This window comes from Crinia signifera, chromosome 3, assembly GCF_055691185.1.
Source record: "Crinia signifera chromosome 3, ASM5569118v1, whole genome shotgun sequence".
NCBI classification, from domain to species: Eukaryota; Metazoa; Chordata; class Amphibia; order Anura; family Myobatrachidae; genus Crinia; species Crinia signifera.
The window spans coordinates 300,892,214-300,964,302 of record NC_139219.1 but is presented as its reverse complement, the minus strand read 5'-3'; the positions used below and the strand labels follow the sequence as shown (position 1 = coordinate 300,964,302).

Below are 72,089 nucleotides of genomic sequence, written 5' to 3'. Positions count from 1 at the left end.
CCTTCTGCCTAGCTTCTCATTGTGGCCCAGACGCACTAAGCTTCAACACGTGATAAAATAGAGAGTGATAAACAACCAGCCAATCAACTCCTACCTGTCATTTTTAAACCAAACCTGTGACATGACAGTTAGGAGCTGATTGGCTGTTTGTTTAGCACTCTCCATTATATCACTTTTGAAGCTTAGTGCATCTGGCCCTATATCTGATGGGTGCTGTGCTGGGTCAGATGTAGCCACTCTTATCCATCACCATGGATGGCGCAACTAATGTGCCCATGTCTTTGATGCACACATGCCTACACATGCGTATGCCATAGACTTCTATGGAGTGAAAGCCGACACTGTAGCACTGTGTTCACTAAAGTGTGTATGCATCGCGGCATTGATAAGGCTGGCTTCATCTTTAGCAGCGGTACTAGGGGCACCAGACAAAATCTTGCCTAGGGCATCAAATTAGTTAGGGCCGGCTCTGGTAGACTGACATCACGGACGTCCATAGCTCTGCCTCCTTGGGGATCCTCTGCGCCACCCATCACCAATGTGATAAATAAAATAAAAATATCAGCTCAGACCTGCCGTGTCCCTGATCAGCGGCGGCCGCCGCCGCACTCAGTGCACTTATACTGTCTGTGGCTTTGCCTCCTCCCGCCCGCTGTTCTCCGGGACTCAGAGAACAGCAGGCAGGAGGAGTCGAGGCCACATTTAGTAGCAGAACACTGGGTGCGGCGTCGGCGGCCGCTGATCGGGGACACGGCGGGACTGGACTGATATTTTTATTTTAATCAATGTGGAATAGATTTTATATTTTAAACAAAAAAGGAAAACAGTCTGGAGGTGGGGGTAGTATACATCAGAGAGAGGTCAGAGGGCGGGAGGAGGCGGGGCCGTTTAACAGGGAAGGCCAGACACTAGCTGTTCGCCGGGCCCGGGAGTGGGAGGAGGCGGGGCAGCGGAGGCTATCTTCTCAATGGAGTGTAGAGGCCAGGTGACAGACAGTCACTCTGCTCTGTCTGTGTCTATGTGAAATGTGCGTGGTGACGTCATAACGGCGTGTGCTATAATGTGTACTGGGCATAACGGCGTGTGCTATATTATGTACTGGGCATAACTGCGTGTGCTGTCATGTGTACTGGGCATAACGGCGTGTGCTGTAATGTGTATGAGCATAACGACGTGTGTTATAATGTGTACTGGGCATAACGGCGTGTGCTATATTATGTACTGGGCATAACTGCGTGTGCTGTCATGTGTACTGGGCATAACTGCGTGTGCTGTCATGTGTACTGGGCATAACGGCGTGTGCTGTAATGTGTATGAGCATAACGACGTGTGCTATAATGTGTACTGGGCATAACGGCGTGTGCTATATTATGTACTGGGCATAACTGCGTGTGCTGTCATGTGTACTGGGCATAACTGCGTGTGCTGTCATGTGTACTGGGCATAACTGCGTGTGCTGTAATGTGTATGAGCATAACGACGTGTGCTATAATGTGTACTGGGCATAACGGCATGTGCTATAATGTGTACTGGGCATAACAGCGTGTGCTATAATGTGTACTGGGCATATCGGTGTGTGCTATAATGTGTACTAGGCATAACGGCGTGTGCTATAATGTGTACTGGGCATAACAGCGTGTGCTATAATGTGTATGAGCATAACGACGTGTGCTATAATGTGTACTGGGCATAACGGCGTGTGCTATAATGTGTACTGGGCATATCGGTGTGTGCTATAATGTGTACTGGGCATAACGGCATGTGCTATAATGTGTACTGGGCATAACGGCGTGTGCTATAATGTGTACTGGGCATAACGGCGTGTGCTATAATGTGTACTAGGCATAACGGCGTGTGCTATAATGTGTACTGGGCATAACGGCGTGTACTATAATGTGTACTAGGCATAACGGCGTGTGCTATAATGTGTACTGGGCATAACAGCGTGTACTATAATGTGTACTGGGCATAACGGCGTGTGCTGCAATGTGTACTGGGCATAACATATTTGTCCTATATGTAGCTTTTTTTCTGGCCCAAGCTATAATTGTAGCTCCTGTTCATTATTTTATGGTTTTTGAAAAAATAGAAAATGAGGATGCATGGAGAATTGCATCATTCAGTACAATTGTTATGTGCGATGAGATGCGCTCTCCCGTCACACATCTCATCGCACAGCTCAAAAAGTATGTGCTGTACATACTTTTTGTACTAGATCTCATCGCATTGCGAAGCAATGTCCAGTATCATAGTAGAAAAAATTATGATTTAACCACAGCGCACAGAAACCTTCAGCCCAGGGTGGCACCAGTAAAGCTTTCACCAAAAGCTTGTAGATACAATAGATAGAGAAATATATGGGTACACCCACTGGCAATGTCCAGTATCAAACATACAGTATTAACAGTATTAACAGCCTGAAGTTGAGAGTGTGTAAAGTCAGGTTAGTGCCAGACAACCATGGATCCACCAAACACAAGTAAATATTGATGAATCTGATATTCAGACACTATTGATGCTTTAGTTTGCCTGTCAACAATGTATCTAAGTATAGTGATGTGGTTATCCCGCCTACTGTTATGTTTGCTCCGCCCATTATTTATTTGTTGCCGCCCACATGAGGCCACTTCCAGAAATATTCCAGGGCCACTTTTAGTCCCCAATCCGCCCCTGGCCCACTCACCCATGTTTTGCATGCTGCTGAGGTGAGAAGTGTCATTGCAATGGTGCTCTTCTGTCCTATGGCTAAGCTGCACAGAATCATTCTCTGGGCTGCTAGCTCCTCTTTAGTAGGGTTGCAGGTTGGACTTGATTCTGGGGGTGGACTTTGTTCTTGATCCTCTGTAAGAGGCTCTATCATTCTCTGTCGGTTGAACCAGTGGCGTTATCATCGCCTATGAGGTCCAACCAAGGTGTTGAATTGCCCATTCCTGGTCCCTGCCTTCTGGCTAGGGCAGTGACATATTTTATACTCCCACCCTGGGCTTTTTGCTGTATATTATTTATGTTTCATATGTGTTTTTATCAAGTTATTGGGCTGTGTGCCCCCCCCCACCAAATTTTTGTGTCTATAGCCTTTGGAGACGGACATAGACACAAATATAAATTGTATGTGGAGATGCTACCGAAGATCTTGGAACCAAAACTCCAAGAACTTGGAAATCTGGATGTGTGATTTCAACAGGATGGGGCCACAGATGATATGGTGAGTAGATGAATGGACGTTTTGCAAAACTGTTTCCAGGGCACTAGATCTTGTTACGCATTGAGGTTGGGTGTCCTGCAACTTTCATCCAATCTCGACCCTTGTAAATTTTTTTTTTTGTGGTCATCTGAAAGCTGAGGTCTACAAACATCAAGTAATACAAACACAACTTTGGACACCTGCTGTGAAGGGAAAGTAGACAGAATTCTAATTCAACTATATACACCTATACAGGCTTATTAGAAGCTGTACGCATCTATGGGATTACCTCCAAAAGAGCAGCCATTGTTATCAATTGCATTTACACCTACACCATGCTAGGTGCAGGAGCTCAGTGCGAATTCGGCATCCTCTTTACATAAGTACAACTTAGAATAGCCCCCCCCACACACACACACACTCACAAACCGTTCTCACATGCTTTCGTATTGCTTTTGCCCAGCTGCAACTCAGTAACAACCGTGTAGGGGCCCCAGAGAAGAAAAGGACTCTGAATGGTGTGCAAAGCAGCAGAAAAGTAAGATCCAGTCCAGGTTTTCTAAACTGATGTGATCAAGGTTTGGCTGATTAGCAGCACCTGTTGCTTCCTGTTGTATGTGTGTCCATGGCAGGAGGTCATTGCTCCCAATGCTGAAACGTGATAGGGCGGTAATGTAATATTACGTTAGGTGCTTTGGAGTGTACCCTGACTGTGAGATCTATGTAAAACCCTGCGATGCTGCAACCTTGCTTGCCGAGCTGATAACCTGGTATGCTGTTTACCTGCTTCAAAATAATCACCAGACTTCATCTATATCCAGTGTATGTGTTTCAGTTGTTAAAAATTGCAAGATGCAGCCGCATTTGGTATTGCATGCATGTAAGAAATCAGGCCCTTACCTTCCCTACAAAGCTAAAGCTTTAACATAGTACATATGAGTGCATCCACGGTTAACGAATTCAGTACCCTCAGTTTATAGAGAAAGTTGTGCCCCTTTCACAGCAAGTCTTTACCAGGAATCCATTTGTAACCTTATTATTTCTGCCTGGTCCTTTCCTATCTATAATCCCTTCTTCCTGCCCCATATTGCAACCGATCACATCCTCTGGAGGACAGGATATTTCCTACTTACAGTACTTCCCTCCTCTGCTATCATTATATTGTGCACGCTGTAAAATTAGAGCTAGGATACATATACTGTATACAGGACGTTAATTTTCAGTTATTCCGATGGTCTTGGGTAATCAGTGAGAGTAGTCACTTTGGGTGACATTCTATGGGATGAGATAAATGCGCGTTTTTTTTATCGCCCCACTTCGCACTTTTTCAAATCGCAAGATTGCCCCGTTTTTTGCATATTTAATGAGATGCAAAAAACGGGCCAAATAGTGCGAATAGGTGTGAGGTGGTGCGATGTCTTTAGTCCTGAAAATGTGCGATTTTCATGTCTGAAAATCACACGTTTGCAGGAAAGCGCAAATAAAAAAAAAATGTGTACTGGGCATAACGGCGTGTGCTGTAATGTGTATGAGCATAACGACGTGTGCTATAATGTGTACTGGGCATAACGGCGTGTGCTATATTATGTACTGGGCATAACTGCGTGTGCTGTCATGTGTACTGGGCATAACTGCGTGTGCTGTCATGTGTACTGGGCATAACGGCGTGTGCTGTAATGTGTATGAGCATAACGACGTGTGCTATAATGTGTACTGGGCATAACGGCGTGTGCTATATTATGTACTGGGCATAACTGCGTGTGCTGTCATGTGTACTGGGCATAACTGCGTGTGCTGTCATGTGTACTGGGCATAACGGCGTGTGCTGTAATGTGTATGAGCATAACGACGTGTGCTATAATGTGCACTGGGCATAACGGCATGTGCTATAATGTGTACTGGGCATAACAGCGTGTGCTATAATGTGTACTGGGCATATCGGTGTGTGCTATAATGTGTACTGGGCATATCGGTGTGTGCTATAATGTGTACTAGGCATAACGGCGTGTGCTATAATGTGTACTGGGCATAACAGCGTGTGCTATAATGTGTATGAGCATAACGACGTGTGCTATAATGTGTACTGGGCATAACGGCATGTGCTATAATGTGTACTGGGCATAACGGCATGTGCTATAATGTGTACTGGGCATATCGGTGTGTGCTATAATGTGTACTAGGCATAACGGCATGTGCTATAATGTGTACTGGGCATAACGGCGTGTGCTATAATGTGTACTAGGCATAACGGCGTGTGCTATAATGTGTACTGGGCATAACGGCGTGTGCTATAATGTGTACTAGGCATAACGGCGTGTGCTATAATGTGTACTGGGCATAACAGCGTGTACTATAATGTGTACTGGGCATAACGGCGTGTGCTGCAATGTGTACTGGGCATAACATATTTGTCCTATATGTAGCTTTTTTTCTGGCCCAAGCTATAATTGTAGCTCCTGTTCATTATTTTATGGTTTTTGAAAAAATAGAAAATGAGGATGCATGGAGAATTGCATCATTCAGTACAATTGTTATGTGCGATGAGATGCGCTCTCCCGTCACACATCTCATCGCACAGCTCAAAAAGTATGTGCTGTACATACTTTTTGTACTAGATCTCATCGCATTGCGAAGCAATGTCCAGTATCATAGTAGAAAAAATTTATGATTTAACCACAGCGCACAGAAACCTTCAGCCCAGGGTGGCACCAGTAAAGCTTTCACCAAAAGCTTGTAGATACAATAGATAGAGAAATATATGGGTACACCCACTGGCAATGTCCAGTATCAACATACAGTATTAACAGTATTAACAGCCTGAAGTTGAGAGTGTGTAAAGTCAGGTTAGTGCCAGACAACCATGGATCCACCAAACACAAGTTAATATTGATGAATCTGATATTCAGACACTATTGATGCTTTAGTTTTGCCTGTCAACAATGTATCTAAGTATAGTGATGTGGTTATCCCGCCTACTGTTATGTTTGCTCCGCCCATTATTTATTTGTTGCCGCCCACATGAGGCCACTTCCAGAAATATTCCAGGGCCACTTTTAGTCCCCAATCCGCCCCTGGCCCACTCACCCATGTTTTGCATGCTGCTGAGGTGAGAAGTGTCATTGCAATGGTGCTCTTCTGTCCTATGGCTAAGCTGCACAGAATCATTCTTGCAGGTTGGACTTGATTCTGGGGGTGGACTTTGTTCTTGATCCTCTGTAAGAGGCTCTATCATTCTCTGTCGGATGAACCAGTGGCGTTATCATAGCCTATGAGGTCCAACCAAGGTGTTGAATTGCCCATTCCTGGTCCCTGCCTTCTGGCTAGGGCAGTGACATATTTTATACTCCCACCCTGGGCTTTTTGCTGTATATTATTTATGTTTCATATGTGTTTTTATCAAGTTTATTGGGCTGTGTGCCCCCCCCCCCCCACCAAATTTTTGTGTCTATAGCCTTTGGAGACGGACATAGACACAAATATAAATTGTATGTGGAGATGCTACCGAAGATCTTGGAACCAAAACTCCAAGAACTTGGAAATCTGGATGTGTGATTTCAACAGGATGGGGCCACAGATGACATGGTGAGTAGATGAATGGACGTTTTGCAAAAACTGTTTCCAGGGCACTAGATCTTGTTACGCATTGAGGTTGGGTGTCCTGCACTTTCATCCAATCTCGCCCCTTGTAACTTTTTTTTTTGTTGTCATCTGAAAGCTGAGGTCTACAAACATCAAGTAATACAAACACAACTTTGGACACCTGCTGTGAAGGGAAAGTAGACAGAATTCTAATTCAACTATATACACCTATACAGGCTTATTAGAAGCTGTACGCATCTATGGGATTACCTCCAAAAGAGCAGCCATTGTTATCAATTGCATTTACACCTACACCATGCTAGGTGCAGGAGCTCAGTGCGAATTCGGCATCCTCTTTACATAAGTACAACTTAGAATAGCCCCCCCCCACACACACACACTCACAAAACCGTTCTCACATGCTTTCGTATTGCTTTTGCCCAGCTGCAACTCAGTAACAACCGTGTAGGGGCCCCAGAGAAGAAAAGGACTCTGAATGGTGTGCAAAGCAGCAGAAAGTAAGATCCAGTCCAGGTTTTCTAAACTGATGTGATCAAGGTTTGGCTGATTAGCAGCACCTGTTGCTTCCTGTTGTATGTGTGTCCATGGCAGGAGGTCATTGCTCCCAATGCTGAAACGTGATAGGGCGGTAATGTAATATTACGTTAGGTGCTTTGGAGTGTACCCTGACTGTGAGATCTATGTAAAACCCTGCGATGCTGCAACCTTGCTTGCCGAGCTGATAACCTGGTATGCTGTTTACCTGCTTCAAAATAATCACCAGACTTCATCTATATCCAGTGTATGTGTTTCAGTTGTTAAAAATTGCAAGATGCAGCCGCATTTGGTATTGCATGCATGTAAGAAATCAGGCCCTTACCTTCCCTACAAAGCTAAAGCTTTAACATAGTACATATGAGTGCATCCACGGTTAACGAATTCAGTACCCTCAGTTTATAGAGAAAGAGGTGCCCCTTTCACAGCAAGTCTTTACCAGGAATCCATTTGTAACCCTTATTATTTCTGCCTGGTCCTTTCCTATCTATAATCCCTTCTTCCTGCCCCATATTGCAACCGATCACATCCTCTGGAGGACAGGATATCTTCCTACTTACAGTACTTCCCTCCTCTGCTATCATTATATTGTGCACGCTGTAAAATTAGAGCTAGGATACATATACTGTATACAGGACGTTAATTTTCAGTTATTCCGATGGTCTTGGGTAATCAGTGAGAGTAGTCACTTTGGGTGACATTCTATGGGATGAGATAAATGCGCGTTTTTTTTATCGCCCCACTTCGCACTTTTTCAAATCGCAAGATTGCCCCGTTTTTTGCATATTTAATGAGATGCAAAAAACGGGCCAAATAGTGCGAATAGGTGTGAGGTGGTGCGATGTCTTTAGTCCTGAAAATGTGCGATTTTCATGTCTGAAAATCACACGTTTGCAGGAAAGCGCAAATAAAAAAAAAAACGAGCGCGGGGTCCCCCGCCAGAGCATAACCAGCCCCGGGCTCATTGAGCCGGTGCTGGTGACATAAAATCAGGGTCCCCGACAAATAGGGGTCCCCTTGATTTCATGAAACCAGCACCAGGCTCAAGGTCCGGCACTGGTTCCCAAAATACGGGGGACAAAATGACTAGGGGTCCCCCGTATTTTAAGAACCAGCACCGGACCTTACCAGCCAGCGGGGTAATGCCACAGCCGGGGGACACTTATTATATAAGGTCCCGCGGCCAAAGCATTATCCCCGTGGCTGGTCAGCATGGGCAGGGGTCCTGGGGAAGTGGGGACCCCCCCAATGAAGGGGTCCCCCCCCCCTCCAGGACTTACCAGCCCATGCTGAAAGTCCGGGGCTGTCTCCGATGCCCCTGGGCGGTGGGCATCAGGCTGATGGATTGTGTAAAAAAAAGCAGAAAAACTATTGTTTTCTACTGGCGAACTATGAGTCCCAGCAAGCCTCCCCCGCATGCTGGGACTTGGAGAACCACAAGTCCCAGCATGCGGGGCATTAAAGGGCCCGCTGGCACTTGTAGTTCTACAGTACAAAAAATAGTGAAATAAAACACACTGACACCCTGAAAAATAAAAGTTTAATACACACATAACACACACACACTGATACTTACCTACCTTGAGCCCGTCGGTCGGTCCCTGGATCCTGGGTCCGGGCAGAAGAGTCCGGTTCCGGGGCCTTGGTCCTGGTTCCGGGGCTGGTCCTGGGGTTCCGGGGCTCCAGGGCTGAAGAGTCCGGTTCCGGGGCCTTGGTCCTGGTTCCGGGGCTGGTCCTGGGGTTTCGGGGCTGGTCCGGGGTCCAGGATCCGATGAAGTCCACAGGGGTACCTGAGGAAGGAAATCCTACTCACCTGGTCCCCGGCGACGACATCGGCATCCTCTCCGGCAGACGCGCTGCTCCTGGCTGCTGTGGTACCCGCTCTCGGACTGAAGAGGCGAAGAGATTTTCATCTTCCGCGCCTCTTCTCAGAATGATTCCATTGGCCGGCTAGCGGCCAATCAGGAGCCGAGAAAGTCGGCTCCTGATTGGCCGCTAGGCGGCCAATAGAATCATCCGGAGAAGAGGCGTGGAATATGAAAATCTCTTCGCCTCTTCAGTCCGAGAGCGGGTACCACAGCAGCCGGGAGCAGCGCGTCTGCCGGAGAGGATGCCGATGTCATCGCCGGGGACCAGGTGAGTAGGATTTCCTTCCTCAGGTACCCCTGTGGACTTCATCGGATCCTGGACCCCGGACCAGCCCCGGAACCCCAGGACCAGCCCCGGAACCAGGACCAAGGCCCCGGAACCGGACTCTTCAGCCCTCGAGCCCCGGAACCCCAGGACCAGCCCCGGAACCAGGACCAAGGCCCCGGAACCGGACTCTTCTGCCCTGGAGCCCGGACCCAGGTTCCAGGGACCGACCGACGGGCTCAAGGTAGGTAAGTATCAGTGTGTGTGTTATGTGTGTATTAAACTTTTATTTTTCAGGGTGTCAGTGTGTTTTATTTCACTATTTTTTGTACTGTAGAACTACAAGTGCCAGCGGGCCCTTTAATGCCCCGCATGCTGGGACTTGTGGTTCTCCAAGTCCCAGCATGCGGGGGAGGCTTGCTGGGACTCATAGTTCGCCAGTAGAAAACAATAGTTTTTCTGCTTTTTTTTACACAATCCATCAGCCTGATGCCCACCGCCCAGGGGCATCGGAGACAGCCCCGGACTTTCAGCATGGGCTGGTAAGTCCTGGAGGGGGGGGGGACCCCTTCATTGGGGGGGTCCCCACTTCCCCAGGACCCCTGCCCATGCTGACCAGCCACGGGGATAATGCTTTGGCCGCGGGACCTTATATAATAAGTGTCCCCCGGCTGTGGCATTACCCCGCTGGCTGGTTGGGTCCGGTGCTGGTTCTTGAAATACGGGGGACCCCTAGTCATTTTGTCCCCCGTATTTTGGGAACCAGCGCCGAACCTTGAGCCTGGTGCTGGTTTCATGAAATCAAGGGGACCCCTATTTGTCGGGGACCCTGATTTTATGTCACCAGCACCGGCTCAATGAGCCCGGGGCTGGTTATGCTCTGGCAGGGGACCCCGCGCTCGTTTTTTTTTTATTTTATCTGTTTTTTGTTTTTTTTTTCACCAGAAACCTGCACAGAATATTGCGATCTGTGCAGGTTTCTGGCTAATTCGCCCATCAGAACCTGGTCTGATTTTTGGGCGAATTATAGTCACACTTTATACAAATCGCATACCATTAAATATGCGATTTGTATACTTTTCCATGTGAAAACATCTGGATGCGATGTGCTGCGAAAAGCAGCCATCGCATTTCCAGTGTGTCCAACTTGTTGGCAAAAATCGAATTTTTTTCACATTTTCGGAGCTCATTAAATATGCGAAAATGGAAAAAAATTCGATTTCGGACGTTTTTGCGAAAAAATTCGCAAAAGTCTAATTATCTCATCCCATAGAATGTCACCCTTTATGTGCATTTTGGATGTTTTGGCAAATGTTTGGTCTTAGGGTAGATGGTGTGGCTGAGAAATGCAGGGGAGAGGTGATGGTGTGGAAGAGAGACGCAGGGGCGGAGGTGATAGTGTGGCTGTAGAGAGATAGGGACGAGGTGATGGTGTTGCTGAGAGACGCAGGGGGTGATTTGTACTGAATCGTGTCATTGTGGACACTGTACAATGCCTATTGCATCAGAACTGTGCAGTGGGGGCTTGGTCACCACAATATGTTTGCAAGTGACTTGCACCCTGTACCGCCAACCAGGGCCGGATTATAATGGGGGCACAGGGGGTCAGTGCCCCTGGGCCCCCCTCTATCTAGGGGCCCCCTGTGGTTGGCATGTATTTTTTTTATAAATATATATATATATTTATAAATATATATATATATATATATATATATATATATATTTTTAGCTAATGGTTTTGTGCATGGGAGTGGGGTAGTGCTGCAGCTTCACATATCTGCCAATGTGACAATGATTAATGGTGCTGAGAATCGGGAGCCAAGCACACTGACTGCACAAGTGTGCAATGCATTACTGGGAGTTGACTAAGTCCCATAACACTTTGCACAAGAGGACAGAGGCTGAGAGGCTTGGGCTGAGCTCTGTTTGGTGGAGCTCATCATATGCTTCTCAGGCCCATGAAGGATAGCAGCAGCAGCTGCCTTGTCATGGGAGGGTTTTTAATAAGAGGCAGTGCTGAGCCTTTCAGGGCTCCTACAGAGTAAGGTACAGAGGGACAAACACAGGCTTTTTATGTGGTATATATATATATATATATATATATATATATATATATCCCCCTGCAGTTGACCATTGACCAAGTTTATACTGCTTTTACCCTGTGTTTTGACAGTGTAATATTCTCCCGTGCAATTTGTGGCCAGTAATGACAAGCAGGAGGGGCCCCCCTTTCTAAAGTGCCCTGGGCCCCCCAAAGGCTTAATCCGGCTCTGCCGCCAACTATACTGAGTCACACCCCAACCCTACTCCCAATGCCGCATCATGCCCGCCCACCCTGCACCCCTGCTACACTGAGCTGGTTGCCCTGTTACTGGAGTTTCGTAGGCTTATCTATCTGCCATGGAATTCAGAGACAGCAAGTCCACAGAGACAAGTAAAGGTAAATGTACTACTTCCTGTGTTTGCCTGAGTTGGCAAACATGGGTGTATTTGCAATCTCTGAAATCTACTGTAGATCAAACGCGGGAGTGTTAGGTCAAATAGAAGTACAAAACACCGATGAACAGGGTCGGCCAAACTCAGGTGGATTTCAAATACATACAAATGGAAATCGGAAATTTACCTTGATTCATTTCTGCAAACACACTCATGAGCAAAATACACTTTTCAAATAGACATCCCACTTAACAGCTGGTTTAGAGAAGCAAATAGTTGACCACGTAGATGACCTCAATTACCTGCAGCTAGCCATATTGTAGCAGTTCACATCATAGGCTACAATGGAGAATTCTCTCCATTATAGCCCATCGATAGAACTTTGAGTGGCAGGCCAGCTGCACACAGCCAACCACCACAGAGCTCCTCAGGAGCTTCAACGTTATTGGCTGACAGGTTACCCGGATTCGTCAGTTGCGTAGTGGAAGTGTGTGTGGTCAATTATACACTTCTACATGTCGGTGGGTGCCAGAGTTTTCAGTTTGTTGATTTCTTAACCCCTGGTTTACCTACACGGAACAAAGCGAACAGAATTTACACTGAAATTGGTGAGTATTTTTTTTTTAAAGGTGGATTTCTACTGGACAAGATGCCGTGAAGGGCAACAGCGGATATAGGTAAGTATGTGCAGGTCCGGATTTTTACCCGGATCTCAAAACAGGATCTTATTGGCTAACGACTGTCACGTTATTTGGTTCTGAAACATGTGACAGCCGGATAGCCAATATGATCCCGTTTTGAGATCCGGGTAAATCCAAACCTGCATATTCCCAGCATGTATGCCTTATTAAAGTACCGTCTACAGTGTGCGTGTACTGTGTTCATTGTAATATTTCTCTTACAGTGGTCTACAGGAACCAGCGGGCCCGGTAATGTTGAGGATGCATGGTTCTTGAATTACCAGCGTACACCATCAGAAAACTTGATTCCGCCAAAGCACCCATGTATGACCGGGTTGCCGACTTGCATAAAATCCTCTCCGGGAGAAGCCCGGAGAGGAATCTTTCATGACGAGTTTGGGGGCGGGGCTTAACGGTGCCGTCATTAAGCTCCGCCCCCATTACGGCAAATAGCCGAAATAACTGATCTCCATGGAGGGGGCGGAGCTAAAATGACACGATTGTGCCATTTTAGCTCCGCCCCCTCCTCTGATACCCGCGGATTGCGGCATTTAAATGCCGCGATCGGGGGGGGGGGCTCAGTGGGGGTCCCCCTGATTCCGGGAGGGTTGCCCACCCTTCCGGGGGCCAGGAGGGGGGACCCGATTTTCGGGAGACTCCCGCAAATTCCAGGAGGGTCGGCAACCCTGATGTATGATTGATATCAGCCATCTTTGATCTCAGTCAAACACAGGTCAAATATGATTAATAGTAAATTTACCCGGTAATGTCCACTAATAAAACAGTAAAATACACCTACAAAACATTATTAGTGAGTTAGTATATATGTTAATGAAACAATGTAAAGACAAACTAGAGCAGAGGACTATTGTTTAAGTGGTAAGTTAAGCCCTATGTACACTAGGTGTCGATCAATCATCTGAAAAGAGTCCAAATTGCATGTGATTGACAGCAGCTTCTCCAAGTTGCACGGTCCCATGTGCTTCCGAGCTGGGCAGTCTTCGACTGGGATTGAATTCGATATATTGCATTCAAAAGGACAGCATGCGATATATATCCATTTCAATCCAGCCACCGGTGAAGATCCTAGGCAGGTTCCAAGGGGAGAAGTCACCTTAGTATATGCCCAGCTATGGAGAGATCAAATAACGGAAAATCTAAAAAAAAACAACAACAACACTAGAGATTATACAAGAAAGAAAAATAACATTCCAGAATTTAAGAGACTGGAAAAAGACAAAAACAGAGAATACAAATGTTTTTTTTTTTACATAGTGTTGCAATCGAAAATGATATTTTTAACTATGTCAACAACAAACCTTTTTTAGAATTCTAATTACAGTGTAAGGGCATTGCACAGCAGTTGCTTCATCCCTACTCTGTATTGATGGTAGTATTAATGAATGTTGCAAGAGGTGGTTTAGGTGGACTTTGACAATCGGCCAAGCATAAAGCTTATTCACTTGAATCAACTCCCATCCTTAGTATTGAAGCAGACTGAGCGGAAGCCAGCTGGCTGTACTAATTGACACACTGCTACTTGTGAGCATATCTTAGTGGTGCTCCAGAAAATGTTTGTTTTTTTTGCAAAGTAAGATACCCGGTTTAATTGGATAAAGGCTGTGAACGCCCCATTAGAAACCTCTGTGGTCTAATTGTAAAAACACGGTAATAGATTACGCTCATAGGCCAGCGGCCTACTCGTAGACATTCGGTCTTAAGAATATTGAATATGTTTGTTAAGTAAATATTACAAGTGGTTTCCCTAGATCTTATTATCTAGCAATTAGTATAATCACATATAATAAAATATTACTACCCCACTTAACTATCTGCAAATAATGGATCAGACTCCATTACATCGGCCATGTGAACGGATTCAGTATTGAATCCCGGTGGTCGGGATCCCGGCGTTCAGAATCCCGACACCGGAATCCCGACAGCCGAAAATGCCGACAAGGGGGGGGACGTGGATCGCCCCCCCTTGCGGGCTCGCTGCGCTCGCCACGCAGATGGCCCGGTGCCTCGCTACGCTCGGCACACTAATTTATTCTCCCTCCAGGGGTGTCGTGGACACCCACGGAGGGAGAAAGTGTCGGCATTTCGGCGGTCGGGATTCCGGCGTCGGGATTCTGAACGCCGGGATCCCGACCGCCGGGATTGTAACTGCATCCCATGTGAACCATGAGCAAAGTATTTGTAAGCGACTTCTTACCTGCCTCTCATATTCGGAGATGAAAGTAAGTGTGGGTGCCGGTGTCTGCAGGGGCTATTATTAAGCTGCCACCTGCCGGGACCTGCCATATCCCGCTATTTGCCATTGCGTCTGTGGCCAGGAGTCGGGAACTGCAGATCTATTAGTCTACGTCCCAGCGCTACTTGTGGCTTCTTATGCTCCACAGCTCAAAGTGAAAGTACATTGCACAAGCCGTCATTTTGATAGGCTTTTAAACTAGTAACTTAATAATATACAACTTTTATTTATATTATGGATAAACAACATTGTTTAGCTGTTTGATACATTATGATCACAAAATAAACAATGATGAAAATATATATATATATATATATATATATATATATATATATATATATATATATATATATATATATATATATATCAATGTTACCCTGGAAGATTATTAGCCTGGAGCATCTAATCCCAGCACTGAGTGGATATAACCCACCCAGATATAAAGCTTTTGTGATTACAGCAGTGGGGAGCATCTGGCAAACACATCCTGTTAGCACAAATGAAATAGTTCTAGTTGTACTCTGGATATACAGTCGGTGTGGTCTTCACTCCATTAGCTGCTTGTTCCATTTCATTTACATATCCATGTAATGAATAATGAAACAGACAATTCTAATGTAATTATTGATGAACTGATCACTGGTCAGCTATTCACAAACAATGGGGGTTATTCTAGTCCATTCTTTCTGACAAAATCCTTCTTAGATGGACAAAACCATGTGCACTGCGGGTGAGGCAGATGTAACTTGTGCAGAGAGAATTAGATTTGGGTGGGGTTTTTCTTCAAAGTGAGATCTATATTGATGTGTAAAATCATGCAGTCAGTATTTTTCCTGCACAGAAACAAAATAACTCACCCAAATCTAATTCTCTCTGCACATGTTACATCTGCCCCCCTGCAGTGCACATGGTTTTGTCCATCTAAGAAGGATTTTGTCAGAAAGATTGAACTAGAATAAACCCCAATGACTGGATGTAGTGTTACACTCAGCAGGAGACATAGGGCGAGATTCACCAATAATCCCCGGTGCACATCGTCGGCATTCGCATAGTTAATAATCGCATATGCAGTAACATATGCGATTATTAACACAAAAGCGATGCCCGGCGATGTGCACCGGGTCCCCCCCCCCTCCCTGCCGGAACCCTTACACAGCCCCATAGGCTTCCATGGGGTTACGCCAAATAGGAACTGGCGTAACCCCCCCCCCCCCCCCCCCGCAGCGAAGCCCCAGCAATGGGGCTTTGCTGCATATAAAAATGCGGTAAAAACCCCAAAACAGGGTTTTTACGGCATTTTCAGCTTGCTGAATCTCGCCCATAGTGGATGACTCATCATGGGAAGTAGTGGCACGATCAGCATTGGACATAGTGTTACGCTCAGCAGGGGACGTAGTGTTACGCTCAGCATGGGACGTAGTGTGGAGCATGGCGATACATGATTACTTTCTGGTTGCCATGCACTGTAGGAGTCCAGTGCAAAATACCGAACATGGGCCTCAGATCAACCTCAAGTGTGCCCAACCTGGCCAGTGTAGTATATTCATCGGTCTCCTTTATTCCATCATGAGAAGAGAACAGCAGTATATGCACCTGGTTTACACGAGTGTGGTATGGCACTCCGACAGGGAGGATCCCGACGGTTAGTATCCCGACTGCCGGTGCTCCGAAAGGGGGGGGTGAGCACAAAGAATCGCTATGCTTGCCACAGGTTCTATTCTCCCTCTATGGGGGTTGTGGACCCTCACAAGGGAGAATATCCCTTTTGAGTCGGGATCCCCCCTGTCAGAGCACCAGCAGTCTGGATCCTGACATGGGGATACTGACTGTCGGGATCCCTGCTGCCGATCAGTCATCCGGCATTCGTTTACACTAGGAGAGACTTATGGTGTGTACACATGGGTAGATATGCTGTGCTATGCGAGTCCCAATGCGATCAGATCGCATCAGGACTCGCATCGCACGGCATGCATGCAGTGGCACAATTTAGACTATATAGTGCAGATCTGCACTATATAGTGTTGCCTGCCCTCTCTATATGACCGCCGACTTGCACTCACATGGGAGCGCGCATCGGCAGCGCACCGGGCTCGCAATCCCTAAAAAAGCATGCGATCTGCATGCAATATGGCTTCCGATGTTCACTATTTTGGCAACATCAGAAGCCATATCGCCCCGTGTGTACACACTATTACATTAATTGCTAAAATTACTTAATTGCTCAATTCAGGCACAATGTAGTTACGTACCATGTCTGAACAATGTCATTAATAAGGAGTAAAGGCGTATTTACTATGTAAAAGACAATTAGGAAAAAAAGACAAAATGAAAATGGAAATAAAAGTTTAAATAAGTAATAAATATGTTACAATCAATACAAACATTAGTTGCATTTCCTTTTAAAAGATAATTGTGAATCTGCTTTATTTCTGCTTACCAATAGCAAATACAGTAATAATGCAAATAGACCGCAGCGGCCATTTTATCAGAGTAGAGTATAAGAAGGTGAATGCACTTAGGAAATTAGAGGTAGCTGCTGTGTGACATCATCATCAGCTCCCATGGTGCACCAGAAGTCCGGTGAGGAAATCCCCACATAGAGGGGACATGTGCATCTTTGTTGTTGTCAGCATGTGGTGCGTTTTTGTGGTAGTCACCAACTCCAGTCCCCTGACCGGAGTGACCATATTGCCAGCGATTGGAGTGTGCACCGACGATAAATCTGCTTGCTTGCTCCTCTGACCAGCAACTCCCCCTGCCTCTTCTCCCGACAGTGTGTCATGATTTTCATCTGCGACCATCTCTGTTCGCAGATGAAAATGGGACACTGAGCAATATATTGCCAGCGATCATATTGCTCCATGTGTACACAGCTTTACTAACGGCTTTGGGGCTCATCTACATTTGGATATAAGTCATTTTAAAAGATTCCTCTCAGATGTAGCAGTGCACACCCACACTTCTAGGTGCCACGTTCACAATCTCTCCATATATGGATCTAGCCACACCCTTTGGGTGGGGCATGACACGCCCCCTCAGTGGGGTGTTTTGCAAAATTCTACTACCAACTATAATCTCCCTGAAACTAGTTTTCAAAAGTAGGCAAGTATGAAGTATACAAGAGCACCATATTAGTATGGGTAAATGCAGAAGTATTTCCTCACTTGCGCGCACTCTCACATAATATCATTAAATATTAAGTAGGTGCTAGATGTACGTCGGAGAGATTACAGCAGCTATCTCAGATACTGTACTTGCTATGCTCGCTTAATTTTTGCCCAATTCAGCCCCCATAGATTTCTATGGGGGATGCTGCTGTGCTGCCATAACAGCTCTTCTCTCAGTGGAGCTCATCTCCTGACATTAGTAAAATTGCCACCTCCATATGTTGCTCAGTGCCCGGGTGCCTGTTCCTCCTGCCCGTGCTTCCTCCAATGGCAAAGCAATATCTACCCATAAGCAGGAGATACCTGATGGGACAGAGCTGCCAGGCTGGTCATAGAGATTGCATTCAAGCCCAAAGTACAGGAACATGGTGATTCCCATTCACAAAACTGCTCTTCTCAGTATATCATGTGCCATAATGAGGCCGCGATCGTTATCATAGTCACACTACACTTTGCATAATTATCAATAATTAATAGCAGCCTGAAGTAACACAGTAATTACCGGGCTGCTTCTTATACCATGTGAAAAAATCCATCAAAAGGACTTCGACCAGGGACCCTCCAGGCCTTTTTCGGGAGGGTAGGTGTGGTGCCCCAGGACTCAATGTCCCCAAACGCAGCCCCACTAGGGTTAATAGTGCTCCCGGGCTTCGCGCCCAGGAGTGACAGGCAGGGCATAAGTGGCCAGGGATTGGCTGGAAGGTGGCGAGAGGAGGAGGACCCAGGGGAGAAAAGGCAGAGCGCGCGAGCGGAAGAAGGGAGGAGAGGACTCACGTGTGCCGGAGGACGCGGAGAGGAGAGGCATGCGGAGAGCGGGCGTTAGAAGACACAGCGGGCAGAGCGCCAGAGCAGACTCCCAAGCCGACCGCCCGTGTGTGACGTCAGGAGGGTGCGCCGGCGGGACCGGAGAGACGCGACCGTCGTCGCTGAGGAGGAGAAGCCCCGGCGCAGCCAGCCGCTCCAGCGGTACCAGCCAGGCGGACAGAGAGTCACTGAGTGGGGCAACGCTGCGGCTGCAGCGCCCCCACTAGTGTGCCGTCGCTGAGGAGACCCCGCGTCGTGGAGAGCAGAGTCGCCGCTCGTGACGGGCAGGAGCCTGCAACAGTATCCCGCTACAAGGTACTCCCTCCATTGGCCAGCCCCGCCAGCAGCCTTTCCCCAGTGCCGCTACCACTGATCTGAGGGGACCCCACTTACAGCCCCGCCAGCAGCCTTTCCCCAGTGCCGCTACCACTTATCTGGGGGACCCCACTTACGGCCCCGCCAGCAGCCTTTCCCCAGTGCCGCTACCACTGATCTGGGGGACCCCACTTACAGTCCACATTGCCTATCGGCCCCTTCTCTGAGGTCACCTGGGGGTCCATCAGGACAGACCACGGCCCACAGTACAAAGGAGACCCCGGTAACAGCCCCGCCAGCAGGCCTAGAACCTCCTGGGGACTGGGAGTGCTAGGTAAGAGTTTTCAAGGGACCCGGATCCCCTCTGGGGAATTGCTAGTCCCATACTAGCCCCAGCACATCGTTTGAGGGACAGCTCCATTCAATGAGGGAGCGGCGCCATCTTGTGGCCACCCTAGGAAATAACACCTCTGGCACCAAGGAGGATGTCTAATCAGGGACCCCGTGGAATTGATCTGTGATTAGGACTCACAGTGGTCTTGTTCACCCGGATTACTCTGTGACGTTGACATTTAGCCAGTAGCCCAGTGCACGGGTTAACCGAACTGACTCATATTGCAGACCACCCTATTTCAGGTGATCCCTTTGGGACCGTACTGACATGCCCATTATCCCAGTTGTTATGCACTGTGAAAAATGTCTAATGTTGTACGTTTATGCATGATATGCCGCTTGAGGTTCAAAGAAGACTCCCATGTTGACAGTACCGGTGTGGTATAGTGATCCAGTGGTAGTAATTAAGCGGGGGTGTTTGACCCATAGTGCGCCGCACGGTACTTGCAACATAAGAAGCGTCCGTAGTCAGTTCGGACTAGCGGGAGTGAGTATACTCCGATCAATTACTGTTTTCAACACTGCCAGCCAGGTTGGAGTTAGTAGACTCTCTGTGTTAATCTGTTAGGGTGATATTGTGTGGTAGCCCTTGTACTTATTTATTTACTAGTGATAGCACTGAATCGATTGATGGTTGCAGTGTTATTATTGTGCCTTATCCTTGCACTATTGTTCAGCCGAGGGGGTCGGTGGCACAGTGGTTGCCCTTATTCCTAAAATAAACCTGAGTTATTCTATCAGTCAGCGTCCCTTTTCATTGAAGAGCCATCTCCTGCACACCGGAGGACGGGAAAACCAGACGAACCTGAGGTGCCCTGAAGACGCAAGGTAAGAGGAGACCGCTCCCTTCACACCCCGGCCACCACATCTCTTTTGGCGTCACACCGAACAGGATCCGGGTGCATCAGGAGAGCGACAACCCGGTGAAAGATGGAGCAGCAACAAGGCGGAGAAGCGGTGCAGCAGGCAAACCCGCAAAACCAAGAACAACAGGACGTCCAAGACACAACACCGGCTGCGGCCATAACTCTGCCATACTACTTCGGGGCCCCGTGGCTCCCGACCTTTAGTGGAGACGATGACCAGCTACAGAAGACCTCGTTTGCAGACTTCAGGAACAACATTGAATCCACGTTCCGGATGTATAATCCGAGCGAGCAGCAGAAGGTGGAAATCCTGATGGGACAGCTAACGGGGTCGGCACGCAGAGAAGTGGCCTCCTGGCCAATGGAAGAGAGAAAAAGTGCGATGGACATGCTAAAGAAAATCTTCACCACGTTCGAAACGACGACCATCCCTGAGCTGAAGATGAAATTGTACGCCCGCAAGCAGCGTCCAAATGAGTCCCTACGGGACTACGCCCTGAGTCTGCAGGAGACGCTAAAGGCCATCATGGCAGTAGACCCGAAGGAAGTACGAAATGCTGATGAAGCCCTAACGATTCAATTCGTTGAAGGAGCGTCCCAAGAGAACGTTAAGGTTCAACTGCGATTGCTGAAGTCACAGATGCCAGGCAAGACCTTCCGGGACTTTAAGGCGGCTGCCCTCGCCATCGTCGGTAACCCCAAAGGAAGGGAGGAAGAGTACCCGGAACTGATTGGCTTCAGAGAAGGGGTGAAACCAACAGGAGCCACAGCCAGCGGCACGGAGAAGGCAAAATGGCCCCACGACTTGGCGGTACAGGGTGGCCAACAGCCCGACAGGGACGCGATGCAGACACTCCAGAAACAAATGGAGGGGTTGGCCGTAGGAATGGCAGAGATGCAGAGGGAGATGCGCCGAATGGCGAGCTCGCCGGCACAGAACTATTCGGAACCAAAATGGAGAGCCGAAAGACAAAGACCGGCCCGAAGTAGGTGGGAACCGCCCCGAGAGTATGGACGGCAGTCTCCCGACCAGTTTGAGAGGCAGGGACGTCCGATGCACCACCGAAGCCAAGAGGCCAGACGCACAGAGAGAGATTGCGACCAGGACGAAGATTTAAACCCCAACACCCCGAGGTCGAGGGCCGAGCCTCGGGGAGGACAAGCAGCTTAGGTCCAGCTCCCGAAGATGGGCAGGCTTGCTACGGCAGGCAATGCTATGTAGGTGCAAGCGAATTACCTGCCATATCAGATCGTTACCCTTCAGCCTGCATAAAGAACCAGGGAAGAGTGGTCTGGTTTCATGTACAACGGGGATACGGTTTCATCCATTGTGCTGACGCAGAAAGGGATATCTTCGTCCACTTCACAGCTATCCAGAAGAAAAATGCAAGAGATTTTTATCGTAGTCTTGGGGCCGGGGAGCCAGTGGAATTCGACATCATCGAGGGAGGAAAGGGCCTCCGGGCAGCAAACGTCACTGGCCCTGGTGGCGTTCCAGTCAGAGGCACCCAATATACCACAAGAAGAAAGCGCTGTTGGAATTACCCAAGTCACAGAAACCACCCACGATACTACCCCCCAAAAGATTCACCCCGACGGAATAGTATGTACCCCAAGGAAGCAGAATATGGGGTAGGAAGAAGTAATGGGAAAACATACGGATGTAGCCAACAGAGTTCTCAGACTCAAGTGCAGAGTGAGCCAATGAAGAATAAGCGGTCACCAACCGAAGTGAACCCCAGGCGGGGGTTGAACTCGTACGCAGTCGCAGTCGAGCCCATGTTGGCAATGGCAGGTAGCCAGACCTCGAGGCTCGGCAGTGTCCGCCCAGCATCGGCCCACCGAAGGCAGCGCAGGATCCGCCCAAGACCGGATCAAAAGCTAGAAGAAGCATCAAAGGATGATGGGGATGAAGAGCCGGACGGTGGTGCGGTCCTCTTGCCTCCGCTGCTCACTGACCCCCTCGAGCTATTGATGGCGGTGGGCTGGCCCGCTACGCCCTGGCGGGCCAAGCCTAGGCCGCCAGTCGAATTACTCACGCCTCGCGCGGCCGTGGAGGTGGCGCCCGAGCTAAGGCGCTCCGAAAGGAGTACTCGGGGTACACTCCCACGGCGGTACCAGGATTGAGTATTTGCCTATAACCTGTTGTGTATGCATTGTAAACTGTAAAGCACTGTCATTGTTGCTGTCACGAATGTAATTAGAGTGAAGAAGGACAATTATCTGTTGTGTTATGATGCGCGAGGACACGCATCCGAAAAAGCAGGGGTGAATGTGGTGCCCCAGGACTCAATGTCCCCAAACGCAGCCCCACTAGGGTTAATAGTGCTCCCGGGCTTCGCGCCCAGGAGTGACAGGCAGGGCATAAGTGGCCAGGGATTGGCTGGAAGGTGGCGAGAGGAGGAGGACCCAGGGGAGAAAAGGCAGAGCGCGCGAGCGGAAGAAGGGAGGAGAGGACTCACGTGTGCCGGAGGACGCGGAGAGGAGAGGCATGCGGAGAGCGGGCGTTAGAAGACACAGCGGGCAGAGCGCCAGAGCAGACTCCCAAGCCGACCGCCCGTGTGTGACGTCAGGAGGGTGCGCCGGCGGGACCGGAGAGACGCGACCGTCGTCGCTGAGGAGGAGAAGCCCCGGCGCAGCCAGCCGCTCCAGCGGTACCAGCCAGGCGGACAGAGAGTCACTGAGTGGGGCAACGCTGCGGCTGCAGCGCCCCCACTAGTGTGCCGTCGCTGAGGAGACCCCGCGTCGTGGAGAGCAGAGTCGCCGCTCGTGACGGGCAGGAGCCTGCAACAGTATCCCGCTACAAGGTACTCCCTCCATTGGCCAGCCCCGCCAGCAGCCTTTCCCCAGTGCCGCTACCACTGATCTGAGGGGACCCCACTTACAGCCCCGCCAGCAGCCTTTCCCCAGTGCCGCTACCACTTATCTGGGGGACCCCACTTACGGCCCCGCCAGCAGCCTTTCCCCAGTGCCGCTACCACTGATCTGGGGGACCCCACTTACAGTCCACATTGCCTATCGGCCCCTTCTCTGAGGTCACCTGGGGGTCCATCAGGACAGACCACGGCCCACAGTACAAAGGAGACCCCGGTAACAGCCCCGCCAGCAGGCCTAGAACCTCCTGGGGACTGGGAGTGCTAGGTAAGAGTTTTCAAGGGACCCGGATCCCCTCTGGGGAATTGCTAGTCCCATACTAGCCCCAGCACATCGTTTGAGGGACAGCTCCATTCAATGAGGGAGCGGCGCCATCTTGTGGCCACCCTAGGAAATAACACCTCTGGCACCAAGGAGGATGTCTAATCAGGGACCCCGTGGAATTGATCTGTGATTAGGACTCACAGTGGTCTTGTTCACCCGGATTACTCTGTGACGTTGACATTTAGCCAGTAGCCCAGTGCACGGGTTAACCGAACTGACTCATATTGCAGACCACCCTATTTCAGGTGATCCCTTTGGGACAGTACTGACATGCCCATTATCCCAGTTGTTATGCACTGTGAAAAATGTCTAATGTTGTACGTTTATGCATGATATGCCGCTTGAGGTTCAAAGAAGACTCCCATGTTGACAGTACCGGTGTGGTATAGTGATCCAGTGGTAGTAATTAAGCGGGGGTGTTTGACCCATAGTGCGCCGCACGGTACTTGCAACATAAGAAGCGTCCGTAGTCAGTTCGGACTAGCGGGAGTGAGTATACTCCGATCAATTACTGTTTTCAACACTGCCAGCCAGGTTGGAGTTAGTAGACTCTCTGTGTTAATCTGTTAGGGTGATATTGTGTGGTAGCCCTTGTACTTATTTATTTACTAGTGATAGCACTGAATCGATTGATGGTTGCAGTGTTATTATTGTGCCTTATCCTTGCACTATTGTTCAGCCGAGGGGGTCGGTGGCACAGTGGTTGCCCTTATTCCTAAAATAAACCTGAGTTATTCTATCAGTCAGCGTCCCTTTTCATTGAAGAGCCATCTCCTGCACACCGGAGGACGGGAAAACCAGACGAACCTGAGGTGCCCTGAAGACGCAAGGTAAGAGGAGACCGCTCCCTTCACACCCCGGCCACCACATAGGCAACCCTGGCCCACCTATTCCTCTAGGGATCTGGTTCCAGACTGTGCACTTGAATTATACATTATACATTTGTTACCTTGTACTGCGCAGAACCATGGTGTATTCTATACAGTAAATTGTTACTATTAATGCTGTACTAAGTATTTACTATATCTATTTATTAAGGGACTGGTGGGCCCCTCTTGCCCCAGTCTGACACTGTGTGTGTGATTGCTACACACATAGAAGCTGCTGGGTTTACATTTGTACATCGCAAGCAGAGCTCCCGCGGCACCACAGAGGGGAGGAGCAGTGTTAGCCTAATATATACACCAAACTAAGGATGCCAATCCCGGGGCATTTTTTCAATTCTGGAATTCATGATTGAAAAATGCCCAATCCCGGGATTCCCGTGATCCCAGAATTAGCATCCCTAATACAAAAAACGGCCTCCGTCACCCCGCATATTTACTTACATTGCGGTGCGGCCGGCTGGGCAGACGAAGGAGCCGGACGGTCAGGCGGATGGAGCCAGCCGGGCGGTTGAATAATGCAGCCAGGGCGGGAGGGCAGAGCGCCGAGGACGAGGCGGATCTGTGGCCTGCACAGCATAACCTCTGACAGCGTCACGCTGCGCAGAGCCGCACTGCCGGGGGTGGGAGAAGCCGGGCAGGGTCCGAGTGGGTGCGTTGTCTAATGCCGGGCATAAATACATTATCCCTACCTTTTCCAGCAGGGATAATGTAATTCCACTAGGTTTCCACAGGATAGTCACACCCCATTTAGCCAATCAAATTGTTTATTGCGATACCCAGGGCTTAAAGTGGTCATGCAGAGGTGGGGGAACTCAGGGGCAGATTTATTAAGCTCGGTGAAGTGATAATGTGGTTGTTTTTTATCACTGGCCAATCAGCTCCTACCTGTCATTTTTAAAACCAAGCCTGTAACTTCACAGCTAGAAGCTGATTGGCTGGTAATAAAAACCAGACACTTTATAACTTCACCAAGCTTAATACATCTGCCCCTCATTTCTCTATGCCACCCAGAGGCGTAACTAGATCTTTGTGGGCCCCATAGCAACATTTGAAAAGGGCCCCCCCATTGCGCCTTAGGTGAGCAGAAGAGTGAGGGAAGTGAGATATAAACAGGGCATCAGGAAAGATAGACAGAGAAACAAGAAAGAGCGTGACAGAGTGGACAGATACAGCTTCCTGTGAAACGAGGGAATTGGAAAAAGAGAGAGCAGAGGGGGGAGCAGCAAAAGAGAGAAAGGAATGGGTGCACTCAGGAGTGAGAGAGTGTCAGATGGTGTCAGGGAGAGACAGAATGAGAGAGAGAGGGGGTGTTAGGGAGAGAAAGGGGGTGGCAGAGAGAGAGAGTGAGAGCGCATGTCAGGGAGTAAAAGATAAAACTAGAGAGGGTGTGTCATGGAGAGAATGAGGGACAGGGAGAGAGAATTAGATAGAGAGAGGGAGAGCGGGTATCTGAGGGAAAAGGGGAGAGACAGCTCCAAATAGGAAGAGAGGGGTGGGGGAGAAAGAGGAGGATGGGGGAAAAGGTGAAAGATAAGGAGGAGAGACAGAATAGGGTCAGAGAGAGATCAAGAGAGAGACTAGGGACAGAAAGTGAGAAATATAAAGGGGTGAATTCAATACAATGCGCTGTGAATAGCACCGATAGCTGTTCTAATCAGTGCGCTGCTAATTCCAACTAGTGTATTTCTGCTTGAACCCTCCTGGGATGTGAGCAGAAATCCAGCAAAAGTAGGGTGGCGATGCTGTTCTAAGCCCTAATGTGGCACAAATAGCATCGCTGCGGGGCATTTAACTTGAAAAATCTGATACTCGCAACTACACACCCTTGAGTACAAGCATTCTCCAATTTAGCGTGCTGACTAAAATAGCCCCCCACTCCCCAATGCTATTCACTGCGTACCATAATGAAACAACCTCAAAGAGACTAGGGGCAGAGAGATGGAGTGGGAGTGTGAGAGAGGGTTGAAAGGACAGGGGGAGAGAGAAAGATGGGAGAGAGAGGTGAAACAGAGAGGGGGGCAGGAGATGAGAACGCAAGAAATGTGGAGGAGCCAGTAAGGGTAAGGGAGAGGGAGGAAATAAGTGGACACAGAAAGGGGGGAGGGGGCAGGCATCATCTTTTAACTTCTAATTCCATCCTCCCCCCAGGTACATTATGTACCTTGCGCTGTCCCCCTCCTCCTTCAGTGCACGCAGTGCTTTGTACCTGGACCTGCAGCAGTGGCGGCTGGTGTCCTCCTCAGTGCTGTGTCTCCTGCACATCGGCGCTGGGTCTCTGGTCCTTCCAAATGTCGGCGCCGGGTCTCTGATCCTCACGCATGTTTTACGTTTCTTTTCCCGGCAGCGCCAGAATGGGGTAGGAGTGCTGGATCAGCTGGTCCACCTCTGTCCTCTATCTACACTGCTGCGTGACCACCGCCGCTGACCGGAGGTTGAGGGGGAGGGTGGGGGTTTCCACAGGGCAGCCTCAGCCCTCGCGGCACTACTTTAAATGTAAAAAAAAAAAAACACTATTATGATGGGTGCAGGGGATAGCGTGCTTGGCCTCGGGCCCCCGAAGTGGCCGGGCCCCATAGCAGCTGCACCCCCTGCACCCTCCATAGTTACGCCACTGATGCCACCTAATCACCCACTCTCCCCTCCCCCCATTAGGCAGAGGCAGGGCCAGTGGTAGGGTTTTTGGCATCCCCTGCAAACTATGTGGAGGTAAAAATGTTCCACCTCACTTGAACCCCTGGCGATACCCATAGGCACTGTCATGGAAATGAGCAAAGTGGCTGTGATACTTCATGGAAATCAAGCAAGTATTGTGGTGGAACAGCCTAATTACTGTATATGAGTAGGTTGGAGGGTGCCTCACATTATAATTATCAGGTGGGTGGGGGGTTATTTTCAGGGGCGGATTGGCAACGCAATACGGCCCGGGAACATTCGTCAAGCGGCCCGGGGGGGGGGGGGGGTTGTACTACTGCCCGAGGGGGGTGTGTGTGTGTGTGTCTGGGGGGGTGCGCATGGTACTTGTATTTGTTTGGGTACTTCCCAGGAGGGCGGGGTTGTTAACTCTGTGGCCATGGGGGGCAGTGTCGGCGGGGTGGTTGGATGTTGCCGCTACCGACTGCCACGGGGGGGGAGGTTGTGCTGCAGTCCACTCGCGGGTGACGTCATCAGCAGTGGCCGCAGCCTGCTCAAATAGAAGGGCACCATAGCCCAAGATAAATATGACCAACGGGGCCGCCGCATATGGAATGACGCCAGCACTGGCACTGATAGGACCGGCCCTGGCAGCACGATTGGTGGCCCAGCCAAGTGAAAATCTGGACCAGCCCACCGGGAAATGGCCCAGTTTCCCGGCGGGCCAATCCGCCCCTGGTTATTTAATATATATATATCTTAGTTAACAGCCCGTCAGAATGAGGAACAACATAACATTTCAGCGCAGCCATGTCTGCCTGAACGGAGTATGACATGAACCGACGAGTGAGGCGCCATCTAGTGGCTGTTCCAGCAACACTTTGTCCCTATATACTGTAGACTAGTTGATTCTGGCCTTGTCAAGGCCATTAGCTTAGCCCCTGTAAGTTATCCGATCTATATCCTTCAATACTTGGGTGGGTGGGTTTTGGGCGGGTGAGGTGGGAGGGGTAGATTAGACTTTTGGCATAGATTAGCTTAATTTCTAGCTGATTGTCACTAATCTATTGCCTCCTTTTGTCCATTGTAGTTAGGGGGGTAGGATAATAGACGTAGTTAGTTGGGTAGGGGAGAAGTAGCAGTTTGGGATCCAGGTATTATACCTAGGTTGGGGTTAGGTCATACAGGGCAGGGGGTTATGTGGAGGTTTGTTTTGGGACCGTTTTTCTGGGTTTTTGTTTTTTTAGTAATAGTAGGTTTAATTTGGGCACAGTCTCTTCTTTTTCTCAAATTCTAATGTAGATGCGATGTATTGATGTTTTTATTTATGCTTTGTCATAATTTGTTAGGGTACACTTATTACGATATCTACTGTCCTGAAGTTATGCACTCCTACAATAATTGCCCGAATGGCGCCTTCGGGTATATGTTCTATATATGTATCCTATGGCTGGAGTGTTATGATTTCATATACTGTTTTCTGTGTTTGTGTATATTCTACATATTTTGTAAGTACCCTCATCGGGAACCCTTTGACAGTCATTTATGTACCCTTTGTCTTTATATCGCAATAACGAATGTGCCTGTATATGTAGGTTATGTAATTGTTAAAACCAATAAAAATTACTCAATAAAAAAAAAAAAAAAGTGAATGAGTGGTGCCACTTGTGTGTCCTTAATGTGTTATGGGTTAAAAAACAATATTCCCAATCTTCAAATATAGATCAGTGGTAAATTACTCAAATTAAAATGTTAACAGTGAAAAAAGCTACAGCGACTAATTGTTTTAAACTATATAGTGCAAAAGAACACAGACTACCAGGATAACTATCAATAATTAAAATGCAGAGGGCTCAAAAAAATAATAATTATATATATATATTACAATAAAAAAGAAAAAAACTTCTTTTTTAAAAAACAAACAAGGAATAAAAATCGTTATGGCTTATCTTAGTGAGGTAGGAGGTTAGGATCACTTAACGCATTTCGTCCCGTCTGACTTCATCAGTTTACAATCTGCTTTGAGTAAATAAATTTAGGTTAAGGAATAATTGCAGATGGAGTTTTTCACATTTTGGGGGGGTTTCAATGTCAACCCATACCATTGCTTCGGGCTCAGGGCCTCGCTACACTTGGCAAACTACCATAGTCTCCCTCTATGCTGACATGGATGGTGAAGTATGAAAAAGTCCCAAAAATGTTATAATTTATGGGAAAAAAATCATGTTGACCTTTTGACCATGTCGACCATTTGATTGTCGACATTTTGAACCTGTCGACTTATTGCGTGCCAGACCTCGCAGTAGAGTTTTGCAATATTCTACAGCCAAATTCAACATCAAATTAACATTTCATGAAACAGGTTTCAAACTTTTTGTAATTTCTACATCTACTTCGAAAATAAGGTAGAAGGCTTCCCCCTAGTGGACAATATTGTTTAAGTAGCGTCATGCATAAAATAAAATATATATATATATATATATATAATTGTATGATATACAGTATATGTAATTTTAAATATTTATGTAGTTTTTATATTTAAGTTGTATGTACTGTAGCCCCCCCCCCCCCAAAAAAAAAATTTATTATGAATTTTTATGTTTATTGACACACTTTATTTTTGTCTTAAACAGCAAAGGAGAACCCCTGAAGAAGTCTCCTGGAGACGAAATGCGTAGCATTAAGAGTTTAGTATTCTAAGGGATCACCAGATGCTGCCAGACATTAGATATGCGCATGTGCGCATGCGCGGCTAATCCCGGTTTTGGGGCAAAATCCCGAGATCCCACCGATCACAATCCCGGGATTGGCCAACCTACTCATGTGTAGACCTTATTCTTGTCGACCTTTCCCAGTGTCGACCATTTCAAGGTGTCAACCTAAAAAACCATCTACACATACTTAGTGCTCAAAAGCAAGAGTATTAAAATCACTGGAACAAATAAAAGTGAAGTTTTCATTTTGAGAGAAATTTTTAAAAAACGATAGCGCACCCCCGCAATCCAGCTCCTTTTTCTTGTTTTCTCCTTTTCTTATCAGGATCAGAGGAGGGTTTATGGGGTGCTCACATTGTGTCAGAGATTTAGCATGGGAGATACCCCTAATCTAGATGGCTCAGAAAGTGCCAGCGATGAGCACCAGCGATTAAGCGATCTAAGTACTGTACATCAAGGGGTGTCGGGAGTGCCAATGTTCGCCTTTTGGCACCTATAACATTTCTGTATCTACAACCTCGTGTTTTTCACCCTGAATGCAGTAAGGAAGACTCCTTTTAATTATTGAAAAGACCCCTGGATGCCGCTTATCACACTGGGATATATGCTACAAGTTATCTTGCGAACGAGCGCTCCGGGCACTGATGTCTGCAAGTAAGTGCTGAGTATCCATTATATATAGCACAGCTTCTATACTCTTTCCCATGTCACCACTTCACACAAAGCCATGTCTGCCCTGCATCATCACCTTCCTGTAACTGCCCATCCCCCAGACAGCCTTTGGCAGGGCTTGTACTGTAAGTGACCAATTGGAGTGCGCCCTGTTGCATGGTGACAGTTAGAGACTAGGTCCTATAATGTCAGAGAATGGGTTTCTCTGATGTAAAAAAAAAAAAGCTGCCCAGTATGAGTGGGCTACATGCAGAAGCAGCCGGTATTTACACTGCATGCACAAATAAATAATACACCCCTTTCAGGGTTTGTTCCAGATACAAAGGCACTTGCTTGTTTTTTTTTTGTTCTTAATATAAAGCTAGTTGCAATGAGTTAAATCAAATAGAGATAAAGGGGGGGGGGGCAATAGTCTCATTTTAAACATAATATTCTGTTTAGCCTCAAACACTTTGGAGGGTTTCAAATTCAGCGCTACCCTACATATTATGATGCCATTATGTTGGGGCGGAACATGGACTGGTTTAGACTTGAGGAGGGTAAACAGCGGGACATTTTAGAAAACTATTCCTTTCTATCTGTCTGAGTATATATAAACCCCTTACCATCCAAGTAACATGAAAAAAACGATATACTATCCCACACTGGATTATGTAAAAGAGATTAAAGGAAATCCAGCAAATCAAGGCAAAAGGTAAAATGTACTTTCCTATATTGTTTAAGCTGGAGGTGCTCCCCGAAATTTACTAAAGTGTCCTCAATAACATTAATAATGGCAAAGATCAATTCTAGAAAGAATGACATTGTGGGGGCACTTTTATTGGATATGAACAGATGCTGTTGTGGTATTATTAAAACATAACTTGTATTCAGATTCTGCCGAAAATAAAATTGGGGTACCAAGAATGTAGGGCAGGTTATTTATATAGTCATTATTTTGAGGCGGGTCATGGACTGGTTTAGAGAAGAGGAATGTAAACCATAGGTCATTTTAGAAAACTATTCCTTTCTGGTCCCAATATAGAGGACGTGCCAGCTCCACTCTCCACCATCCGCACCAGGATCGTAGTCCGGACCAGCCTACAGGATACAGCCATCAACAGGGACCCTGCTCAACATCTTAAGGGCCACCCTCAATACCATCTTCCTTCAAACCTTCCATCTCCTTGGTCCATTTGGACCCCACGTCTCACCGGTGGACCGGTAATTTGTGCCATCTTTGGGCCGACCACCTGGACATTGGACTCTACCATCTATCCATGAGACTGTTACACCAGGAGTGGTAATTATCACCAATACAATTAATACTGTTTGGCTATAATAGGAACGGACTCTCCTTTCAAGTGCTGCTAGTGTGGAAGTGAGACCACATACTATTATTTTTATGAATTGAAAAATTCTAATTCCGTTTCTCATGTTTTAGCAATTTTTACTAATAAATTTATTGTAAAGATCATCCAATTTCTCAAAGTTTTTAAAGGTACAGCGCTGCTTTCTTTTTTTTTTTTTTTTGTTGTGGTCCAAATATCTGTTTACTCCTGGAAATCCAAGGTACTGTACAGTGCCCATCACACCTCATTTATCTATAGTTCCAATGATGGCATGCTGGAATAAGTTATGGAGGCAGTTATGAATACCTGTTCTCTTCTCACCATTGTAGGACAATAGTGACTTCCTCCCAGGTACTCCAACCATTGTTTTTTTGAGCGTGGCTGCTGCAGTTGGGGGTGACACGTGTGGACCAGCTCCTGGGTGATGTGCTTTCACTGCCTTTTGGTGATTTACAGGCTGCTTGGTCTTTGCTGGATTCTTACATTTGCTAATACCGGCACTTTGTTCAGAGCAGAAGCTGTCAGGAGGCTATGAAGACATCTATGGCTACCGGTGACCCAGCACACGTCCTCTCTAACTGCTATAGATCCCTAAATGAGCATTCATTTCCGATGTGTCCTAAATGTATGGAGTATTAGGAATAGGAGCTGGGGAGACAATTGGATCAAAAAGGTCTGTCAAAACGTTGTTAGTACAACCTCCTTGTGCTCTGTGAGTTACTCCGTAATTGGAACACAATTTAAGGCCCCTCTCTTCTGTAGCGCTGTCCCGTGCCTCTTGTGAAGAGTGGAGGAGCGAGTGATTGGAGAAGTTGCCCATGACAACCAAATACCCGCTACTTATCATTTTACAGAATGCTTTTGTTAAATGTTACCTCAAAGACAATTGGTTCCCAACCTCTGCACTGACTCACTTTCTTTTCACTGCTCCAGGAATAGAATCCCATATAGCTATGAAGAACTGTATGGGAGGGGATAGAAATGAAGAGATCTGTGCATTGAAGACCTCTTCTAGCTTCACTACTTTGGATGTATGAGTTTTCCTTGATGTTATTTATATGCCCTAATCTGCACGGATACTTCATGAACACAACACCTCCTACTGGAATAGTGAAGTGAACCATATAACCTTGTTGACATCGGTTCTCACCGGCAGACATTGTTCACTGTCCGTGACTACTTGTTTTTTGGCTGTATTTTTTTTTTTAAATATTAGTAAAACCCATATCGCAGAAACAAATATTGGGATGAGAACTCATCCTAGAGTCCTTTAATGTGGGGCTGCACACATTTCAGGGAATTCCTTGAAATAAAATTCTTATTTTTGTTACAGAACCTCATGCCTGATTCAAAGACGGACGCTGCTGCTTCCACTTCCGTACCAGTTGGGGGGGGGGGGGGGGGGAGATGGGCAGGTGCTAGTTTAAGTCCTTGCCTTGTGCAGTTGTGATTGGGAGCACCGCGGAGTGCAAACACGCAGACACCCATTTTTTGTGCCCCTGTACACAGTAGCGATTCCAGACCGTGAACCATCAGCACACCATTGCACCCACCACCAACACTTGCGCCTGCCTATGGGAACGCCCTTTGCTTTGCCTCTTGAGTCCTGTTACTAGTGCGACAACACCTTTGTGATACCTCCTGCAACGTAGGGGGGGGGGGGGGGGGCTTTCAGAATAATTTGCACATGGGCAGCAGCGCACACATCGCCCAACTGCGCCAGTATCAGCATTGCATTCAGTCAGCATCCATCTTTGAGTCAGGCCCTTTATGTGAAACAGTTGGAACTCCACCCGGGAAATTATTCCAAGCTTTATGGTTCCATAGAGAAGTGCCACAGTGTAGAAACAAGTCTCAGATCATCTATTCCCCTATGATTTCCTCCCCATGTAGATCACTTGGGGTTAGATTTACTAAACATGAGTCTTCCAAAGCCGCATATAACCCGTGTCTTTGACATGACGGATTTTAACAGTCCACCATCTTAAATACTGAACAGGGTGGAATTACCATTTATTACAGTTGCTGCTTTAAATCCATCAGTCATTGATTAAACTTCAGTTTGCCAAAACCAATCCTCTAACCCAGGGCTGGGCAACACCGGCCCTCCAGATGTTAATGAACTCCACATCCCAGGATGCTTTGCATTAGTTTTGCTATGTGGCCATTCTGAAACTGATGCAAGGCATGCTGGGATGTGTAGTTCATCAACATCTGGAGGGCCGGTGTTGCCCAGCCCTGTTCTAACCCATAGGGGGTATTCAATCTCTGACAATATTTCCAACAGTGGAGAGAACTGCAATTCAGTATTCTAATCCTGGCCAGGACATTTTGGAACATTCCGGGTTGTGGATTGCAGTCGCTGTTTTCGGACTTCCCCAACACTCAGAACCTTGAATACCAACTGTGGAGATCATGTCAGAAGCTGGCGAAAAACAGCTGAGATTCTTACTCGTCGGAATGTTCCAACAGTTGGAATCCTGTATTGAATACCCCCCCCCATAGTCTCGAAAACTCACAGTGAGCCATAACACCAAGCAGTAAAATTTACTGAAGTGTTTAAAAAAAAAAAAAAAAAAGTGATGTTGTCCATAGCAACCAGATTCTATCATTTCTTTATTGCATCCTGGAAAATGATAGAATCTGATTGGTTGCTTTGGGCAACAGTCTCTTTTCTCCTATGTAATAGGGTGAAAGTTTCAGAAAGCGAGAGATTTTGGGAGAGTTTTCCCATGTTTTTTTAAAGCAGCAATCAATTACACTGCAAAACCAGGTTGATTTTGCCATGTAATTGATTGCTGCTTTAAAAAACATGGGAAAAACTCTCCCAAAATCTCTCACTTTCTGAAACTTTCACCCTATTACATTTGGCCCCTAGGGTCTGAAAGCTTGCTACATGGGCAGTACCAGGGCCGCCGAGAAAGGAGGGAGAACGGGTACTAATTACCCTGGCCCAGGCTTGCCCCGGTCCGACACCCCCCCCCCCCCCTTCCCCCTCCGTCTCTTCTGGGCAGCAGCAGCACACATGTACAGCATGTGCTGTGCTGACAGCAGGCTCAGCATGAGCGTCTCACTGACAGCGTGAGAGCTCATGCTGAGCCTGCTGTAGGTATGTGCTGCTGCTGAGGGGGATGGACAATAACAGCCCCCCCCCCCCCCCACTCCTTGACTTTAAAGTATGTTTTCACCCCCTATAAAATTTGGGGGCATGGCCTAATTGCGGGAGGTGGTCACGCCTCCCACAATTAGGCCACACCCACAAAATTTTACCAGGGCCCTGCATACCTCTCAGCTGCCCTGGGTAGTACAGCACCTTTTATACCACACAGAACCTTTTATTATTGCCCCAAGATACATTTAACCTGCGCAAAAACCACAACACACCACATTTCAGAAAAAAAAAAAAAAAGTATATAAAATGTATTTTCTTTAGTTAAAAAGCATACATAACAGATGTAACAGAACGGGGAATGTAAAAGCCTCCAGTACAACTCACACCAGTTTCCCTTAAGTAACTATCAACCAAATCCTTCCATGATACGTCATTACAATGCAACAAATAAGATTTCAATTTTTACACGTGATTTCATTTAACTTATATCCCTGAAGGTGAAAAGTAACCCATTCTCCATTATTCTGTTAAATGCATCATTAAAAACATACTTTTTTTTTTGTTTTTTTTAGAAAGGACGAAATATATAAAATCTATATACAGACACAAAAGTTTCCAGGATCTATACACTTACAAATATAGTACAGATAATTTGTGGAGTGTCGGGTCAACTGAGGCTTCTTGGCTATGTAGTCTAATGGTATTACCTCTGCTCCCCCCACCAAACACTGAACGAATAAGAGATTTGCGTTTGACAAATTTACCTCTGACTCAACTACGAATCACTGACAAGAGATTTAAGTGGCAAAGTAACCTTTGGGCTCAGATATTTTGATTGCGGACTGAACTAGGTGGCAAAATACATTAAAAAAATAAAATAAAAAATAAAAACCCCAACAACAAAAAATAAAAACACCTAAAAGACTCTGGTGTACAGCTTTAACATACCAAATGTAATTTGGAACATGAAGTCTGGTTCCTATTAGTCTCATAATCATTAGGATTTATTTTTGCCACAGTAACACTTTCAGCCGCCATTTATTAAAACAATAAATAGAAAAAAATAATAATTAACGGACCTGTACTCCAACAGTGATACTTGCCCAAAACAGTGGTCAATGCTTTGGTTCGGATTAATTTATCTAAAAAAAAACTAATCCAGGGTATTAATTCTAGGAGTAGCTAAACAATACTTAGATTACGCGGTTTTTAATTAGCTGGGCAAATTTGCACGTTCAGCCTGCAATGGATGATTACAGCGATTTTCTATTATAGTGTCAGTTGTATGCCTCTATTTGGTTTTACTTCTGGGAGGACCTAATCTAAATTTAATCGGGGTACTTTATTTTCAGTTTAGTGGATAAAACAAAGTATTGAAGTAGACGCCGCCGGCTCACCCTTGACGGAGCAGCGAGCCGAGGCGGACTAGGGACAGAAGAAGAGCATAGTGACAGCTTGATCACTTGTTCATCATCTATCTCAGCTGGGAACAAACTTATGCTAAAAACAAGTATATGTCTTCTCAGCAACCTGTACCTGAAGTTTATTTAAATGCCCTTTTTACCCTGTAGCACATGCGCTAGACATTTGTTTTTCGGAAACCTTAGTTTGGCACCTCCCACTTTCCAAGAATCCTCAGCAAATATACACATACTGTAGTTCTATATATTATATATGTAGCAAGCTCATGTGTATGTACACATTTACACAGAGAAAAAAAAAAAAGTTACAAAAAAATATATTGCACTTCTTATATACAATGCAGCTTCAATGGGTGCTGGATTTTGGTCTATACAAAACCCGTTTTTGTTCTTCACATATACGGCAGTTTTTTTAACTTTCTTTTTTGAGGAACTGAAGCCTCTTCGCTGCCTGGGTTTCCATTGGGTTGTAGGCTCCGCAGAGCATTTTGACCTCTTCATCTTGTACAATTATCCTCAAACCGCTCGAAATTTCCCAACAAAAAAAAAAGGAGATTTTTTTTTCTACGATTTTTTTGTCGTTGTGTGAAATAAAACTTGTCATTTGCGTTGTTTCCCTAAAGGGCTGTGGAATGCATTTCAGTCCATGTTAAGCCAAGAACACGCATGTTCGGAAACAGCACAGGAAGCCAAAAGGCATAAAGAAAGGAACGACAGCCATGTTGAGGGGTATGCTTGTACTAACAGAGTAACGTTTCTCCATGGTAGCTGACCCGTTTACTTGCAAGGCAAGTGGTGAATACTCGTCCTTCACACGCAGTGTGTTGGCGCTGGGCTAGATTTCTGTAAGCGTCAGTTTGTAGGATCCGCCTGACTCTTCAATCTGTAGCTGAAAAGTGTCTTCATTGGAATAATGCCGGATTATGTTATCATCCATGTTAACCAGGATTCTAGGGAAAGAATAAGGAGAACATGCAGATGAGACATATCAATTGCACAATGAATTATACAAGATGAACAATACAGATCGGCTCTTTAATTCCTGCTCCCTTATAATACAAATAAAACAAAAATGTAGGGTGTCTGTCAACTTTTGATTGTGGACCTCCACCATCCACAACCTGATGCTTGGGTCGATCTTCCAACCCTGTTGACCTTAGCTTTGTCGACCTTCATTGGTCGACCCGATGAATGTCATTCTCATATGGGTCGATCCAATGACCAACCCCCCAGAAACTGCCCAGGGCCCTGTTCACCAATAAGGATGAGGGTAAAGTTTGGAAACCACTAGCCAGACAAACATAACTGCTGGCCAGCTCCCGCCGCAGGCTCTAGTGCGGACATGACCAGCACACGTTGCTGCGGACATGCTGTAAAATAAAGACAGGAACACTTACCCTTTTTTACATTTCTTAAAGATTTTTCCAATTTTTTCAAAAGGAACTTCATATTTTTCTGAGATCTTAAAAAGTAAAATAAAGAAAACAGAATTAGTTCCATCGATATACAAACTAAGCAAAGGTTTATTAATGCATTTAAAAATGTGCGGTATGAAGGCAATATACAGCGATGGCACTTGTATCCCCTGGATTCTACACCCGCAGATGGCTTGTATTGACTAATACCCCGTTCTCACTGCCCAGAGCCGGCCTTAGGCATAGGCAAACTAGGCAATTGCCTAGGGCATTTGGAATGCCTAGGGGCATCAGCAGCTCTTGCTGATTAAAATGATATTCAGCATGCCTATATTCTGTGTGTGAGTGAGGCTGTATCTGCATATGAAATAGTGTATTCATGGAAATTCTGTATGCAGTTACAGCCACAGTCGCACACAGCTCCTTGTGTGTGCTGGTCATAACAATGCAAATAAGACAAATTTTCAGCAAAAAATGCACCCAACGTTAGCAGAACAGGCCAGGAGCTGCATGGCCTATTGAGGCAAGATATATGAGGAAACATCTGTATCTAAGCAGAGGCAGAGTTCACAGTGTTAGCGGCTGTACGAGTGCTGTCTGCGGGTGAGTGGGTTGGTTGTGCAATAATGTTCGGCATATGTGTAAGGGGGATTATGTGTGTCATGTATAAATGCATTAATAATGTGTGACATATGTGTAACAGGCATCATGTGTGTCATTTGTATAAGGGCATTAATAATGTGCAACATATGTGTAATGGGCATTTTGTGTGTCATGTGTATAAGGGCATTAATAATGTGCAACATATGTGTAAGGGGCATTATGTGTATGAAGGGCATTAATAAAGGGTGGCATAATGTGTAAGGGGCATTATGGTTATAAGGACATTAATAATGTGTCATGTGTAAGGGGCATTACTGTGTGGTATTATCAGGGGTGTCGAGAGAAAGGGGTAGGGGGTACAAATTACCCAGACCAAAGTCTGATGGAAGGGCCCAGTGGGGGCCCCGGGCCCCCTCCCCTTAAGTGACAGCAGCAGCTGCAGCTCTTCTCCTCTGCCCAGCACACACTGCTTTGTGCTGGGTTGCAGTGTGGCCATGGAGGTGCTTAAAATAAAATATTTTCTAAGGGTATAATGTGAATGTGAGGAGTAATGTACATAAGGTAAAGTGGTACTACTGTGTGATGTAATGTGAATAAGGGACACCATCGCATGATATAATGTGAATAAAGTGGCACTACTGTGTGGCATAATTTGAATTGGGGGTACTATTGTGTGGCCATGCCCCTTCCCAGCAAGAACACACCCCTGTTTGGGCTGCACACCAAATGTGTGCACTGTTTCTATTTAAAATATTGCGGGTAGGAGCACCAAAATGATGACTGCTATGATGAGGGTTGATGGTTCTGGGAAAGGGGAGCAGCGTCAGAGGCGGAACTAGTGGTGGTGCTAGGGGGCACCAGCCAAAATGTTGCCTAGGGCGTCATTTAGGCTAGGGCCGGCTCTGTGACACCGCCACAAAAACCTGGGTTTTTGCCAGGGCAAGCAGTCATTTTCCGTGTCCTGTCTCAGTGTGGAAGGGTCTTTGTCAAACTCCCGGGTGTTATGCCCCGCGAATTACACACGGGTTTTTGCAGGGTTTTTCCTGGACGGGTGTGTGGCAGTGTGAACAGGCTAGTCCCGGGTTTTTCTCACAAAATGCAAAAAAGCAAGTTCATTGCATTGCTCAAAGCTGCTTTTTAAACAGCCAATCAAACATACTTTTTAAACATCCAATCAAAGCTGCTCTTAGATGCCAAACACTTGATGGCAGGCAGACCAGGGGAAGCTGTGTGAACGGGGCAGACATGGGAATTTCCCGGGTCTAAGGTGCAGTATGAATGGGGTCTGTAGAACTGAGATGCTCTGTGCCCCGCCAAAAACACGGGAGCAAAAATCCGGGATTTTGCAGGGGCGGCAAGGAGAATGCAGCATTATTGGTCCTATGCACCCCCCCATCCCCCCCCCCCCCCCCCAGATGGCTCGTATCCACCGTTTTCACTTTGCAAGCCAGGGTCCAACAGGGATTTTTAACCTGGGTCCAACCCAGGTCATACCATTTCACACTGCACTTTCAGCTTGGGTTATTCCAGGGTTGACCCCTTTCCCACTGAACCCAGGTCACCCATAAAAACTCTATGGATGTCATTTAAAATGTGCTCACAAAAGGAGACACAGGAACAGCCAATCAGCTCCTTTTGCCGGGGTGAATAACTCAGGCCAGATCCTTTCACACTGCACATCAACCCGGATCAAACCCGGGTTGAAATGCCCGTTGCTCGACTCGGGTCATTTCACTTTGGTGTTGTCACGCTGCATCTCAACCAGTATCCATTGTTGGCCTATAGTTTACATTATATTGATTTGCCTGTATTTTTAGACCTATTAATGACATTTGACAGCAAATTCCTTTATCTCTTTCACCCATGTCTTTATATTAGAAGACAAATGCTATTGATAGTGAAGTCTGTATATAGGGAGCAGGACGGTGTATTCATATAGAAAGATATACATATACACACACACACACACACACACACACACACACACGTATCCTTGCAAGTCATCCGAATGGGGGAAAACCCTTCACAGCAAAACCTCCCCACACCCCCAAAAAAAAAACCACTTACAGCTTCCATCAGGCCTTTCAGTGACGGAGCCTTCAGCATGAGAGCATCAAAGACTTCCTCTGTCTCCCTCCTGACGTACAGCAGAACTGGAACACAAAGAGGACACGATATTATCACATGCACTGGTCAAGTGACAGCACAGACATTGCACACTGGTATCAGAACTGGCCACAGTAGTAGCCCTGCAGTGTTTTACAATTGGGAGATGGATATCAAACATGATTGGATGATGGAATATTTGCCTCTATGCCACATGCCCGACATTACTGCAGTCTGCTGTGCACCACGTGTGTGACCGGCAGAACAGGATGGTCACCGCAGCAGTAGTCTTGTACATACCTCTCTTTGGATCATCCACTCGAATCATCTTCGCAGGAGTTGATGAAAAGTCTTCTTCAGGTGTGAATGATAATCTCTTCATCCCAGAGCTAAAAAGAGCAAAGCATGATATATAGAAAATCTATTGGCAGGATAAAGGGCACAACCCCCAGGGTCTCCTTCACAGAGTGTTCTTTATATGGGACCCCAATTTTGTAGTACTATTTTAGGGGGAATGAAAATTGGCTAACAGCGGCTGCATTAATTATTTGGAATGTCTGTAACAGGTTTTAGAACACTATAGGTGTCACCGGGCCAATGGCGGAACTTGTGGTGAGCCCCCTTCCCCACATTTCCCAACCCAAGTTCACAATATGCAAAACCAGTGGGTGACAGGGAGAGACAGTGGGTGAGAGGGGCAGAAGTGGTCCCCCGGTGTACTGCACCTGCTGCACCAATGGCAGTTCTGCCTCTGCTCCGGGCCCTATACATGTATAAGATGCATTGGATACATGAAGTAAGCTATGTGTTCTGACATATTTTACAGTCTAAAGCAGTGTTTTTCAACCACTGTGCCGTGGCACACTAGTGTGCCATGAGCTGTTCTCAAGTGTGCCTCCAGATCTAGAGATGCCCAAACCAGTTTACAGCCACCACCAGTTCAACTGTCAATTACTGGTCTCTTCTTTTCATGCAAAGGGCCAATGTATTTTATTTTTGTTACCTGTGGGGAACAGTGTGATTGTTTTTTATATGGGGGCGAATAGGTTTGTTTTTTTCCAGTGGGGGCCAATGTGTTTTGACCTGTGCGGATCTCATGGTGTGCCTTGGCAATTTTAAAATCTTATTTAGTGTGCCGCAAGGTAAAAAGGTTGAAAATCACTGCTCTAAAGGGACAGATGGTCACCGATATTCCAATGTAAATCACACTTTACCATTAACTATGGTAGGTGTGAGGTGAAATGAGGCAATATACTGGCTTTTGAATGCATGCATCGGACTGTGTCTGTGAGACCTTGCACTAAACTTCTCTCAGAAGTGAAATGGACAATAAATCCCCTTTCACAACGCACTTGTTAAATGGTATATTGCCATTTTTTTCACATTTCAACACGTTTAAGGCTGCAGTGGGAAAGCGCCAGAGTACATTTACCGGTTAAAGATCACCGGTATTTCAAAACTTTTAAAAAGCAGAGTCCTACATGTTTCAGAGCAGTTTTTTATGCAATGACAATGGCTCTGAAAGGGTATTTAGTAAAAAACAACAGATTACAGACCTGTGATAGGCTGTCCCCTGCATTCTGCCTTGAAACGTGTTCAGGGGATTAAACGGGCTGACTGATGTGAATGGTATTTAAAACGGTAATCTACTGCAATGTGAAGGCTCAGACCCGTTTTAAAATACCGTTTAGGCAGTGTGAAAGTGGTATAAGAAAGAGCCAATGTATAATGTAAGCTTACCTTTCACCATCTATCTCCTCTGACACCAGGGGGAGTACCTGAGGAAGAGAACACAGGTTAATATTCTGGAATTTATAACAAAAAGGACAAAAAAAAAGATAAATATATGTAAACCCTTTGTAATTTGGGGGCTTCCACATAGGCGTGGCCTAGGAATTAATAAAGCACCATGGTCAAGATCAGGTATAAAACGGCCGGACTGCCCTGCTTGCCTGTAACAGTGCTTAGTAAGGACACAAGAGCCGATGTCCGCGGCTTTGAAAGGTGACTGTTGGGTCGCTCATCAGTGACCAAGACAGTATAGACTGTAAGCTCTCAGGAGCAGGGCCCTCCTCTCTCATGTAGGTTTCCTTAACTCACTTTTGCAATCATCTCCCCTCCTGCTTACAGGAGGCCTGAACCTGCCTGCTGCACCCAGGGCAGTAGAGAGCCTGGATGGGCCCAGGTACTTTCTGGGGGCATGACTGAATCACAGGACCTCCCCGGCAAACTGCAGCCCAGCACAAAACAGCATGCTGTGCTTTATATTCCATTATGGATGCACGCGGCTTGCTAATGCAGCGGACTCTCTGCGGCACCTTATAATAACAACTTGCTAATATTTTGCGGAGACTAATAGGAGATCAGCATGAAAAGCATCATAAGCAAACGGGCGGCGATTTGAATCGCGGATCACGGATGTCATATGCCTGCATTACTCCACAATGGGAAGAAAATTGCGCATCAATTAGCTGCACATTTCCACCTGCCAGTGGCCTAAAAACAAAATGACCCAATGAGATGTCCAGAGGGCATCGTTGTTGTGTACACACGTTTGAGATGTTCAGTGGTGTAAGCCTGCCCACCGTAGCATCGGAATAATCGTTCACCATGATCAGGACAACCCGATGTCTACCAGCATTGTATAACAAGATATTCTCAGGGCAGTAACTGTACTTACATGAGTGGTGCGCTGGAGATTTGCAAAGTGTACATCAGGAATGAAGAGGACGGGCTGGGTGTCCATGTCCTGCATTGGTTTGAACACGGTGACGTCTGTCCTCTTGTGGGAGGGAAGCAGAGCACCTTTCACGTCTATAACTGCAGAACACATGAACAACCGGTTAATAGGCTGGTCAACACGTTAGACCACTTCCAAGCTTCATAACCCACAATATAGAATCATATGTACATCAGAGACCACGCTTTCCATGGCTGCAGGATTCTGTGAACCATGTCTACAGTCACAAGACATATATGGCATGCACTACAGTAATGGCCTTCCCTTAGCACAGGGGTTCTCAATCTTTTTCTAATCGCGGCACCCTAGAGTATCAGAATTTTCCAAGGCACCCCTAGGCCCCAAAAAATATATATCAAATTAAGTAGATTGTGTTTATATGTGCTTCTTAGGTTCAGTTATGTGGTAAAGGCCAGGATTCGGTTCTGATTGTACACATTTTATGATTGGCAGCCACCAGCACTGGTTTTGTCCAGAAATAATTGATCATAAATAATTTGAATTGGTCCTGGACGACCAACCCGCGGCACCCCTGCAAGTGTCCCGAGGCACCCCAGGGAGCCTAGGCGCACAGTTTGGGAACCACTGCCTTAGCGCATCAAACATCCCGTCAGTCAAGTTCACTAGCCAGGACAGTAGGAGAGTTACACAACCTGGACACACTCTATGGTGCAATGTATATATCCATTAGTGTTCATTCTAGCACCCTGCTTTTTGTAATTTCCTTGTAGTTCCCCCTTCCTGCCTGGGGTGTCGCTGTCTGCTGTGGTACTTCACAAACAGTCTGGTTTGTATTTCAATGTTGAGATAGATACCAGGCTGTTGTAGAAACACCACAGCAGACAGTGACACCCCAGGCAGGAAGGAGGAACTGCAAGGATTTTTCGAGGAGCAGGGTGCTAGAATGAAGACTATACATGGTGACCATATAAAAGGGCATAGTGAGTCGATGCATATACTTCCATACCATTTATATTAAACTACACAAAAACTATAAAATTAGTTTGGATCTTAGAATCTGAATAGGACAGAGCTAGGAGTAGGGAATTATTAATAATTTATTAAATTAGGGGGCGACATATCAACGCTTGGCATACCAACCAATCAACCGGTCATATTTTAAACACAGCTGTTAGCACATACTGTCCAACGTTTCCTCACTGGGAGAAGCCTGCAGAGAAGACACGGCTAGACACTTTGAGTGGGCGGGCTCTTACATTATTTGCGGGTCCGCTGGAAGAGCGCAGCAACGTGATTCGCCCCATTAAGCCCTGCCCTTTTCATAAAGCCTCGATTCCCGGGGTAATCTCCCCATCCTGCCTGCCTCTCTAGGAAGCGGGCAAGATTCGGGAAACTACCCGAAAAATCTTGAGGTCCCCACCATCCTGGAGAGTTGGCAAGTGTGCTTTAGCATGACCGTTACAAGCGAACTGGTTAGTACTGAATTTTTCTCCAAGGTTTGATTCATTTCAAAGGGTTACAAAAAAGGTGTGACCTCAAAAAAGGTTTTCTAAAATAAAAAAATTAAAAACTCTCAGGACAGCCGTTTGGACAATACGGCTTAGGGTAAACCTAGCTGTCCTCTTTCAGGTCCTCTGAATGAAATAACAGCTGAGTGAAAGGACGGTGTGTGCCCGTATCACTATTACTTACAAGCATTGATCTGGGGGCTGGGCTCAGTACACTTGCCTTTTCGCTTGCTTTGCTTACGCTCTTCGTCTCTTATTTTACGTTCAGCGCCCTGTTAAAGACAAAAGGAGATCTGTAAGTGGTTTTGATAATGACAGGAAATAAGCACGTGTCTATATTGGGCATTACAATGTATGCAATCGTTTTGTGGGTTAAACCACCAAAATCATGATAGAATATGTGGAGAAAGAAGAAGTGATGTGTGTAGGCGAGACCTGGCCACTAGAGGGAGCTACCGAATTCAAATTCCACAACAAATCTATTCTATGGTTTCCCAATGCAACCGATATTCAAATGTAGATTTATAAAAAAAATAAAAAAAAAACACAACAAACACCTAAACCAGGGGAGTCTACATTGAGAACAGTGGATTACAGAGCCGGGAGAGAAAAGGCTCACCTTATCACAGAAGACTTTGATCTGGCAGTAGGCCCTATGCACTGGCTTGTTGCTCCTGTTGTTGTAGCTGTATGTATCAATCTGAATGTTCAGCGGAAGCCCCTTCACCCCTTTCTGAGAGGAGAAATCGGTGCTCAGACAGTTCACCGATATAAAGACCTGAGAAGGAGAAGAAAAATGAGGACATCATATAGATTAAATAATACAATCCAAACCCTAATTATCATATACACATAAAATTTCATAGAATACAGTTTCGCACTGATAGAACAGTGCTCCCTCTGGTGGCCAATCCCTAGATTACACAGGTTTGGTATAGTGTAGCTAGGGCAACTAATGCTGCTTTCAGACCGCATAACTGGCTTTGACCCTGTATTTGGAAACGTTTCCAAAAATGGGTCTGCCAGATAAAACCCCTTTCACACCGCAGCACTTAAACGGTATATTACCGTTTAAGTGCCGATTTTTTGACACTGGCAGACCCGTTTTTGGAAACTTTCCAAATACAGGGTCAAAGCCAGTGCAGCCTTCAGCCCTCCCCTCCGTGCAGCTACCCCCCCCCTCGCGCGTGTCGACCGAGAGCATGTCGACGCCCCCCCGCGCATGTCGACGCCCCCAACCCCCAGCCCCCGCAACCCCCGCGTGTCGGCGCCCCCCCCCCCCCCCCCGTGTCGACTTACCCCGTGCCGGTACCTCCGTTGTGGATCCCGGCACTGCAGCTCAGTATGCTCGGAAAGCACTTATGAAAAAAGTGTCTTCCAGAAAATGGCTGCCCCATAGGAAACCCTGTTTAAAAAAACTGTCTTTCGTATGGGGGCAGCCATTTTCTGAAAGACTTTTTTCATAAGTGCTTTCCGAGCATACTGAGCTGCAGTGCCGGGAACCACAACGGAGATACCGGCACGGGGTAAGTCGACACGGGGGGGGGGCGCCGACACGCGGGGGGGGCGTCGACACGCGCGCGGGGGGTGTCGACACGCGCGGGGGGGGCTCCAGTGCTGTGAATACTTAATGAGCGCTCATTAAGTATTCACTGTGCTGAATTTAGGACCCAGCTCATTGGCTGGGTCCTAAATACCGTTTCAGAACCGATTTTTAGCCTAAAATACCGGTTCTGAAACGGGTAGGACCCTGCATTTTAACCGGTTAGAAAAAACGGTTTTTTCTAACCGGTTAAGTGGTCCTGCACCTTTCAGACCGCACACATTACCGTTTTAAAACGGTAAAAAAACGGCAATATACCGTTTTTAAAGTGCGGTCTGAAAGGGGCATTAGCGACCTGCGGAACTACATGCACTGCATCGGCATGCCCAGGGGAAGTAGTCTGGAGACGGTAGGTGGAAGGATGTCACATGAAGGGGGATCTCCACCACTCTTTATCTTTCTTTAGTATAGTATGGACTGATTTTTCTTATAGGACACCGCTGAGTTTATAGATCCATTCCCAATTAAACAAGCAGTACTATTAGGGTACATCAGCACAATGATCATTTAATCCATCCCTGTTGTCTTAAATTGCCCTGGACAGTTGGTCTATAACAAAAATAAAAAATTAAATCCCTCTTATTTTAGGTTAAACATAAATTTCTTACTTGTAAACGGACCACCACAGTCTGTCCCCTGCTCCACTTGGCCCCATATAGACCACACCCAGCCCTGTCCCTCACCAGATAACTGCTCCACGTAACACCATGCCTGGGGCATCAGGAGGGGGCCATGTGCAAATTTACATGGAAATTGGAACCGGCACAACCGCAGACTCTAGCACTGTGCAAGAAGCTTCTGGGCAAATTCTAGATGTCCAGAAATTTCTTCAGAAATGTGGCCCCATATCTCTGAAGAATTCACTGTAATAATGCAGGCGGCGGCCACGGTTTCAGAAACAATTGCAAATGTTGCGGGATGTTTGGTTCATTTGACTTCAGAGTCCTGTGTGCCCAACACCACGCACAGAGGGCCCCAAGGCCATCTCACAAAGCAATTACCGCAGCTGGTATCGCTGGGGAGCTGAGCAAACTTTTCTGATAAATTGCGACAAAAAGAAGATTTTCTATCAGTGCATAAATAGAAATATGTAATCCTCTGAACTCCCCAAAACATCAATAATGCGACTTACAGCTGCTTCAGGCTGAACATCATCATGCTACGCTTTCTAAATGGGATAAGCCCTACTTGAAAGCTGTATGAAGGGAAGACTCAACCCAATTGAACAAAGTAACGATGATGCGGAGGTCTCAGATTGAATTCATAGTGTAGGACTTGGCCAGAAGACGCGGAAGACTTTAGAGCAAGTTGGTCACCTTAACTAACATGTACTGCATCATGTGGAACGGACATTCTGTGTCTTTCAGGCAGTATACTTGTGGGGTTGGAATGCAGAGGATTAAAAAGGTCTATTTTGTTAAGAAAAGTACTCAACTACAGTTATTCCTACCACAATTACACATCATGAGAGAGGTCTGTTTACAGAGCAGTTATTGCAGGACTGTGACATGGCTAAGTTTACCAAACCCTGTAGAGCAGGTGTAAGCAACAGAGAGTCCTCGAACAGCACCCTGACTGGCCCGCTGCTCGGTGCTGCTGTGTGTCCGGTGGCGGCTGTGTGTGCATACGGCGTAGTCCTGTGTAGCCATCGCTCAGCCTGTGCTTAGCGGGTGCCAGGCGTGGCCTGGCACATGCGCAAAAGGCCGCAGCACTATGCTGCATGCACACACAGCCTCCATCGGCCACACACACAGCAGCGCTGAGCCACCCGCATGTCACTACAGCCGCAGCACCACTGCAGAGGATGAGTGAGTCGCTGTGACTGCAATCTGCACCATTTTTTTAAGGCTGGCGCGCAGGTGTTTGGAATCTAAAGAGGGGCAGGTGTGTGGCATACTAAGGGGAGAGCTGGTGTGTGGCATTACTAATGTAAGGGGCAAGTATAAAGGGGCCTACTATTTGTGTTGCATGATGTGTACAATGGTATGCTTAGTGTGCATTCTAGCACCTGCTATCTTTGAAAACCCATACAGTTCCTCTTTCCTGCCTGGGGTGTCGCTGTCTGCCGTAGTGCTTATAGCACAGTGTGGTCTGTATATCAGTTATATGTGCTAGAAACACCACAGCAGACAGCTACAACCCAGGCAGGGAAGAGGAACTGCATGGGTTTTCAAAGATAGCGGGTGCTAAAATGAACACTATATGCTACAATACATTCAAAGACCCCCCCCCCCCCCCCCTCCCCAAAAAAGAAAAAAAAATCCAAATCAATGTTCTATGTGGCAAAAAACATAAAATGCTAATTTTTGGGACCTACCACAATGAATAATATATAGGCCCCTTATAGAGAAGGACAAAATGGAGATCTGCATCTAAAAATGGCAAAGTTCCGAGCAGGCAGAATGGGCATCACTCAGGCACCTATGTCCTTCTGTTCTAAGCAGTCACCCTGTAGAGTATGGGTCTTCAAACTGTGGCCCTCCAGATGTTGTAACACTACATGTTCAAACATGCATTGCCACTTTTTTTTCTCTATCAGAGCATGCCAAAACTGTCAGGGCATGCTGGGACATGTAGTTCCACAACATCTGGAGGGCCACAGTTTGAAGACCCATGCTGTAGAACATTACTATCCAGAGACCTCCTGCATGCGTGTTATCAACTGCCTGACATCACCGGTACCTAAAGAATCGGTAGGTTCCGTTCTAATTAAATATACCACACTGCCACTACTACACAGGCGACAGGTGCATTCCATAGAACACCAGCCTTCTAAATATATCCCGAGAACAATGAAAAGGAAGACATAATAATAGGCTACGAAACAACAACATTTGGGAAAAGTTCAAAAAGCAGCACGCACTCTGTAGAGAGCTTAGAAGAAGAAAAAAAAAAAGATGAGAAATCTGGAGATTAAGTAATGCGCACTATGGAAGGCTTTCAAGAAGTGGATAAACTGGTTAGTGAAGTCATCTGTAAGTGACATTTATAGGTAAGAAGCCATTACCCTAGTAGAGGCCCAACCCAAAGAAACAATCCATAAAGCATCTTTAGCTTGTTTAGCGAGATTCTTCTTTGGAAGTCTAACAAAAGCAAAAAGCGAAGCAAAAGAGAAAACACAACACAATAACCCAGTTCATCCTCATTCCTTGCTCACAGTGAAATAAACCTAGATGATTAGCCTGATGGCACTAGAACCGCAGCCTTACAGAGATACCGCGTACATGTATTTAAAGAACGGGTCTGCCATGAACATATACATCAACTAAATATGTCCAGCTTGCTAGCTCAGACATGCAGGGCCGGTGTAAGCCTTTCAACCTACTGCCCTTCTCCCCAACCCCGCACTGCCACCAATACCCTCTCCAGCTCCTCAATGAAAGTGTGGAGGTGGCATCTCAGAAGTTCTGCAGCTGCCACTCCTGGTGTTTTCCCTCTACCAACTACACAGCTTGTTTACAGGCTTCACCCTTATAGTTTCTGAGATTCTTCTCAGATTCTTAAATAAGAAGAGTATTGGAGCACATACAAGTTATTGGTCAACATACTCCGCAGTGTCAGAGACATAGGGGTCTATATACTAAACCATTGAAGGAGAGGAGAAGAAGTACCAGCCAACCAGCTCTTAACTGTCAAGTTACAGTCTGTGTTTGACAGCTGGAGAAAGCTAAAAAAGTACCAGACATCTCCCAACTGTCATTGTTTCCAAATAGTCTAACATGACAGTTAGGAGCTGGTTGGCTGGTACTTTCTCCATCCACGTTCTCACTCTCCAAGACTTAAAGGGCCCCATACATCAGCCATTACAATTAATGGATTTCCAGATCCAGGGATTTTTTGGCCAGATAAATGGATTCTACAATCTATTGGACTTGCCCACACATTACAGATTTATTTCAGTTATCGGCAGATTTTTCCATCTAAAGATTGCATCTTCATATCTGGAAATTGCCCAATCGATTGCTGTTCATAATGTAAATAGATGAAGACGAATTGGGAATGCCCACACATATAAAAAAGATCTGCAGACAATACCAGATTATTAAACATGTTTAAAAACCTGATTAAGCAATAGATTGGTGATTTTGATTGGGATTGCCAAAAGGGGGAGCCCACACATCTAAAATTAATTGTGGCAATCATCTCCATATCTGAAAATTGTCACAATTAATTGCTGATGTATGGGGCCCATTAGATCTCACAGTGAGTGGAGATCAAGTACCAGCCAACCAGTCCTAACTATCATGATACCGGCTGTGTTTGAAAAATATCACAGTTGGGAGCTGGTTGGTACTTTATATCCATTGAGGTCTTATTACATAGACCACAAAGGAACTAAAACATATGTAAATATGTAAAGAGTATCATTGAACATTTTATATCGTCTCCCAATAAAGTGATAATCTTGTGACTACATTAAAATAAACTCGATTATACAGTTTCCAAAAATATAATGAACACGCTAGGGCATTTTGCGAATCACTGTAGCCGCGTCTAAATTTACAATGGTCATCTCGCTTGGTAACTCACTTATTTAGTGGCACCCCATAAACTTTCCCCCCCCAAAAAAAAAAAAAAAAAAAAAAAAAAAAAAATCACACATTACATACTATAATACTATTGTATAAAATACAGTGTCAATAATTCACACATAGGCAACGTTGAGACAAAATGATTAATATGCAAATAGAGTCCCTGAGCCGCGCCTAGTAAGTGTTCACAAGAGTCTGCTCATACATGTGCAGAATATAGAACAGTATATAAAAGATACTGTACGAGTGGAAAAGTCAGATTGTATTTAAAAAAAAATAAAGAGCACTTTAATCTAAAAAGTAAACACGCACCTTAAAAAATTACCTGCATCACATAACAAAACAAATGAGAAACCAAAAATAGCTTCAGAATACAGAAAGCAGTTCATCCGAGTACTTTACATACAAATCATGGCCTGTACAGGTTGTCACGGGGCCCCCGCCCTGCTCTATAAGACAGTCACCCGCTGACATAAAGCCTCTCCCATTCACTGTATGAGCTATATAACTACCACTAATACCACAAACAAAAACAGGCAACGCCTTATTTTAAGAAAGGGTGTATCACTGATGCGGTATCCCTTTAAATTATACACCTTGATGTTCGGCGTCACCGTACAAAGCCAATTAGTGTCTAATGAACAAAGGCGATACATCCATGCATAAACAGCCAGTTAACCATTTCCCCGCTACACGCTGTGGATGACGCGGCTTGGAAATATTTTAAAAGAGTAATTACTTGCTAAATATATTTCCCCTAAATTCTTGTTTAGCAACTTTGGAAATGTAATTGCTTAACAGGAGTCACCTATATGAATGTGGATAATCACTGCTACGGATCACATTCTGCCAGAGGAATGCAAATGAGTCCCCAGAAGGAGCCCGTATTACTGCACTGTAGCAAAAGTTTTGTTTGTTTTTGTCTGTATGATATACAATATTTCAGTCTCCGCAACTGTGACCAGGAGTCACCGGTGCAACTAAAAAGACCGTAGTTCTTCAGGCGCTCTGTCTAGGCAGGGGTTAACCACCAGCATAAACTTTTCCATTAACACCCCCCCCCCCCAACTCTTTGTATTTGGTAAACTCATGGGAAAGAAACAACCCAACACTGTTTGTCTGCGCACTTTCCCAGTTACTTCCAGGCAGCCTGCCGGACAGTTGACATTAACAATGGGGAGACTTCAGCGGAACTATTGCGACAAGTTGCTGGGGAAAGACAACAATTGAGGCTCCTTTTCAGGCCTCTCCGTCTAAACCTTACAGATGAACGTATCTGACCCATTGTCAATCCTATTGCATCTGGACTCAGGGAGAGAGTGAAACGCGACACAGTTTGTGTGTACATAACATAATGTGCATAGTTTACCTTATAATGCCACAAAACAAAACTATTTCCATGTGAAAAATAAGAAGTAAGCAAACAAACTTCTGAAAGCCCTCTCTCCGGTCATCACACAAGGATGAAGGGTGAAAATCTTCCAATATCTCATATATGAGCCACAAACGCCTATAAAGGGTCAACCACGGAACCACAGATCAAGGATATACAATTATATCCTTATACTTGTATAAAGTGTACAGCTCGGTGAAGTGATAAAGTGGCTGCTACTTTATCACCGCCCAATCAGCTCCAAACTTTCAAGTTACAGGCTGGGTTTGAAAAGGACAGTTAGAAGCCGATTGGCCAGTGAAATCTATCCCATAGGCTTAGGACCGCAGCCTATTAACACATGGGAGCAACCCATGTGACCATTCATCCAATGACATCAGTTTTAGTAAAGACAACATCTGGTTTCCTTAAATGACACATTATATATACCAGTATAAAACAAGTATACATAACAATCATGTACAATAACTACAATAAAGGGAGGTAAAACTATAATGACTATTTGTCGCGATCTCACGCTCAGTCACTGAATTAACTGGTTGCCAAGGACACATGTTAATCTATAGTCTGAATTTAAATAGCTTTAATAATAAATCACAATTAAAATGAAGGAGGACATGCCAAGTAATTATAGAGTAGGAAGATAATAAATGCAATACACCCTTTTTAATTATGGTATAAAATGAAACCATATGAAATTAAATAGGACACATACCTTGCCTTCATCATTCAGGTCCCAGGTGAAGGAAATGGCATTATACGCAATCTCTTCAATGTTGCTGATGGTATTGAAACTCTCTTTGTAGTCAGCTGTAAAACAATAAAGAAACAGCAAGTCAGTTGGGATCCGGTGATGGCAACCTCTTTTTAAAACCTGTGGCTTCTAATGTATACATTGCCCTCAGCTAGCCAATGGCATCACAGGAGAAAAATAAACTGGATCAAGACTTCATTCAAAGTCATATCAAGGGTGAAATTTAATAGGATAAGAGATTTGGTAAGTAATCTCCAGTATTTTTTAAAGCGGCAATAATTTACGCTGCAAAATCAGTTTGGTTTGGAAGTGTAAATGATTGCTGCTTTAAAAAAACCTGGAGATTTCTTACCATATCTCTCATTTTCTGAATCTTTTATCCTATTACATTTCACCTCAAACGTCTACAGAGACCACATCCAAAAACAAAACCAGGAACATACAAACAGTTTCGACACTGAACACGTATTTGCCTTTTCTATTTTATACCAACATAGACCTTGGCACAGTACACAGAGTTTCCTGATGGAAACGACATTCAGCAACAGAAGACAGAAGGGACTCTGCCCAAATCTAGCTACAGTCTAAAAAGGGGTCTGCCTTGGAGGGAGGATGCGTGCGAGTAAAATAAACCATACACACATGGTGAAGTCTTACCTATATCAATGCACCTCTGCTTGGCAGTATGCTGTCTAGAATGCCAATATTTCCAATGGCGCAGCTGGTCTTCACGGCTCTTATCATCGGCAAACACCACCATAATGACGCTCTGAAAGAGAAAGCAGGAGCGTTTTACATAGAGACAAGCGCATCCATGGGAGATGCCTAAATGGCTAAATTATATTCTGCTGCCGCTATAAATCCTGCACTCTGACTCCAAGGTAGAGACCACGGACATATATCTGGCCAAAAACACTAGGCAACAGCCAAAAAGGATCGTACAGAAAAACAACCAATTCTTACTGATTTCAATGCGCTGAACACGAATATGATGTTCAAAATGGTTTATTTGTTCAAGTGTTGAAGATCCTTAGTAGCTACAGATGGAGCCCACCATTCAGGCTGGGGCTGGCGTTGGAATCGCCAGCCTCCACCATCAGTCGCCGCCTCCCCGCACCCCCCCCCCCCCTAACCCTGCCCGTCTCCCTGAAGCGGAGACGAGAAGGGTTTCCGATCCCCGCTGCCGAGTGACTGGGCCAGCGGGGACATTCTGGTGAGCGCTGGAGCGGAATGAGAGGGGCTCCATCTGCGATGGAGAAGAGATACCAGGAGAATGCTTCAATGCTAGCAGACTATTGTTGGACACTAGTCAGCGATGCCCCGGAAATACTGTACAAGCGATTTGCAAAACGAAAGCGGCATTAAAAGCAATGATTTCTATTATTGTGGATGCTGTGTATGTATATTAAGCTATTTGTTTTGGAAAACAACAAATGTTAATAACTATAAAACGGCAACAAATCCTTCAATTTCATTGTCATTTTCAGCACCCTAAATTCTATTAATAAACACAAGTAATTTTTAGGATCCAAAATTTTAATATTTAAAAAAAAAAAAAAAAAAAAGTTTGTTCATTGATATTAGAATTTTTTCTTTCTTTTCTGTTTGGTTTCTTTATTATTTGGATACATAAATTATTATGAACATGATTGAAAATTGTATTTTTTTCTTGTCTATCCCTATGGACCAATTGTCTGTGAATTTATTTAGGTGTGAAAAATGAAATAAAAATTTGAATACAAAAAAAAAGAAATGGCTTATCCAAAATGCTTGTGGTCCCGAGCATTTTGGATAAGGGATACTCAACCGGTAGTTGAAAATTAGGCTAGAGGTTCTTTGGTCTATACCAGGGGTAGCCAACTCCAGTCCTCGAGAGCTACCAACAGTTCATGTTTTCCAGACCACCTAGCACGTGCACAGGTGTACCCTTTACTCACTGGCACATTACAAAGATTTCCAGGTGGAGATAATTACTTCACTTGTAATTCTGTGAGGAGACCTGGAAAATGTTGACTGTTGGTAGCTCTCGAGGACTGGAGTTGGCTGTCCCTGGTCTATGCCAATAACAATTCTCTGTATTCCAGCCAATGAAGAAAGTCTTACCCGAACTTTACTGATTGGATGATGTATCCCTTTATTATTTCCAATATCCTTCAACGTGATTGGATAAAACTGACCCTTGTTCAGGTAAGTCATCGTACTGTCTCCAGGTTTTGGTCGGAGGGATTTTGAGGCTTCAAGTGTATATTCAAAATTATTTCTGTGGTAAGAGCAAATACGTTAAATAAAAGCCTGGAGGGAAGCCAACATCATTTTAAATAAAATAATTTTCTGCCAAAATAAATCAATCAGAGATGGGAAAGAACATTAATAGAAAAAATAAAATAAAAAATAAAATAAAAAAGGAAGAAGTGTATTACCTCCCACCCCCATATTTGCTTCAGTTTGATTAACGGAGGATGTAGCAATAGTTTATTAACTTACCCGGTAACAGGATCAAAAACGTATTCTTCAGAGCTTACGCTGTTCATCCGTAAGTTCAGGTCAGATGGAAAGAAAACCTGAAGAAAATAAATTAATTAATTAAATTTACAAGCATATGAAAAAAAAAAATATATATAAATGGAACGAACAAAAGGATAAATGAAAAACAAACATTACAGAGATCAGGAATCAATGTGTTTGTCTTGGCGCTACGAACACCAGGGCTGACTTTCACCGCTTTGTGCAAAGACTCTTCTAACTCACAAAGAAAAAAAAAAAAAAATTTTCATCTACAGAACTTTCTTTAACGCACTCTAGGAGAGGTTTACACACCAGCGAGTTCTAACGGCTAAAAGGGCAAACGTTATATAGCGTTGACTTATCTTCAAGGAGTCCAAAGCTATTATTTATTAGTTGCCCTATTAAAAGAAGAAAAAAAAAAAAAACCAACACTTTTTTTTACCTCTTGAACATCTTCTTTGAAGGTCTCAGAGAAGGTGGAGTCGGGGGTCCTCCTCTGAGAGCTCGGTGGCTGGCTGTTGGAGCTGAAGTGGTCGGAGGCAACATTCCGGTCAAATGACACTATGCGTTCCACGGCCTCAGAATGGTACACATTTGGTTGGATGCCCACGGTGAAGCCGTGGCTCTGGGACTCTGTTTTGATGGCATGAGCGGGCATCGACGTGATGGTGGTGGCAGTGGTGTCCGGAGTGATCAGGTGACCTCTTTTGTCAAGGTGGTTGCCCATTCCCAGAGGAAGTAAAATATTAAATGGCACACTGGTTTTCAAGACTTGCACTCTGTTTTCACCATTGCAAATCAAGGACTGTTCATTTACATGTGAAAGACCGTTCCTTCGGGAAGACGGAAACAGCAGGGTTTAGAATTTCTTGGTAGGACAGTAAATAGGACACAAAAAAAACCCCACCACAAAACAGGACTAGCTGTAACACAGTTCTAAGCTGTGACGCAGCCCATACAAATGGCAGAATCCAACAATTGTAGGCAACAGGAGCACTTTAAATGCACACTTGTTCCTCCATTACTCCTGTTTGGGTCACTACCACCCAACATTTCTCTACCAGAATCAGCACCACGGCCAGGCGACTAGATGCATACGTGTAACCAACCTTTTATTGTGTTCTGCTTCTGTGTGATCGTGGTCTTGTTTATTAGAGGACTGTCTCCGGTCCCTGGGAACCTGTGAGAGAAACATATATTTATGGTTATTCAATACAGGCCCGACGTGGCTGTGTAACACTCCAGAGCAATCCTGTCACCCGCAGTGGAGGCGGCCATTTTGTGGTGAGCATACCACATTTTCCTGCTGCCTATCAAGTTTGCAGTTAGCGAAAGGAGATGCTGATCGCGTACAGCATTTAGTACCTCATGCCTCAGTTTCTTTGTAATGGATAGGTTGCATTCATAATAATATTAATCTATGGCTGCTCCAACTTTCTATAGACAGACACACTAAAGTCGCTACAAAGAATACTATATCTCCACCAAAAGAAAATAATTTAACTGTTTAGCGCTCTATATTAATACATTGGCTTAATTCAGAACCCTAAAACTCATTGTGCAATCGCCTCAGTCCTGATGGCATAATCCTCATTGACAGAAGCCGTTAACCCCTTCTGTACTGTAATGGCTAGTCTAGGCTTGTGCTGCCCTTGCAAAGCCTTCAGAAGGCAGTGACTCATGTGCTGAAGCAGTGAAGGAGTTTGGCCGGCTACAGGCAGCCAACAGCCACACAGGAAGGATCCAGCGCGCAGACCACTCAGCAGTATTCATACACTACAGCAACCTTACCTTGTAGTAGTCATAGAGGAGGCCGAGCGCCGCCGCACTGTCTTCATCTCCATTAATGCTCATCATGGCTTTAGTGGCTGCCGTCAGGGGGTTTTCCAGAAAAGACTTCCACGCCTCATCTTCACTGGTGTATGAGCGCCTCTGCTGATACAATGGGTCATTCTGCAGCACCAACACAGGTCGTTTACTTGGAGGAAGGGGGGATTCAAAAATAAATAAAGTTTTAGCAACTAAAAAAGGAGAAAAAAATATACGGTATATAAAAAAAATATATATGTAAAAAAATAAGTTGTGCAGTCTAGCAAGTAAAGTGTGTCTGAATGGAATGTTATTGTAATGAAAGGCTCAGAGCAATGGTGATCCCATGCGTGCAAATACGAAAGTTACACAAACCTTAACAGGCTGCTCTTTTATTACAAAAGTCGTTCTGTTAAAAGTTTAAATACAACAGACGTAAAAGCAACAATCCTGCCGCCACGGATAACATCAGCAAGGCACGGTGATCCAGAACTGGGGGGTGTGGTGATGTACGGATAACCAGTACGGTAGTACGGGCAGTGCGGACGGGGTAATGGTTAGCATTACTGCCTCACAGCGCTGAGGTCAGAGGTTCGATTCCCGCCATGGCTCTAACTGTGCGGAGTTGTATATTCTCCCCGTACTTGCGTGGGTTTCCTCCGGGTACTCCGGTTTCCTCCCACAATCCAAAGATATACTGGTAGGCTAACTGGCTCCCAACAAATTAACCCTAGAATGTATGTGTGTGTGTGTACATGTGGAAGGGAATATAGATTGAAGGCTCCACTGGGGCAGGGACTGATGTGAGTGTTCAAATATTCTCATTTTCAGACTCAATCTCTTTGCAGAAGACAGATCAGTGGGTTTGGTGGGGGACAAGTTCCTTCACATTGTCACCTCAATGCTGGAGAAAACATCTGGCTTTCCTTTGTTGTATCACATTCATACTGATCAGAATTCGCAGAATGATAAGGTAAGGAATGATAATAATGATAAGGAATGATAATAATGATCATAAGGTAACTACACTGTCACAATGTAAACCAATATTGTCCCGCTAAGCAGCTTTGCCTTCAGGGTCACATCAGTTTCTCAATCACAATTTTTATTTGATAAAAATACATTTTGTTCTACGGCAATCTGGGAGTTCTAATCTCCGAGAGATGCTGTGCACCATGCCAGATATTTATAATGTCTGGTGCACACAAAAGAAGTGCAGTATTCTGCAGCGACCAATCAGATTTTTAATGTGACTTTTCAATTTGTGAGAAAACAAATACCCTGTTCTGTTTGATTGCTGAGTTACAGCAACATATGTATTAGTTACCTGTTTCCATATCTCCCCAACATTGGTTTGTGCCAATGTACAGTTCCTATTATAGGGTTAGTAAATTCTAAACATGGAAACACTCTTCTCTTATGTTCTGGGCCACAGACTCGTCTGTTCTCCTAATCTATGGAGTTTAGTTATCATATAAATGAAGCAGAAGCCAACTGACAACAGAAACTCATTACAAAAGGGATAAGGGAAATGTTGGGTACACTAGGGCCCATCAATGCACACTAACAAATGAAGACTGTTTGCACTGAATGGCAGTCTGTGGTGGGTTATAAAGCTATAAAACCAAGTTTGTTTGGTTTTTTTTTTTTTTTAAGAATTGAGATTAAATAGATATTGTCATTTTACATGGAGAATCTCTATGTGGGCGACTGGAGTTTCAGTGCTCAGACTGATATGGAAATGTAGCCCTGTTGTAACAGGTAATTGTTAATTTAATGTTCAGGCAATTTGCACATCAAATACATAGCGCTACTCTCAGCAGTAAAATGCACCCAGCTGAAAGATGCTGTGCCCTGATAGGGACATTAATATGAAATCCACACTGGGTCCCGGACCCACAGCAACAATGCACAGCCAGGTTACCGGTATCCAGGGAACACAGCAAAACATTAACTGGGATTGGGGAAAGTACATCAGTACGGTGCAGTTTCCGTATTTTAGATTTAAAAAAACAACAGCATGACCATCCTCCTTAAATACTCTGCACCCACCAGAGTGCACTGCGCACTCACACACTGGGCCTCATTAACTAAGCATGAACTAAAACGGACCATGATTTTGTCCAGGTGAACCTAGAGAGGGCATTACAAATAGTAATTGGAAGAGGTGACGGAAGAAGAAAAGGGGCAAAGGAAACTGATCGGAGGACAGTGGCTGGGGTTGGTTTGAATGGCTGGAGCTTATCCAGGCTTAGTATAGCTCAGCATATGCAAAAGGAGACAGTTTTAGTCTTTGTTGCATATCACTTATTTGGTTTGGAACTTTTCCACGCAGGTGCACTGGCTCACATCCGCCATACACACAGTTAGGAATGCTCTGAATTCACCCATTAGCCTAAACCAGGCATAGCCAAACGATGGACCGCCAGCTGTTTGGGAAACTACAAGTCCCATCATGCCTTGCCACAGTTTTGCTATTAGGGAATGCTAAAACTATGGCAAGGCATGCTGGGATGTGTAGTTTCCCAACAGCTGGCGAGTCACAGTTTGGCCATACCTGGCCTAAGCAAATAAATAATCTTTGTCAGGAAACAGGTACCCGGCAGGATCAAGGCCGATTCTGTATACCCCACTACTTCATTTTACAAGATATTTTATTGGTCTACACCAGTGACTGTGGAATGGAGTTTCAGATAAATATGGCAACATGATGTAAACAACTTCTAAATGATTCTCAACGTAAACAGAGCTCAGCTGACACTAGGTAACAGAAGAATCCGTAGCACACACACACCATTAAAAAAATATACTATATTAGATCTATTTGAAGAAAATGAAACGTCTATTGTGCAATGTGATCCCACTGCAAGTGTATAACATCACAGACAGATCTCACAGCACTGTAGTATCTGAACCAATCATGGAACAGTTCGGCCTTCTTCCCAGCCTCTCCACTGTGACAACAATGGCAATCCAATACAACGCCTATTGAATAAAAGCTAAATGGAGCCAATGGTATGAATTACAGGTAAGGGAAAGCGATCCCAGTATAAATATGCAGAGGTTTACGTCTTCTGTTTCCCAGAAGTGACCCTGGGCACTGCTGATGTAATACACTTCTACTGGTGTAAAATGCAATATTACCAAGCACAATGGAAGGGAATTCACACACGTTACAGTACGGATCCCTGCAGCGTTCCAGCTAAGCCAAACAAATCCCACAGCGGCTTTCTACAGCACATCTAGATAACTTTCTATAACGAAGCACGATCCCCTATATTCTAATCCACCTCAAATCATGGGGGAAATGTAATGGGATGAGAGATTCAAAAAGTGAGAGATTTGGTAAGAAATCTCCCATTTTGTTAAAGCGGAAATCATTTACACTGCGAAACCAGTTTGATTTTGAAGTGTAAATGATTGCCGCTTACCAAATCTCTCACTTTCTGAATCTCTCATCCTATTACATTTCACCCCATAAATTTTGATTTAACTTCAATTCATTGTTTCTTCTCCAAAACCACAGACTGTTTTATCCCCCCTTTTGCTTCTGTATCTAATTTGCACACAGGTTCCCCAACAAGAGGGAGCAAGTTCTGCTGAGACAACAGGTGCTTGTGCTGTGTGCCCTCCCATTGCAACATTCAGTTGAAGCGCAGAAACGCCTTGGGGGTAATCCGCTCGCTATAAAGGAGCACTCCAAGCCAAAATGATCCTCTCCAGAGCTGTAATCTTGGCAGAAGCTCCTTTCCCACATACACCTTCTGTGGAGAATAGGATACTTAAAGGGAACATCCTAACCCTCTATAATGCACTGACATAACAGTAAAAAATGCATGCATTGTGTCGACCACTGAATGTCGACATCTGAAATAGTCGACATGGACACCGTCAAAGTGCACTGCTGAGCTCGGCACACTCGTCCATTCAAGCTCCATGCCGTAGTGGATGTGAGAGCATGGAGAAAGAGGTGTAAAAAAAAAAGTGAAAAACTCTCATCGACCTTTTTACTGCCAGCCTTGCCATTGTCGACCTAATGCTTGTGTTGCCCGACCCTGTTGACCTTAGCCATGTCGACATATTTCAGGTGTCGACTTAATGCATTTTGCCCTTAATAGGGTCGACCCAATGACCGTATCCCTTTTCAACAGCCAGAGATAGGTGTTGGATTGCCTGTACTGTAGAATACGGTCATTAAGTCGACAGCACCAAGGCCGACATGCATTGTATCGACATGAGCCAAGGTTGACACATGGAAAAGTCAACATGTGATTAGGTCGACATGGGGTTTTTCACTATATTTTGAGCAGACATGTGCCGACAGGCCATATTTCATGCCCAACAATCCACTAGGGAGTGGTGGGAGAATAAAAAAGTGTGCAGAGCCATGTGAGGGGATGCAGCGCACCAATACGGTGTCCACATTCGGGTCAAAAACCCCTATCAACCTTTTGACTGTGGACCTATTCCATGTCGACCTAATGAAATGTCAACCTTCAATGGTCAACCCAATGCATGTTGACCTTAGTGCTATCGACCCTATAACCCATAGAAAACATGTAGGTCTTACGAACGGCTGGGAGTGCCCCCAAAAAAACTTGGAGAGGAGATCAAACCCAATTTCTTCCTGGAAAAATATTTGTCAGAGTTTATCATGCACCTGATCAGGAGGACGTACTAGGAAAGAACAATCTGATTTACAGGGTGTTAAAGTCATATATCCCCATCCACACAGTGGCATGGGTGTGCGTTTCTACATATATTGCATATACTTGAAAAGGGACGTATACCGTATACTAGAACAGAGGTTCACAAACTTTTTGGAATCGGCAGTGGCCCTAGAACATCAGAATTCTTTCGTATTGAGTCAGTCTCAAAATATATGAAATTACATAAATTGTGTTTATAGGTCATCTGTAGGTTTGGTTATGTAGTGAGTGACAGGACTCAATGCTGTTAGTACACTTTATGAACAGAAGCCGGTATGACTGGTTTTGCCTATTACACTGACCATAAATAATATGTACCGGTCCTGGACCACTAACCAATAGCACCCTTGCTAGTGCCCCAAGGGTGTCACAGCACCCAGTTTGGGAAACACTGGACTAGTGTTGGAAGACCGCTTCCCATACAAATTATGTGCCAGTAACCCCCAGTTACAAGTATATTTGGCTTTGTGCTTATCTGGTGTTTGAAGTTTATGAGATGATGCTCCAGTGATCCCTACATCTATGTACCGTTTACAGCCACTTAAACCGATCGTTACTAGAAGTGGGGTACTTTATTGTATGTCACCTTGGCTGACTCAGGAATGAGCAGACAGAGTGTGTTGCTTAGTTTTCAGGAGTTTTTTTTTTTTTTTTTAATTACTGTGACCTTGTGTCTCCGATCCGGTCCCTTGTGCCTCAGGAGAAACGTGGGACATGTCTGCCTACCTTGCATAGAAAGCAGAGTAACAGCTGGACTGCAGGTAGTTTCTAAATGAATAAGACCTTTCCAGCCCAGCCTGTGTTTGTGTCAGTTTCTAAGGATTTGGGGGACTAGGAGCTGATGGCAGACAAGGATTGTTTCACTACTATTCTTTGCAGTATGACCAACGCCTTAGAAGTCTCAGGTTTCATCCAACTTCAACTGTCTCCTTGCCATTTACATGAACCAAGACACCAGGTTCACATGTAATCCTGCGTAGGACTGCGAGATACAATGACACTCATGAAATCACACGCATGGTGTGTGTAATATATACACACACACACACACACAAATTGTGTGAATGCCAAGAAAATATACACAAATGTAAATAATAAATGTAACCTCAAATAAAAAATAAAAAAAAATCCTAAAGTAAATAAAGAACAGCAATTATGATGCAGATATGGACACAAATCTTTAGGAGACACTTATAAATGACACTACCATGCCCAGCTGTAGGCACTGGGGTGAATGCAATATGACTGGTCTGGCATCTATTCCATACTGAAACACTGATCATCATTCAGACTCCTACACTGGAGAGCCAGAAGCTGATACTCATCAGTAGCACCTGCTCCACACACTGCCTGTCTCTCACCCTGACTTGCTTCTAATTTATATATATATATATATATATATATATATATATATATATATATATATATATATATATATAATATATCTATCCTTACCCTGCTCATCCAGTCCAACCATTGGACACCAGGCTGTGTGTGTATATATATATATATATATATATATATATATATATATATATATATATATATATATATATATATACACACACACACATATTACATACAAAGTGATTGGACTGGATGAGCAGGGTGAGGGTTAGTGAGAGGGAGATGCAGCAGGTGCATGATAGGGAGCATGGTAGGGAGCATCTGATGCAGGGAGCCAGCTAAGCATGGAAGTGGCAGGATAAGGGGATCAGTGTGCGGGCCCCCAGCAGGTGCCCGGCCCGGGACAGCTGGCACTTACTTGTCGTAGTCCTGTGTCATGTCGCCCGTGTTGGAGGAACTGGACTTTCTAGTTGGGACAGTCCGCCTGCTGTGCGGGAGCCCGGGCTCACAAACGGGTTTAGTCGGCTTTTCTCGCTCTTTGAGCTTGGCTGTGACTGAGAAGGAGGTTTACCTGCTGAGACGTCTCTGATTGGCTGCGGGCCCCCTCTCACAGGGGGCGGGAGGCAGAGCGCTGCGCGCTGATTGGCGGGAACGACAGGTAGAACTCCGCAACGTTCCAAAGTGGGAGAGTGCTACTGTTCCCTGTCAGAGGGTTCTAAGCGGTATCCCGGCTCTGACAGCTCAGCCGGGCACTGCCACTGAGGGCATTATATCACAGCTGGACGCTGGCACTGGGCGCATCACAATTGGCTTTTAAGGGATGGCACCGAGTTGGCATTGGCTTTTGAGGGACGGTTCCTGGCACTGAGGGCATCACACCGGAGCTGGACACTGGCACCAAGAGCATTACTGCTGGGCACTGACTCTGAGGGTATAACTGGACAGCCACCGGCACCGAGGGCATCACATCCAGCTGGTCACTGGCACCGGTGGCATCTGATCTGGACACTGCCATTTTAATGCATTAGAGCTGGTTACTGGCACCGTGGGCAACACAGCTGGTCACTGGTATCACATCTTAGCTGGACACTGGCACTGAGGGCAACACAGCTGCTCACTGGTATCACATCTCAGCAGGAGACTGGCACTGAGGGCAACACTGCAGGTCCCTGGTATCACATCTCAGCTGGACACTGGCACTGAGGGTAAAACAGCTGGTCACTGGTATAACATCTCAGCTGGACACTAGCACTGAGGGCATCAAATCACAATTTGACACTGACAACGAGGGCTTCACTACTGGCACAGCTGGGCAGACACGGGCACCAAGGGCATCATATCACACAGGTGGACATTGGCACTGAGGGCACCATACAGTATCTCAGCTAAGCACTTACCCAACCTGGCTGTGGTAGTGAGGGTATCATGTTACCTGCCCTAAGCTAAACAGTACATTATCTCAGCTGTACCCTGTCCCTGGCATAATGGGTATTAGAACTCATTTGATCAGGGGCATAGAGGGCTTCACATAATTCACAGATGCTGGCACCTATTGGGCACATGTAATTGCACCGTGTACAGTTGCTGGAGTTGTGATTTGTGATAACACCATGGGACAAATACAGAAGTACTGGCATCATCACTTGGACCAGAACATGTGTTCTTACTCCAATCAAGTAGGAAACCTGGAAGCTCCAGTGGATTTGGCATCTGTGTGCCAGAAGCAGAGGCACTACAGTACACCCAATCTGGCAGCTGTAACAACAGAATATGTTTTATTGGAGCCTGGTACCTAAACAATGGCATTGGCACCCATATCGGAACTGTCAGTAGAAAGGGGCTGTCTACTCATGAATTAATGTTGCCAATAACCCAGCAATGTAGCAATTGTGACTGATTTGCTTGTCAAGAGGGCACTTTGTCCTGACCATACAATTCAATGGACTTAAAGGGGTTTATTTACTAAGATGGGAGATCTATTGAAGATGGGATGTTGCTATGGGCATCAGATTATATCAATTATCTTCTAAAAGGTGCTAAAAAAAAAGAAATATATTATAATTGGTTGCTATGGGCAACCTCCAATCTGACATAGAGCTCCCTTCTTACTGTAGTAAATAGTAACCAGATATACTGGAATAGGGAAAGTTATTACTTGGACTGAACAGCCCAAAGACCTAATGTTAACGGATTTATATACAGAGATATGGGCTCATGAATAATGGGCCTAATTCAGTCATGATCAGGGGCAGCTCTTACCCCGTCGGAGGAGAGGGGCTGCCGAGATGTCGGGCAACCCCTTACGGTGCTGCTGCGGCAGGTCGCCGCAGGTCCCCGCCACCGCCTCAATCTTCTTATTCCAATCACTTTTACGGGACCGCATGCGCTGGCCCCCGTCTCTATGGGGCTGCCTCAGGAGCAGGTCCATCACGTGCCCATTTTTAGGCGCTGCCCTGCAGCTGTGCATAGAGAGGCATCCCAACAAAATAACTCACCCAAATCTAATACCCCTTTCAGACATACTACCCGGGATTTTAGACCCGGTTCAAACCCGGGTTTCTAAAAATCCCGGGTCCATTGCAGGTGCGAAGGACCCGGGATTTTAGAGGACTAAAATCCCAGGTAGAGCCTTTCAGACATACCCTAGTCCCAGGATTGGGCTTGTGCACGTGAAAAATCCTGGGATTTTGCTGTATGTCTGAAAGGGGTATAACTCTGTCTGCACATCTTACATCTGCCCCCCCTGCAGTACAGCTTAGTTTTGTCCATTTGAGAGAGAAAGGTGCTCTGCGGTAAGGTCTGAATTATGTACACAGATGCTGTAATTCAAATTAATAACTATAAAAACATTAATGGCCACAAATTAGTCCACGTATGTAACAAGTCCACGGCATAAACTTGCCAAGCCAAATCTAACTTATGTTACACATTGGCCCTTATTCTGGTTCACTCGCAAAGGCAAATTCCTTCTCAATTGGACAAAACCAGGTGCACTGCAGGTGGGGCAGATGTAACATGTGCAGACAGAGTTACACTTGGGTGAGTTATTTTGTTTCTGTGCAGGGAAAATACTGACTGCTTTATTTTTACACTGCAATATAGATCTCACTTTGAAGTAAAACCCCACCCAAATCTAAATATCTCTGCACATGTTACATCTTCCCCACCTGCAGTGCACATGGTTTTGTCCATTTGAGAATTTGCCTTTGCGAGTGAACCAGAATAAGGGCTATATAAGGAATAATACTGTTGTTTAATTCAACTTATCTTGTGTTCCACTCATTATGCAGAGACAAGCAATTAATTAATCCCATTTGATCTCCTTATATATATTTTGGGACATTACAGGTTTATAACAGGCATTGTTAAACGCCAGGTACTTTCTGCTGTGAGGTTGTCTCTGCATTACAAGATGAGATAAACGCATGTAGTTATTTCCCTCAGATCCCCACTGGCTCCAGAGTACATGGCTGAGAAGTCCATTCAGCGTTATCCTGTTATCTGTTACACGCCTGAGGCCTCCCCTGAGGATGAGGTGGTTTGTTGTGGATACAGGATTTAACGGATCTACCTATTAAGACAGCACAGTGTAACCAATTAGTTGTCTCGAAGACCTTTGTATGCGGTAGAGGTCATTATTAATAATTACGCTCCCTCCCTGAGCACCTCCGTCTCTGGCAGCACCACATGGATATATGGAGAAAGATGACTGAGTTGATGTCAACTTGGAAGTTTGTCACTGGCCTGTAACTAAGGAGTAGTGCCTCCACCCAGATGAACCATAGCACCTGTATTTGGCTTGAAGGGTCCCTGGAATGTCACTGTGTAGCCTAGAGTGCCTCCTGGATCTTCCTGGTCCCAGCAGCCTGCCCCTTGCTCTCGGGAATCGGTCCTTGGGACTCTTAACAGTTCATGTTTTCAAGATCGCATGGCAGGTGTGCTGGGCCGCCAATAGGGGGGTACAGTGGGTAAACTGTCCTGGGTCCCGGCCTCTGGAAGGGCCCAGGCAGCTCATTTTGCCCACCAACCCCCCCCCCCCCCAACTATCTCCTCTGCGCTACGCTCAGTGCGCTGAACAAAGCAGGTCCCAGAGCGCAGGCTTATTCAACTCAGGATACTGGCAGCCAATTAAAATGCTGCACCGTCTTTAGAGCCAATCAGAGCTTGCGTATTGTCAGCCAATCAGAGCGGCTGCCAGTATGTGAGCTCTGATTGGCTCACCAGCCAGTGTTGCATTTTAATTGGCCGCCGGCATTCTGGGTTGAAGAAGCCTGCGCTCCAAGACCTCCGGGCTGCAGCTCAGCGGAAGAGGAGATGGGGGAGCAGGAGCCGGGTTATGGTAAGTCAAGTGAAGGGGGGGGGGGGCGGAATGGAAATGAGTCCCGGGCCTCAGAATTCCTGATGGCAGCCCTGCAGGTGTGTGTCACATTTTAAAAGTGCTTGACTGACCTGGAGAACATGAACTGATTTGCATGCTAAGGACTTTGCGGTACTCGTCATTATGGGGGAGTAGTGGTATAACTGCACATTATATATGCTGATACCACTTCTCAATAAAGTGTTAGTGAGTGGGTGGAGCCTCTGACAAAGGGGCGTGGTCTAGTGCCACAACCCCCATTTTTATCATGTTTGGGGGGCATGCTTTCCTAGCGACTGGGCATCCCTCAGCCCCCTTCCCTGCCCTCCCTCTTCCCTGCACTGAAGAGATGCTGTGCGCATGCTCACAGCATCTTCAGCGATCATCTCCTGTACCCCCCATCCCCCCCCCCCCCACACACACACACACACACACACCTGCAGGACATTTCCACCCACGGGAGGGACAGTCTCCAATAGAGGGGCTGTCCTGCTGTAATTGGGACAGTTGGAAGTTATGGATTACCTGATCGCATGGCTGTACAAATTATCAGAAATGCGATCAGGTCTGAATAACCCCCGTGGCCCCTGGTTACTTACAAATTATGAATTAAACTGCTCCAAAAGCCCTTTAATGCATTTAGGTTATACTAAAAAAATACGAAAAAGGTTGTGTAAACACCCTTTTTTCACATTATTTTCGTCAACATAATTTTTATAAATTGGCCCTAATATGCGTCACCTTAATAAATAATAATAATAATAAAAATACAATATAGCAGTCAGACAGGGTGAGCAACTGCATTGGTCATTTAATGTATGAACACCTTGTATGAAAAAATGCTGAGCTTAAGTCACACATATATAGGTCATCAAGTGGTAAGAATGGCCTGCACATACTGTACAGTACAACTACTCATTCAGGCTATAAAAGAAATCTACTAATTAAAAAAAAAAGTAGCAGCATTGTCCTCTCTCTGCATGTGTTATGGGCCTAATTCAGACCTGATCACTGGGCTGCTCATTTTTGGAACCTGGCGATCAGGTATACGCCGCCCCGCTGATCCAGCCTGCAGATTTCAGCTGGATCAGCGTATAGATGCAAATCCATTCACTGGCCACTCACCATCTAATGATTTTCCCAGTGTGTGCAATCTGTGTGTAGCCCGGGACTTATTCGGCGGCTGCAATAGAAACAGGCTGTCCAGGACCAGAGATGTCGTCACACGCCTCCCCCTAAACCGCCTGGACACGCCTACATTTTTCCTGACACTCCCAGTCGGTTAGCACACACAAACGCCAACTTCCTGTCAATCATCTTGCGTAAGCCAGCTATTAAAAAAAGTACCAGGATTTTATCACAGGACGGCCTTGTGCATGCGTATTATGGCCCGTACTCACGCGTAGTTATCGATAATCGCCCGGAATTTGCAGAGCTTAGATCAGTTTTGTGGATTTTCTCCTGGTGATCTATTTCCTGATGCGCTCCAGGAACATACTGGTGGGTTCATTGGCCTCTAAACGTAATGGATCTTTGCATTTATATTCCCCATGCACCCCATTCATATCAGATTACTGGTGACAAAATACATTTAGTGAGAACAGCCATCAGTCAGTTGCACCTATCAAACACACAGAATTTCTAGTATTCTCATTATTTAAATGTCAATTACAAACTTGCCTACTTCTTCTGTCTCCTCTCCAGGAGAAGCCCAGAGAGGATACTGTCAGCAGCACTTCAGGGGGCGGAGACTGATCTTGATGTCATGAAGCCTTGCCCCCAGTGCAGCAAATACCGCGATTCGTGGGTCTACAATGAGGGGGTGGGGCTAAAATGACATGACTTGCATAATTTTAGAAGAGCTGCGAATCGCGGCTTGCCCTCCTTTCCAGGTGGCCTGTACTCAGACCCAATTTTTGATGACCTTCCGGCCATTCCAGGAGGGTAGTCAAGTATGCACAATTTTTGCACAATGCTTTGTATACTTTGGCATGTACACGCGGGCCCGGTTATTGTCAGAGCCAGATTAAGGTCTAAATGGGCCTGGAGCTGAAAATGATCAAGGGCCTATTATGCGCAATAATAGGGGTTGTGGCCAGCACCTAATAGTGTGGGGGGCGTGACCAGTGTTCTGTTTTGGTGGTCTGCTCATGGGTGGGTCTCTATTTGTGTAAATACTTTCAACTAATTATATATGCCTGGAAAAGGCAGGCGGCTGGCATAAGAAAAATGCAGGGAGATACAGTATATTGGCGTGTGCACTCCAAAGGTGCACCCGCAGGACGCCGACGTCCAAAGATACTTGCGGGGTGAGGTGGCACTCCAGTCATAAAAAAATACTGAAAACCGAAACTTGGTAGACAATATGTCAGCACCTTTTATGTGGTAACCTAAGTTTTCCACACCATATACACCTTATACAAATCATGCAACACAATAGTAACCTCCTTATACTGTACTTGCTTCTTCCACATTATGCCACATGGAATGAGACAAAATTTACACCGATTGAGTCAAAATTCACGTTATGCCACACAGATTAAGGCAAAATTCCCATTTTACCACATGGATTGAGCCAAAATACACACTATACCAGGCATGTCCAAACAGTGGCCCTCCAGCGGTTGTGAAACTACACGTCCCAGCATGCCTTGACATAGTTTTAGCATTCCCTAATTGCAAAACTGTGGCAATGCATGATGGGACTTGTAGTTTCACAGCTGGAGGGCCATAGTTTGGACATGCCTGCACTATACCAAACAGATTGAGCAATAATGCACAATATGCTTCATAAATAGGGGCATTGCGCGCCTAAGGCCCACATTAAAAATTTACACCATAATGCCCATTACTTGTTAAGTCTCACACCATAATCTCCTTTACGTATTATGCCAAACACCATAATGCCTATTAAAAATTATGCTACATAAGTGTTGCTTACCTACATGTTCATTGCCAGGGGTTCCATGTTCATTGCCAGGGGTTCCATGCTCATTGCCATGTGGGTTTACATGCTCATTGCCAAGGGTAGAATACATGCTTGCGGTAACTGGGGGACAGTTGCCGCCGGGCAGAGAGCAGGGGGCTGCCCAGCTGTATTCAGAGCACTGCATGTCCCGGCTATTTGAAATAATACCCCTTTCATACCAGAAAATGCAGGGAATATGGTCCCAGGATCATGCAGGGACATTCTCGGACTGGCCCCTTTTACACCAGCCTAGTCCCTGCATTTTCTGGTGTGAGGGGGGAGAGAAAACCACCCCGCCCCCTTTAAACAACCAGCTATATCTTCGGAACCAACTGACCCATTTACATATAGCCTTCGAATGATTTTGGTCCCGTGAAACTGGGCTGTTTGGTTCCAGAGAAATCTGACCTCAAACAACATGAACAGCCATGAAATTACATTTCAGAAATGAAAAAAAAAAAGTTTTACCTGCAATATCTCTAGAACCAATGAACCCATATGGACCATATGAACCCATATGACTGGCAGCCATTGGAATTAGGTGGAGGTCGGAATTAGCGGGTCCCATGTTATCCTATGGGAAAAACGTTCCAGGTTTGCCTGGCAGTATCTCCGGTTCCCAGGGGGCTAGAGACACGGGACTGGGCTCGTTGGAAAGCCCTGACCTCAGCTACAAAATGGGCCTATTTAGAGAGTGGGCCTGGAGCTATAGCTCCATCAGGCCTATTGTTAATCCGGCTCTGGTTATTGTGGCTGCCAGTTGCAGATTTTACCATTGGGATGCAGGTCCCCTGAAGAGGAGATTGCAATCCGTGACTGCACTGGCTACACTGTGACTGGCTGGCGGCAGGGGCTCTCATCCTATAGCCACACCCCTTTTCTGGTCAGGTACCTACATGGCATGTGCGAAAGTCCTAATTTCCCCTTCGCAAAGCTTAGGAGGTATGATTGTGCAAGCGTCAACATTCTGAATGATGAAATGATCACTTCATATTATTTGAAAGATTACAATTCAGGTAAATCATCTCTTGGGTCCAAACATCACATTTCAGGCTCACAAGTAGAATAAGGTTTGTATAAAAACCAGCAATGAGGATGCTTCATCTTAGGCAAGCACTGCAATTTCCTTATCTTGGGTTTGTCCCAGACTGCAGCTCCGAATCAACCAAGGTGCTGTTCCTTGGTATTAATACCTTACATAGAAATAGAAAAGCACATAAGCAGTGGCGTAGCGACCGTGCGGCAAACCCCGCAGTGGCAGGGGGGCGCTGAGTGATGTGGGCACCGGGGTCTGCGGGAGCTATACCGCGTTCGTGGCCGGGAGCCGGGACCTTACTTTGTCTGCGTCCCGGCGCTCCTAGCCTCCTCCTACCTCCTTATGACAAAATGTCCCTCAAATAATGGACGCCCCCTTACAGCAGACAGTATTTAGGATGCTAGAGGGGGC

The 72,089-nt window shown here is 45.7% G+C and overlaps 1 protein-coding gene across 2 annotated transcripts; it reads right to left on the bottom strand.

The window, feature by feature from the left end:
- Window positions 1–36,137: 36,137 nt before the first annotated feature.
- Window positions 36,138–63,881, bottom strand: GRHL1 (grainyhead like transcription factor 1). Of its 2 annotated transcripts, none has more exons than XM_083178538.1 (16): window positions 63,736–63,881; window positions 57,244–57,430; window positions 56,562–56,632; window positions 55,895–56,285; window positions 55,432–55,508; window positions 55,051–55,207; window positions 53,605–53,716; window positions 52,909–53,003; window positions 45,285–45,443; window positions 44,850–44,937; window positions 43,137–43,276; window positions 42,197–42,234; window positions 40,757–40,845; window positions 40,418–40,503; window positions 37,730–37,794; window positions 36,138–37,282 (listed from the first exon to the last, which is right to left on the bottom strand). In XM_083178538.1, the coding sequence occupies exons 1-16, from the start codon at window positions 63,753–63,755 to the stop codon at window positions 37,168–37,170; spliced, it is 1,890 nt and encodes a 629-aa protein (XP_083034664.1). In that variant the 5' UTR covers window positions 63,756–63,881; the 3' UTR covers window positions 36,138–37,167. The 2 variants fall into 2 exon arrangements, with proteins under 2 accessions (XP_083034664.1, XP_083034665.1); XM_083178539.1 differs by having other exon boundaries at window positions 44,886–44,937.
- Window positions 63,882–72,089: the final 8,208 nt, after the last annotated feature.

What these genes read in the sequence shown, in the direction of transcription:
- GRHL1 (XM_083178538.1), bottom strand. Translation starts at nt 63,755, where the DNA reads ATGACACAGGACTACGACAA. An exon ending in GCAGAGGTGCATTGATATAG is followed by an intron (nt 53,004 to 53,604) that starts GTAAGACTTCAC and finishes ATTGTTTTACAG; the next exon opens with CTGACTACAAAGAGAGTTTC. An exon ending in GAGGAGATAGATGGTGAAAG is followed by an intron (nt 40,846 to 42,196) that starts GTAAGCTTACAT and finishes TGCTCTTTTTAG; the next exon opens with CTCTGGGATGAAGAGATTAT.